This window comes from Cucumis melo, chromosome 6, assembly GCF_025177605.1.
Source record: "Cucumis melo cultivar AY chromosome 6, USDA_Cmelo_AY_1.0, whole genome shotgun sequence".
Classification (NCBI taxonomy): Eukaryota; Viridiplantae; Streptophyta; class Magnoliopsida; order Cucurbitales; family Cucurbitaceae; genus Cucumis; species Cucumis melo.
The window spans coordinates 36,487,690-36,559,434 of NC_066862.1; the positions used below are offsets into that span (position 1 = coordinate 36,487,690).

At 36.3% G+C, this 71,745-nt stretch overlaps 4 protein-coding genes across 6 annotated transcripts; 2 read left to right on the forward strand and 2 right to left on the reverse strand.

Moving 5' to 3' along the window:
- Window positions 1–13,245: 13,245 nt before the first annotated feature.
- Window positions 13,246–16,526, reverse strand: LOC103493419 (ABC transporter G family member 9). Its single transcript, XM_008454137.3, has 3 exons — window positions 15,755–16,526; window positions 15,048–15,376; window positions 13,246–14,118 (listed from the first exon to the last, which is right to left on the reverse strand). Exons 1-3 carry the CDS (start codon window positions 16,479–16,481, stop codon window positions 13,447–13,449), a joined length of 1,728 nt encoding a protein of 575 aa, XP_008452359.3. The 5' UTR covers window positions 16,482–16,526; the 3' UTR covers window positions 13,246–13,446.
- A 2,182-nt stretch (window positions 16,527–18,708) lies between these two features.
- LOC127150048 (uncharacterized) lies at window positions 18,709–24,046 on the forward strand. 3 transcript variants are annotated; one of them, XM_051086780.1, is made up of 6 exons: window positions 18,709–18,826; window positions 22,507–22,620; window positions 22,915–23,130; window positions 23,206–23,397; window positions 23,479–23,833; window positions 23,919–24,046. In XM_051086780.1, exons 3-6 carry the CDS (start codon window positions 22,948–22,950, stop codon window positions 23,930–23,932), a joined length of 744 nt encoding a protein of 247 aa, XP_050942737.1. In that variant the 5' UTR covers window positions 18,709–18,826; window positions 22,507–22,620; window positions 22,915–22,947; the 3' UTR covers window positions 23,933–24,046. The 3 variants fall into 3 exon arrangements, with proteins under 3 accessions (XP_050942737.1, XP_050942738.1, XP_050942736.1); XM_051086781.1 differs by lacking the exon at window positions 18,709–18,826 and adding an exon at window positions 22,265–22,414; XM_051086779.1 differs by lacking the exons at window positions 18,709–18,826; window positions 22,507–22,620 and having other exon boundaries at window positions 22,836–23,130.
- A 33,184-nt stretch (window positions 24,047–57,230) lies between these two features.
- Window positions 57,231–64,735, reverse strand: LOC103493345 (ABC transporter G family member 9-like). The gene is made up of 4 exons (XM_008454050.2): window positions 64,637–64,735; window positions 59,767–60,559; window positions 58,624–58,958; window positions 57,231–57,893 (listed from the first exon to the last, which is right to left on the reverse strand). The coding sequence occupies exons 1-4, from the start codon at window positions 64,733–64,735 to the stop codon at window positions 57,231–57,233; spliced, it is 1,890 nt and encodes a 629-aa protein (XP_008452272.1).
- A 4,867-nt stretch (window positions 64,736–69,602) lies between these two features.
- Window positions 69,603–71,520, forward strand: LOC107991204 (uncharacterized). The gene is made up of 3 exons (XM_017045737.1): window positions 69,603–69,757; window positions 70,610–70,661; window positions 71,278–71,520. The coding sequence occupies exons 1-3, from the start codon at window positions 69,603–69,605 to the stop codon at window positions 71,518–71,520; spliced, it is 450 nt and encodes a 149-aa protein (XP_016901226.1).
- Window positions 71,521–71,745: the final 225 nt, after the last annotated feature.

Sequence of the window (71,745 nt, forward strand, 5' to 3'; positions counted from 1 at the left end):
ACCTCTTTTAATCTAAACTTTGAGGATTATCCCATCTTCATAAGCTTTTCAAGAGCTAGTTTCTTGAAATAAGAAGTAAATATGATTAGTAGTTTCCTGAATCTAGTATTCAGGTTGAAGTATCATATATTTACCTTGTGCTTCCTTCTTACCTTTCTTCTCAGCAAGGTACTTTAAACAATTTCTTAATCAATGCCCGTTTTGGTTGCAATGGTAACATTTACCTTTCACAATTTTCTTTCCTTTGCTATTCTTGGGAGTCTTTCCATTTTCCTTCTTCTTCATTTTCCCCTTTCCTTTATTCTTCATCCTTCCATAAATTATCTGTGTGATAGCAATATTTGCTTCTACTTCATTCCCCTTACCCATGGTAAGGTTCTGGAAACGCTAAAGCTCATTTAGAAAAGTGGTCAAGGGGAACTCAATTTTATTCAGAGACGTATTCGTCTGAAACGGTACAAAACTCTTCGAAAGAGATTGTAAAATAAAGCTCACCTGATTTGCTTTATTGATGGGACCGCCATTTACTTCAACAATATTGAAGTGTATTATCATGTCTAGGATATGTTCTCTAACAGAGGTCCCTTCATTTGCTTGGTGTAAATGTACTTAATTACTTCGTGTCTGGGGGACCATGACGGCTAACTAAACATTTTCCTCAATGAATCCATAATCTCTTTAGTCGTGGATAAGGATTCATGTTTCTTTGTTAAAACATCAGATATGCTGGCAAGGATATAGACACAAGCCTTTTCTTTGGCCTTAACCCATCGATCATATGCTTCTGGAACATTTCGAATAACATTTGAGGCAAGGGCTTGAGAACATTCCTCAGTTAAGATAAACCTTAAATCATCTATGCCTAGTATGGTATTTAAGTTTAATTCCAAGTCGTATAATTATCGCTGTTAAGTTTCTCCGAAGCTAAGAGTTGTACATTGAGCTATTCATGCTAAAATATAAAACATAATCTATTTAGTGAAAAACTAAAATCATTTAAGAACCAATTAATTTAGCAAATATTAATAACGTACCCATCATTATTATGTTTTGCAATGATATTTCAAAGGCTTAGAATAACATCTACTGAAGGGTAGTCGATTGCTCCTCCTTTGAACCAAGACAATCTTGACCAAATGCTAACTCCTAAATATCTCATATTTGATTAACACTTAGTTACCGCTACTTCGATCGAGAATATACTAACAACTTAGAAATTATGGTAAGTGTAACCCTCCATTTTTGAATCTCAAGGATAAGAATCATTATGCTCCCGAAAGTGGAAAGTCAATATGAAAACCCATAAAAGAGATCCTATCCATATAAGGAGTTTTTGGTGCTCCGAATCCTATAATACAACCCTCTGAAGGAAACGTCGCTCCAAGGGGACAAGTAGGCGCATTATAGGAATCTCATAGTGCGACCCAATGGAAGAGACCGTGGGATGTTTTGTCACATATCCTCACCTATTTATTATGAACTATTTTCCCTATTCACCTTGATATTGATCCTTGAAAACACTCTCCGAAGGGAGTCTGCTCCTATGCATGACCCAAAGCCCTTCATAGACCTCACGGTGTGAACTCTTAAGGACGCTGGAGCTAAAAGTACGATACTTTTCTCTAGCTGAAGTGTTCTAAGACTGTTTTAAAGGGTACTTAGGAAAAATAGGATCATATTTAGGCTAACTTAAACACATCCTATGTGTAGGTGAAACATCTCACATAACAATTATACCTGATTTTAACCTACAATGTTAAGGTGATAAACTAGTTTTATTACCTCACATCTCTCACGCATGTTCATAAAACTAGATTAACTAGGCTCAAGAACTGATTATGATCTCTAGGTAGTAGGTGTTCTATAAACAGTCAACTTAAGAACCTCCAACCTTAGTCTTCTTATCTGGCTTGTTGACAAGATCGAATCAGTTAAGTCTCTTGTGACCAGTTTTACAAGATATCAACCTAATTCTATGAAAAATTTGGTTGATATGTTTTTAACTTATGTGAGCATGCAACTTATTTTTGTTATAGATTTTAAAAGTCTAATTTGAAACTATAGACAATAATCTATAACATATATCCAAAAAAGCAATTTTTATCTTTTCATTTCCAACACATAGAATGTAGGACACAAAGTGTTCAGAGGAACGGGTTAAATGATTTGTGGTATTAATGTCCAAGATCCAAGAATTATTACAATCAATACTAATGAGACTAAAAGGCTTAGGTATACCTGACTCGACAATAACTTCAAGTGTGGTGGACTAGCATTCACAAAAGAAGAGGATGAAGTATGGAACAAGGTTACTGGATTCTCCATAATACATTGGTACAAGAGTGTTGTATGTTGTCCCTATGATAGCCTCAATTGTTGCAATCTATTGTCGAAACCCTTTCAGTTGTTGTTGAGCTATTCTCGAAGAAGAAGAGGAAGCTTGCACGTTAGGGTTGGAATGTGTCGAAGGTTCACCAACCTCAAATATTGAGTGAATTTGAGGGTTTCTAATATTGAGATGATAACTAAGGTCAGTGGGTGGTAGGGATTGCGGATGAAGATGGGGGTGGCACGGTTAAGTAGGTCAGCGGCATTTGAATAAGATGAGTTGGTGCGTGTAGCTTTGACGACGGTGTGTGGTAGCTCAAACACCAAGAAAATTTATGAAATTATGTTTCCCGACATTTCTTGGAGGTGACAGAACCATTCGCCCATCGCATCATTGATTCGAGCATCGACGATGTCGCTAAAAGTGGTGGTTGTCCCATCTGTTTGATTTTCATCACTAGTTGTGTCGTTTAGGGCTTGTTCAATGTCCCACTCTGACACCATATTGAAAGTAAAGACAAAGAACACACAAATTTATGTGAAAACTCGAGTACTGGGAGAAAAACTATGATATTTTTATTTTTATTATTTTCTAATAATAAAACAATAGGTACAAAAGGATAATAAATAGAAAAATACAAAGATATAAAAAAAGGAAAGAATATTTAGGGCAAATCTTTCAATGGGTTAAGCCCACTAATTCTAACATATGTTATCTCTTTCATATGTGAAATATTCTAAATTAAAAAGAAACTCCAACAATTTTTTTAATGAAATTTTATTTAATATATTTTAATTCTAATAATTTTACAAAGATAGTTTTTGCGCTTATTTGGAACTTTTTGTTGCCATATGAAAACTCAAGTTTAAGTAGTATAATTAAAGGTGGGTGTGACTTTTTTTATGGCTTCAAAATCAATAGTGGGACAAGGATCGCTTAGGTAATCGTTTACTTTCACATATAATACTAGGTACTGTGGTCATAAATTGAAAGAGTGGGCAAGAGATTGACCTCCTAATTATGCAAAGCAAGTGACAATGTTGAGGGATCAAATTCAATGAGCGATGGATGATAGGGGGACTTCGAATTTTTCCTTAATTTGATATAAAAACCGTAGGATTTGACACGCCTAATATCAAATTTTAAAACTCAAAATCATTTTGACAACAATCTAAGGAGGAAAAGGACTAGAATTGAATTACCTTTTGATTGAATACTAAGATTCGAGGTTTGAACATTCCACAAGCAAGATGATCAAACTTACCTGAATGTTCTAGATCAAGAATCGCAAAGGTTGGTGATGAATCTTCCTCGTCAACACGGAGGAAAGTATTATTCCAAATTCAATATGCCAAAAACTTTGGTACATAGCCTAAGACAATGCTTAAATAGTCTCGCATTGTGAAAAGACTAAATTAACCCTACTTCAATGTTTTTAAAAAGGATAAAACTAGAAAAATACTAAAATTACATCAAAATTTTTAAATACAATATAATTAATAATTTAATGCTTGATCGATTCATATCATAATCATTTCTTGAAAAGTTCATGGAGGATGTTTTGGATCATGAAGGGATTTATTGGCGGCAGCGATCAAAATAATGTTGGCTTCGTTGGAGTAACAGAAATATGAAATGCTTTCATAAGAAAGCTTCGATGCGAAAAATGAAAATTATGATAAAAGGGATTGGGGACAACTTTAGGTTTTGGGTCACAAAGGACAAGGATATGGAGCAAGTGTTTGCTAACTTTTTTTCAATACTTTTTTCTTCATATAATCCCATCGATGGCATGATGAATAAGGTTTTACAATGTGTGCAAAAGAAAAGTAACCCATGATATGAAGACATTCCTCGTGAGTATGTTTATAAAAACGACTTTCTTTTAGATGGGTCTTTCTAGAACCCCTGGACGTAATGACTTTCCTGCTTGTTTCTTCCAGAAATTTTGGGATGTTACAATGGAGAAAGTGGTGCCACCATCTTTGGAAATCCATAATCGAAGGAAATCTGTGAGTGCTTTCAATCAAACTTCTATTGTGTTTATTTCGAAGAAAAATCCACTTGAGGCTTCTGATTTTTGCCTATTAGCTTATGTAATATGTGTTGAAGTTAAATTAATCTAAACTTAATACATGAATTTGCATTATTAAATATGCATGAATAGGTGAGATACATGGAATAGTTAATAATCACTAAATACATTGATATATGAATAGTCACATGTATTGATATTTATTGTTAATGACTTTTAATATACTTTTCTACTAGTATAAATATGTGTAAGGTTTCTCATTTGTAAATAAGAAAGAAAGTAAGAAATTCAAGTTTAAGAAATATTATTCAAGTTCTTTCTTCTCAATTGTGTGAATAAGAGAACAATCTTCTTCTCTTGTTTCTTGATTTGTATTGTAAGGGTCTATTACGTTTCCAACAAGTGGTATCAGAGCTCAAGTTAGATATGGCTTCAAATGGTAACATGTTGCAACCCCAACTTCCAAGGTTTAGCGGAAAGAATTTTAATCAATGGAGTATTCAAATGAAAGTGTTATATGGCTCTCAAGAATTGTGGGATATTGTTGAAAGAGGATACACTGAAGTTGAGAATCAGAGTGAGCTCACAAATCAACAACTTGTTGAGTTAAGAGAAAATCGTAAGAAAGACAAAAAGGCTTTATTCTTCATTTATCAAGCTGTTGATGAATTTATTTTCGAGAGAATTTCAACAGCTACTTCTGCAAAGGCTGCTTGGGATATTCTACGATCTACCTATCAAGGAGAAGATAAGGTAAAGATGAGAAGGTTACAAGCTCTCAGATCCGAATTTGATTGCATTAAAATGAAAGAAACTGAAACTATTGAAGAATTTTTCAATCGTATTCTTGTAATTGTCAATAGTTTAAGATCAAATGGTGAAGAAGTAGGCGATCAAAGAGTTGTTGAAAAGATTCTTAGAAGTATGCCAAGAAAATTTGAGCATATCGTCGTTGCAATTGAAGAATCGAAAGACTTATCTACGTTGTCTATAAATAGCTTGATGGGTTCTCTTCAATCCCATGAGCTAAGATTAAAACAATTTGATGTTAACCCCGAGGAAGTTTTTCAAATGCAAACTTCATTTAGAGGCGGTTCACGTGGAAGGCGTGGTGGTCATGGAAGACGAGGAGGTGGAAGAAACTATGATAATAGAAGCGGTGCAAATTCTGAAAATTCACAAGAAAGCTCTTCTTTATCTCGAGGAAGAGGAAGCGGAAGAGGAAGAGGCTTTGGCAGAAACCAAGGAGGTGGTCGTGGTAATTTCTCTCAAATTCAATGCTTTAATTGCGGAAAGTATGGTCATTTTCAAGCAAATTGTTGGGCACTAAAAAATGGAGTTGGAAATACCACCATGAATATGCATAAAGAACAAAAGAAAATTGATGAAGGCATTCTATTCCTCGCATGTAGTGTTCAAGACGATGTTGTAGAGCCTACATGGTATCTTGATAGTGGTTGTAGCAACCACATGACAGGAAATAGAAGTATATTTGTTACTTTGGATGAATCTTTCCAAAGTGAAGTGAAAACTGGTGATAATACCAGACTACAAGTCAAAGGCCAAGGTGATATTCTTGTGAAGACAAAGAAAGGGACAAAACGAGTTACAAATGTGTTCTATGTTCCAGGTCTAAAGCATAATCTTTTGAGTATTGGCCAACTGCTTCAACGAGGTTTAAAAGTTTCATTTGAAGGTGACATATGTGCAATCAAAGATCAGGCCGGTGTTCTTATTGCCAAGGTAAAAATGACTGCTAATAAGATGTTTCCTCTTAACTTTACATATGGTCAAATATCTTGCTTCAGCAGCATATTGAAGGATCCATCCTGGCTTTGGCATTTTAGATATGGTCACTTAAACTTCAAATCACTATCTTATTTGTGCAAAAATCATATGGTGAGAGGTATACAAAATATCAACCATGAGACAAATATTTGTGAAGTGTGTATTCTTGCAAAACATCATCGAGATTCATTTCCAACTGGGAAAGCTTGGAGAGCCTCTAAACCTCTCGAGTTGATTCATACAGATTTGTGTGGTCCTATGCGAACAACAACAAATGGAGGTAATCGATATTTCATAACCTTCATCGATGATTTCAGTAGAAAGTTGTGGATTTATTTTTTGAAAGAAAAGAGTGAAGCACTTGTATGTTTTAAATCCTTCAAAGCTTTTACTGAAAATCAAAGTGGTTACAAGATAAAAACATTGAGATCTGACCGTGGTGGAGAATATATAGCTTTTGGTAATTTTTTCAAGGAGCAAGGAATTCATCATCAAATGACAGCTTGAATGACTCCACAGCAAAATGGAGTTGCAGAGAGAAAAAATAGAACAATCATGGAAATGGCGAGAAGTATGCTAAAAGCAAAAAATCTGCCAAACGAATTTTGGGGAGATGCTGTTGCATGTACTGTTTACATTCTAAATCGAGCTCCAACAAAGAGTGTTCCAGGTATGACTCCTTATGAAGCATGGTGTGGTGAGAAACCATCTGTTAGTCATTTGAGAGTGTTTGGGAGTATAGCTTATTCTTATATTCCAAATCAGCTAAGAGGCAAGCTTGATGATAAATCTGAAAAATGCATTATGGTAGGTTATAGTGAAAATTCTAAAGCTTATCGATTGTATAATCCTGTGTCAAGAAAAATTATTATCAGCAGAGATGTGATTTTCAGTGAAGATGAATCATGGAACTGGAATGACGACGTTGATGAAGCTAAAAGTCCATTTCATGTTAATATTAATGAAAATGAAGTTGTTCAAGAATTAGAGCAAGCAGAAATTCAAGCGGTGGAGTCATCTTCGTCCTCAACGTCATCTTCCACAAGTAATGATGAAATCTCACCAAGGAGAATGAGGAGTATTCAAGAAATTTATAATACCACTAACAGGATTAATGATGATCATTTTGCTAATTTTGCATTATTTGCTGGTGTTGATCCTGTAACTTTTGATGAAGCCATCCAAGATGAGAAATGGAAGATTGCAATGGATCAAGAGATTGATGCGATAAGAAGAAATGAAACATGGGAGTTGATGGAGCTTCCGACAAACAAACAAGCTCTTGGAGTAAAATGGGTGTATAGAACAAAGTTGAAGTCAGATGGTAATGTTGAAAAATACAAGGCAAGACTTGTTGTAAAAGGCTACAAGCAGGAATATGGTGTGGATTATGAAGAAATATTTGCCCCTGTGACAAGAATTGAGACCATTCGATTGATTTTGTCATTAGCTGCTCAAAATGGATGGAAAGTTTATCAAATGGATGTAAAATCCGCTTTTTTGAATGGACACTTGAAGGAAGAGATATTTGTTGCACAACCTTTGGGCTATGTGCAAAGGGGAGAAGAAGAAAAAGTGTACAAGTTGAAAAAGGCCTTGTATGGATTGAAGCAAGCTCCGCGAGCTTGGTACAGTCGTATTGACAGTTTTTTTCTAAAGACAGGATTTCGAAGGTGTCCATATGAGCATGCACTCTATGTCAAAGAAGACAAGTATGGCAAATTTCTCATCGTTTCTCTTTACGTTGATGATTTACTTTTTACTGGAAATGATAAATTTTTGTGTGATGATTTTAAGAATTCCATGAAAAAGGAATTCGAGATGAGTGATATAGGTCTCATCCATTACTTTCTCGGAATTGAAGTTAATCAAAATGAAGGAGAAATTGTCATTTCACAGCAAAAGTATGCTCATGATTTACTAAAAAAATTTCGGATGGAAAATGCTTCACCTTGCAACACTCCCATGGATGCAAATTTGAAATTGTGCAAGGATGATATTGGAGAAGCAGTCGATCCAAGTTTATATCGAAGCTTAGTTGGAAGCTTAATGTATTTGACAGCAACAAGACCTGATATTTTATTTGCTGTAAGTATGTTAAGCAGATTTATGACAAACCCGAAAAGAAGTCATTGAAAAGCAGGAAAAAGAGTTCTTCGTTATATTCTTGGCACCATTAATTTTGGAATTTATTACAAGAAAGTTTCAGAATCAGTGATGTTTGGTTTTTGTGATAGTGACTGGGGTGGTAATGTGGATGATCATAAAAGTACATCTGGTTATGTTTTTAGTATGGGTTCATGTGTTTTTTCATGGACTTCAAAGAAACAATCTGTTGTTGCCCTTTCTACAACCGAAGCAGAATATATCTCGTTAGCTGCAGCTGGATGTCAAGCTTTATGGCTTCGGTGGATGTTAAAAGAATTGAAGTGTATTCAAAAATGTGAAACTGTTTTATTTTGTGATAATGGATCTGCCATAGCATTATCAAAGAATCCAGTTTTCCATGGAAGAAGCAAGCATATTAGAATCAAATATCATTTTATCAGAGACTTGGTTAAAGATGGAGAAGTGATAGTAAAATATTGCAAGACTCAAGATCAAGTGGCTGATATTTTTACAAAGGCGCTCAAGTTTGACTTATTTGTTAAATTCAGAGGAAAACTTGGAGTTGCTCAAGTTTAGATTAAGGGAGGATGTTGAAGTTAAATTAATCTAAACTTAATACATGAATTTGCATTATTAAATATGCATGAATAGGTGAGATACATGGAATAGTTAATAATCACTAAATACATTGATATATAAATAGTCACATGTATTGATATTTATTGTTAATGACTTTTAATATACTTTTCTACTAGTATAAATATGTGTAAGGTTTCTCATTTGTAAATAAGAAAGAAAGTAAGAAATTCAAGTTTAAGAAATATTATTCAAGTTCTTTCTTCTCAATTGTGTGAATAAGAGAACAATCTTCTTCTCTTGTTTCTTGATTTGTATTGTAAGGGTCTATTACGTTTCCAACAATATGGTCTATAAGGTTATTGCAAACAGAAGAAAAAACACCACATTCTGTCGTAAAAGAAAGGCAACAAAGGGTTGACTGCTATCAAACTTGACATGAGCAAAGCTTATGATAAAGTTGAATGGGGATTTTTCTAGAGGTTATTGATTAAAGTGAGTTTTGAGTGTGAGTTGGTAATCTTATTATGAATTGTGTGTCGACGGTCGGCTTTTCTATTTTTGTTGATGGAAATCTCTCTAACTGTTTTTCTCTAATGAGGGAAATTCGACAAGGTGATACTATTTCACCATATTTATTCATTCTTTATGTTGATGTTTCATTCTCCAAATGAGTGTTATCAAATTCGACAAGTATCTGAGCTCCCTTCTCACTTATCTAGAAAAAAGAGATGGAATCTTAGAGGTTTGAAGGAAAAGATATTGATGGTGATCATCGCGCAGGGTTGGAAGAAATGGAATATGTTATCAGGTGGTAAGGAGGTGCTTCTTAAAGCTATTCTACGTACACTATGTCTTGTTTCAAATTGTCAAAAAGGGTTTTGTGATGATATCTCTATGGTGATGGCACGTTTTTTGTGGGGATTGTCTTTGGTGACAAGGAAAATTCATTGGTCAAATTGAAGGTTTAAGTGTTTTCTAAGGTTGGTGGGATGGAGTTATGAGATTCAAAGGATTTTAATCAAGCTCTTTTAGCCAAGCAAGCTTGAAGATTTGTCATTTATCTATATTCTCTTGTTGTAAGAGTTTTCCAAGGGAATAATTGAACGACTCAAAGTTCATTTGTGCAATGAAAGGAGAGTACTAATATTTCGTTTGTTTGGAAAAGTATTTGTGGGGTAATTTGTTATTGATCAAAGGTTTACGTCGTGGTATTGGTACTAGTGAAGCTTCCCTGGTTATTCGTCACCCTTGGATACCAAGGGAAAAAAATCTTTCAAGGCTATTACTCTGTTTGATCTTAGATTTGGAAACATGAGAGTGTGTGATTTGATGACCGATGGGGGTGGCTGGGATGTGACTAAGATGAGTAGCCTTTTATGGAAGGATGATATTGAAAAAATCCTATCTATTCTTACTTGCCATACTATCATTCCGAACTCATGGTGTTGGCACTATACTAAAGAACGAGATCTTGATCTCCATAAAAAGCACTTAAAAATCCTTGCTTTGGAGAAGGTTGTGGTTTCTTCGTCATTCTAGGGTAGAACTCGGATGTGGGGAAAGCTGTGTGGGAATCGACTCTTCATACGAAAATCAAAAAATTTTATGGCGATTGTTTCATTGGACTCTTCCTCAAATTTGAACTTGTCACACTGAAAAATTTCAACAGATATATGGTGTGCATGTGTTGTCATTTGAATGTTGAATGTGAGAATCATTTGTTATTTTTATGAGATTGTGCCAAGGCCATTTATGGAGAAAATATTACTTTCGATTGTGTTTCAATTTGATTGTCATATCCCTCTTTATGACTTGTTAGTCTGTATGGCGGAAACGTTGTCTTCGAATGTTAACATGTTGAGTGTTGTGGGAGGATCGTAATCAAAAGAAATTTCATAGCTTGATTGCTTCGTCTGCTGTGAAGGTGGAATGGTTGTTGAACTATATTAAATGTGAATCCCGCATTTTGAGAACAAGTAGAGTTGTAGATGTTATGTTTAAATCTGAGGCGTTTTGAAGAATTTTAAGGGAATGACGTTTTTAGGTAAGCATGCATTTTTGTGATGTGATGCAAGGAAGGAAAATGCATGAAGTAAAACTAGGCGTTGTGTCAAGTCATGCTGACAGAGAAAATTTGCTTAGTAAGTTTTTAGCTATGCGAGAAGAAATAGGCACAGAAAGGGTGGTGAATTATTAATCCAGATTAGTTAGCTTGTTATGAGTTGGGTTAAGGTTAAGCATGGGTTAAGGAAAATATTAAACCTATACATGTCAAATACTAAGTAAGAGCTGGCAAGCTAAAAATGAGTTTAAAGATGACTAATCCAGTTTAGGATTAGTATAAATAGGCCTTCAGAGTTTAGAGATAGTCAAAAGAAATTTCAAGTGTTGAAACTCTGTAAAAAGAGCATTAGGTGAGGAAAAGAGAAGAAGGGGGTTAAGAGGGTTTTTGTGAGTGACTCTTCAAAGAAAAGAATAAAGTACTTTTCCTAAGTTTCTTTCAAGTCATGTCATGTACAATATATTACATGGTATGAACTTGTCTATGATTTATAAGAAAAGTATGACTCTTGAAAGTATGTTTCCAAGTTAATTAAAATGTTTCCAAGTAAAGTGTTTCGTTTTATAATGCTTCTATGAAATACTTATATGTAAGTAAATCGTTGACTTTATTCCTAGTATCATGAACCAGCTATTATGTGTATACAAGAGTCAAGGCAACCATACGGTGAAAGGACCACATGGTGATGAGAAGATGCCAGATGCATTGAGATGTCTGCATTCAAGCCGATTGCCTGAGCAACAGGAATTGTACCTGGATTTCTTGAAGGGATGTCGATGATGATACGGGTCGTTACAGTAGTCTATGCATGGCAAAAGAAATACGTAGAGGCTAATGTGATGTTTGATGATTTAACGCATTAAGAGACATTGTGAAATTGCTCTAGTAAAATGAATTTATGCATGTACATATATTCCTCAACGGTTTTTATAAAAGTGTCATTCACTAAGTGTTAGGCTTATGTTTTAAGTTTCCCCTTTCGCAGGTATGCGGGAAAGGAGGCCGTGTGGTAAAGGTAAGTTGTTGCATTTGGACCAGGCGTTAAGAGCATATGCAAGGCATTGGAGTTTAAGTTTAAATGTTTCAAGTCTTTAAGCAATTGGCCTATAATTGTACTAAGTAAGAAATTGATAGAATAAAGTTATTCAGTTGTCTCAAATTATTAGCTTTGAGTTTCAAAACGCATTACTTGTTTAATTTAAGTAGCTTTAGTTTACAAAGCATTTAAAGTTCAAATCAAGTATAAGTTCGAGCATTCTAATGCTTCGTAAGAGGCTTAGAGCAACCCAAATCGCGTTCGTCCTCAGAATTGGGGGGGGGGGGGGGGGGGGGGAAGTGATGACATTAAATAGATTCGACAAAAGGGGGTGATGGGTTCTCACCAAGGGGTGGCTAGCCGAATGGTCATATTGCAAAGGGGAGGCGGTTTTGAGTGAATTTGTTCCTTCTTCTTTGTGTAGATGGATACCTCCGATTAGAGAGGGTCTGAAGCTGAGCGTCGACGTTGCATGTCACCTGGAGAAACTGGAAGTGGGGTTACAAGCGGTGGTTTAGGACTGCCGTGGGCCTGTGGTTATGGCTTAGGCAATCTTTCGGTTGGGGATGTTTGATGTTAAGCCTGGTGAGGTGAGCACCATTTTTTTTGGTCTATAGCTGCTGGAAAGATCGGATGGTAGGGAATAAATTTTGTAAATAGAAAATGTAATAGGGTTGCCGATGAGTTGGCAAAGTTTGCTTTTCAATCTTGTTCCTTCTATTTTTGGGTTGATGTTTTACCCTCTTGGTTGGGCTATGTGGTTCACATTAATTAATTTCTGACTTTGATACACCTCTGTCTCACCGCTAAGGATATTCAAATGACATGTCCTACGAGTTAATAAAACATAAGATGTACAAGCCCATTTCATTAATCAACCACGTCACTGACCCAAAATCTTGCTTTCGCTGAAAATATTTGTCCAAACTAGTAAAGATTTTCAAGGATTAATACACAAATTTAATCTCCTAAAGGCTTGTTTTAAATTACTCATCACTTGAAAGCCGTTTAACATACAAAATTAAGATTAGAAATTTTGAGAAGTAGATAATATAATAATAATAAAAAAAAAAACCGAACCAGAAATACAACGAACCTAAGACAATATTTTGTCTTTGTAATGGAAGCATAAATTTGCCAAAAAAAATTCTCCATATGTACTCTTGCAATCCATCACTAAATGTTTAGATTACTTTTTTTTCATTTAAAATTATATATTTTTAAAACTTCTAAAAGCTAATTTCAAATATATGGTTGCATAAATGGTAAAAGAGAGAAAAACTTTGATTAAACATACATAACCAAAGGAACAAAAAAACAAAGGAAAAGTCTCTAGCCTTGAAATATGAGTTATTCTAATATACAACTTAAATAGCTAGCCCAATCAATACCAAAAGTTTTCTCAACTTATTTCCCTCTCTTCAACCGAAGAAAGTTAAATTTAAAACACTCGATCTCAAGATTATAAGAAAACTAAAATGATGATAAAAAAAAAAAAAAAAAAAAACCTAACTCCTCTTGGTGACACCAATCCTCATCAAAGCAATGTAAGCAATAAGACGATATCCAACAAGCATAGCAACCATAGCCAAAACGGCAAAGAGTTTCCCATCAAGACCTACTTCTTTAATTGGAGGGAACTCTCCAACTTCACATACTCTTCCTCCATTATCCTTGCTTGGACATGGATAAGTATCACTACCTTTATATTGAGATATCAACAAAAGCTTGTAACTGTAAGTACCAATTGAAATGTACTTTGTCCAAGCAATAAACTTTGGCACATGTTGAACAAAATAGCCTGATGTTAGTAAGAAACAAAGCATTATGACTGATGCAAATGTTGTGGCTGATGTTTGGTCCAAAACTAGGGCTCCCATGGCCAGGCCAAACCCTTGGGCAACTAAAACACTTAAGAGTAGAGAAAATAGAGTGGCGAAGAAGTTTGCCACTGTTCGTTTCAACCCTGCCATTGCGTAGATTATGACAATGAAGACGGTGGGAAGGATGAGCTCCATCGGGAGGTCGGTTGTGGTTCTTGAAATGAAGTATGATGAGAGCCTGTACATTCCTGAGGATCTTTCTTTCTCAAGAATCATTCGTTCTTTTGGGAAGGTGTTGATGGCTTGCAATAGAGGGAAGAAACCCCAGAAGCTTGAGGAGAAGTAGAATAGTCCAATCTACAAAAAAAAATACTTTGTGGTTATTAACCCTAACTAGTTTTGTTTCACAGGACGGATACGTATATATGTGAGAAACATACCAAGAGAGGCCACGTAAAGGTGCACTAGTCTAATACTGGAAAACTAAATTTCTACTTTTGTTGGTGTTTGCAAACTATAGTTTCAATTTTTATACTATATAATAATGTTGAGTAGTTTATTCATCTTCTACTTCTTTCTTTATATGAGAAAGAAAGATTTAAATCCTTTCAATAATAATGACCAACTTTTCTTTTAACAAAATACTAGTGAAAGTAGAATCAGGCCGGGTCTACCAAGACAACATTTTTAACACTTTCATATGCCATACTCCATCTCCAGGAGGTGCATTTCCATCAAAGGATAGTTACACAACAAGAGAGCTAGAAAACGACTCAGAACAAAATCAAATTTTATCTCTTCTCTAGATTTTTTTTTTTTTTTTTTTTTTGTGTGTGTGTGTGAGCTTGCTATTTTATTATTCTTCTCTCATCCCAAAATTGGGCTCCGAAGTTTCCTTTTGTGTTGAGATAATTGATGTCTTGCTTATATCTCTACAAGATTATTAACACATAATAGATCATGCATACAGTAATTAAGCAAAAATAATACTCTACAAATGGTTTTACACACAACTTTTGGTTCTGAATTTCTAAAGAAACACCTATACGTCTTTTGAAAATGGTAATTTCTAGCCTCAAATACTGGCGCTAAGAAGTCCTTTAAACCCTATCAAGCATATTTTTGATAATGTAAAATTGACTTTCTGAATGTTTAAAAATGTGTTTTTAAGTGAAAAAAAAATAGTACTTTTACAAAAATGTCAATCCAAACATTCGTTTAGTTTAAACAAAATGAATAAATTAAGAAGCGAGAAAAGAGAGCATGAGAGATCGAGAGATCGAAACCTTATCTTGTAAATGTGTATCATCAGATTGCCACCATAAGAGTCCACATATGAGAGAAACAGCTAAAACTTGGCCAATCTTGAGTGCAGAAAAAGAATCATGTTTTCTTTCCTTAATTCCTCTTCTTAAAAGCACACTGAATTGTTGGCACCAAGTTGCAGACCAACGTCCAAAGCTCTTGTCCTCTGCTCCATGTTCAACCAAATGATGTTCATCACTTTCTTGTAATTCTAACAGCAACTTTTCAGCTATAGCATTGTTCTTGTAACATGAAATAAGTTTCTCCTTAACCATGCCTGCCTCCTCTTCTGCCTCATTCATCGACAAACCTACAAAACAATAATTCATGCAACACCACAGTTGTAATTTTGTGCCACCATTATTGAAACAATTGTAAAGTGGAGAAAATCACTTTTCGTCACTTTCAACATTGCTCCTAAGCAACGTCAAATTGATCTTACATGGCAGTGTGTTGAAGAGTGATTTTGATTTTGAAGAAAAATGGATTTTAGCAATTTCAAAATCACTCTAAATATGATGTAAATAATGGTCCTATATTGATACCAGCATTGATATAGTTTTTTAATGAACAACATATTTAATAAAATTTAACTTTGTTACTGTCTTTCGAAAGATTATATATAGACAAAATATTGAAAAGAGCAATTATTATTATATCAAAGAAAAGATTAAGAAAAAGGACATACCATTAGAAAGATCCAACAAGAAATCAGAAGGGTTCATAGGCACAGAAGGAGAATAACCAAGAGATGAGAAATAATCCATAGCTTCTGATCCCTTCCCAAAATACACAGTGTTACCTTCAGAAAGCAACAATATCTTATGAAACATATAAAAAAGTGTACTAGAAGGCTGATGAATAGTCATCACCACAGTCCTTCCACCATTATTAGCAACCTCCCAAAGAGTCGAAACAATCCTCTGAGCCGTTGTCGAGTCAAGACCCGAAGTCGGTTCATCAAGAAACAACAAACTAGGGTTTATAAGCATTTCTTGAGCAATACTAACCCTTTTTCTCTCTCCCCCAGAAACCCCTCTAACCATCTGATTCCCCACCACACTATTCTTGCACTTGCTTAAACCGAGCTGCGAAATAACCACCTCGGCTTGACCCACTTTCTGTTGTGTCGTCAATTCCTTCGGCAGGCGTAGAAGAGCAGTGAAAACTAGGGTTTCCACCACAGTCAAATGAGGAAGAAGAATATCATCTTGTGTAACAAACCCTATATTTCTTTTCATTTTATTGGAGAAAGGGTTTTTGTTGTAGGAAATGGTTCCAGTTAGTCGACCGCCGCCTAACCGACCTCCCAGAGCCGTCAAGAGAGTGGTCTTGCCGGAGCCTGATGGACCCATCATAGCTAACATCTCACCAGGACGAACCACTCCATTAATTCCTTTTAAAATGGTTTTCATCTCTTGAGATTTTGAATTCTTGGGTTTGATCTTGTAACACACGTCCATAAACTGCCATTTTCATTATATATAATAATTATATGAACACGAACACGAACACGTACATAATAATGAAAGCAAATTAATAATGCTTACCATTAATGTGAGTGGGCGATTTGCTTTGCCTAAAAAGGGTGTGTTGTTGGAAGATTGAGATTCGATGTCACCCATTTTGATATTGTTTCTTAATAGCGGTTTGTACAATAATATGAGAGCTGAAAGAAGATGGATATGGGGGCATAAAGAGAGGAATTTTCTTGGTACAATGCCAAGTGCGAAAGGAAGCACTAAGCAAATTTTCGATTGAATGAATATTGAACGAGAGTTCTTGATGTTAAAAGAGTTTTTTTTTTTTTTTTTTTCTAATTAATGACGAAGATATTATTTTCTTTGATAATCTTTTAACTCTATGGATCTCTCTTACTTAGCTTAACGACTCTTTCAGCCTTTCTTTCCTTAAATTAAGCTCATCGACTTTTTGCTTCAATTTTTATATATTGAAATTCAATATATCATTATTTATTTATTTATTTTAAAAAAGAGTATGTTATATATTCAAGAATTTTGAGTGAATCCGAGTTATATTACCATGGATGTCTCTAATTATTTTTCATTTCAAAATTTCATCATTTTGATGTTATATTTTTATAAATAATTTTCATAAAATTGAAACCTTTGTCGCATAGTTTTATAAACTAGGGTTTTAATAGTGGAGTCTTTTAAAAAATATAACGACAAAATATTTTCATGACAAAGAACAATTTTGAAAACGGAAAAAGTCCACAAACCTACAATGAAAAATACAAAAAATGTCACGTCAACATGGCTTGTCGCACCCATAATATATTTGATACACGATCCTCGCCTATTATAATTGCTACACAATGTTGAACCACGATCGTTTAAATTTGGCTACACGATCTATTAGATATGTATTCACTACGATTTTCTTAAATTTTTTTGTACACGATCGTTTTGATTTAGCTATTGTTTGGTTCAAGATTTGATCGTTTAGATTTAGGAAGTCAAATATAAACAATTTTTTATTCAATATTCTTTCGTACGTAATCATTTAAATTTGGCTATTTTTTGGTACAAGATAGGTTTATATTTGGCTATTTTTTGTATTTAGATTTGGTTATTCCTTGGTACACGATCGTTTAGATTTGACTACACATTGGATAGCCAAATCTAAAAGATCGTGTACCAATATCAAATCTAAACGTGTACCAATACCAAATAACAATTTGAAAAAAAGATAGAAGAAAAATAGAACTTTTATATTTTGTACACAATCTTAACCAAATAATAGTTTGAAAAGAAAATAAAATTGTAGAAGAAGAGGAAAAGTTGATGGAAAGGAAAGACAAACCTGAAATATTTTTAAAAAAATGGTCAATTTCATGAGTTTTTTTATTTTGCTACAGGCGCTATAAATATTTTGGTGTTTTGTTATATTTATGAAAATTTTCTTTTAATATTCTACTTAAATAATTATTTCTAGTTATATGGTTTTATTCAATTAATATTAAATTGAATTGAATACATTTAATACGGTAGAAAATGAAAAATATTTAAGAGGTTTTTAAAAGGTGTTTATTATATCGAGGGTATTTGTAATTTTACCTCAATGGAAATTTTCAATTAGGTACATCTTCTTTCTTTTAGGGTCTGTTTGGCCTCTAATTTTGAAACCAAGTGGGCTTGGCATTTGTTTGGCCTACAGTCTGAAAGCAAGGGTAAATTACGCAGTTTCAATGTTTTTACAAAATAAAAAGGAAAAACAAATCTCTCTCCTCTTTCTTTTCGATCTCTCATTCACTACAAGAAAATGGAGCATTCCCGACGCCGAAAATCACGTCGGCATAAAGAACGTCGGAAATAAGGGCTTTCCCGACGCCCTCAACAACGCGTCGGGAGATGCGTCGGGGAAAACAATCTTTCCCGACGCACCACGAAGGCGTCGGCAAGAATACGTCGGGAAAAGGGGCTTTTCCCGACGCCGTGCACAGTGCGTCGGGAGCGGCGTCGGGAATAGGGGTTTTTCCCGACGCCGCGTGAAACGTCGGGAAAAGGGGTTTAATGAGCGTCGGGAATTCCCCTTTTCCCGACGCAGTCACGCGGCGTCGGGAAATCCCCTTTAAATTCGTTTCAGTTCTGTATTCACAGAACCGAAGCCGAGAGGAGAGGAGAAAAAGAAAGGAGAAGAAGAAGAAGTCGCCGCCGGCCGTGCTTTCCTTTTGTTCCGCCGCCGTCCGTCGCCGACCGCCCTCGCCGTTGTTCCTCGTCGCCGTCTGCCACTTTAGGTAAGTGAAATATGTAAATTTATTTAGTTTAAGTTTATGTTTTAGGGTTTTTTTTGATAAAAATTAGTTTAGGGTTATTTTTTATGAAAATTAGTTTAGGATTTTCTTTTGGAATAGATTTTTGTTTGTTAAATGTATTTTTGTATAGAGTGTGTGTAATTTGTAGTTGAATTGAAATTTGAAATTTGAATGGTTTGGGATTTTTGTTTTAGAAAATTGAATAAAATTGAATGGGGGTTGAATTGGGGGAGGGGTTTATTGTTAAATTGGAAATTGAAATTGGGGGGGGGGGGGGGGAATTTATAGTTGAATGGAAAATTGAAATTGGAGGGGGGGGGGGGAGTGGAGTTAATAGTTAAATTTAAAATTGAATTGGAGGGAGGGGGTTTAAGTTAAATTGAAAATTGAAATTGGGGGGGGGGGGGGAGGGGAATTTATAGTTGAATGAAAAATTGAAATTGGAGGGGGGGGGGGAGTTAATAGTTAAATTGAATTGGGAATGTAATATGTGTGTTAAGATTTGTTTTTGCTATCCTGCAGTTATGGTAGCTTTTTTGTTCTGAATTTGTTTATGTTTGGGATGGCTATCCTGCAGTTATGGTAGCCTTTTTTTGTTTTGAATTTGTTTATGTTTGGGATGGCTATCTGCAGTTATGGTAGCCTTTTTTGTTTTGAATTTGTTTATGTTTGGGATGGCTATCCTGCAGTTATGGTAGCTTTTTTTGTTTTGAATTTGTTTATGTTTGGGATGACTATCCTGCAGTTATGGTAGCCTTTTTTGTTTTGAATTTGTTTATGTTTGGGATGGCTATCCTGCAGTTATGGTAGCCTTTTTTGTTTTGAATTTGCTGGTATCAAGGGGTGGTAGTTAGGATAGCTTGAAGTATTTTGTTGTTAATAATTAAGTTGTGTTGGCTATCCTGCAGTTATGGTAGCCTTTGTAGTTTGGAGGGGTTTGTAGGATGCGAAGATATTTTGAAGTATTTTGTTGTTAATAATTAGGTTGTGTTGGCTATCCTGCAGTTATGGATAAGGGTTGGATGAAACTTAGAAATAAGTTATCCCTTGAGTATAGACATGGAGTGACCCAATTTTTTGAATTTGCCAAATTTCACGTTGATGCTTACGGACGATTGAGGTGTCCATGCAAGAGATGTTTGAATTTAAATTGGAGCTCATTAGAGGGTGTGAAAAGACATCTGCTGACTATAGGAATATCCCCCTACTACACAGAATGGGTGTATCATGGAGAGTCATTAAGCTATAGAGGTACAGAAAACTTTGAGGAAGGAACTAGTAGTAATCCTTTTAATGAAGGAACTAGTAGTACACAATTTAATGAAGAAGGTGATATCTTTGGTATGCTAAATGATTTACAAGCCCCTATTGAACATGAAGAGGAAATAGAGGAATTTCGTTTGGAAGATGAAATGGCGATGAATGTTGGGGTAAATATAGATGAAGATACAACAAATAATATATTTCAGGACTTATTGAATCAAGCACGTAATGAGTTGTACCCCGGTTGTTCTGAATTTTCGTCGTTGAATTTTTTGGTTAAGTTGATGCATGTGAAAGTTATAAATGGTTGGAGTAACAAGTCGTTCGACATGTTGTTAGAACTTTTAAGAGCAGCGTTTCCAATGTGTAATAGTACTATTCCTAGTTCATTTTATGAAGCAAAACGAAAACTTCGTGACTTGGGCTTGGGATACGAGACTATTCACGCGTGCAAGTATGATTGTGTATTGTATTGGAAAGAGTTTGCTGATTTGCAACATTGTCCTACATGTGCCACCATTGAATAAAACCCATTTGGTCAAATGAGTACCTCGTACAGTATGTGGCCTGTTGTGTTACTTCCTTACAATTTGCCACCATGGAAATGCATGAAAGAGACAAATTTCTTTATGTCATTGCTCATACCCGGTCCTAAATCTCCTAGTAGGGAAATTGATGTGTATCTCCAACCATTGATTGAGGAATTGAAAGACTTATGGACTTTTGGGGTGCGTACGTATGACTCTCTTACAGGTCAGTTCTTTCAGCTATACGCAGCCTTGTTGTGGACGATTAATGACTTCCCGGCGTATGGTGACCTATCAGGGTGGAGTACGAAGGGGTATCAGGCATGTCCTATATGCATGAGTGATAGATCGTCCTTCGGGATACGAGGTAGAATATCTTTCATGGGACATAGACGCTATCTTCCACAGAATCACGTGTGGCGTAGAAGTAGGCTACACGATGGAAAGGTAGAGCGTAAGGCTCCTCCTGTGGTGATGAATGGGCGTGAAATATTAGAACAACTAGATCAGTTGGAATTTCCAATTATGAGTAAACATCCTTCAATACAGGATAAGAAAAGAAAGAGAGCTCTTAATTGGACGAAGAAAAGTATTTTTTTCAATCTTCCTTATTGGTCGAGACTTTTGTTACGTCACAAACTTGATGTAATGCACATTGAGAAGAATGTTTGTGACAATTTGATTGGTACGTTATTGAACATCGAAGGGAAAACGAAGGATACCACGAATGCTAGGTTGGACTTACAAGATCTGAAGATAAGAAAGGATTTACATCTTGTAGAAGTGGGTAACCGATTGGTGAAGCCACATGCGAGCTACACGTTGACTACCAGTGAACGAGTAGAGTTTTGTAAGTTTCTGAAATCAGTTAAGTTTCCCGATGGATTTGTTTCCAATATATTGAGATGTGTGCATGAAAGAGAGGGGAAAATATCAGGACTAAAAACGCATGATTGTTATGTTTTATTACATCGACTGCTACCAATTGGTATTCGAGCATTCTTACCGAAGAACGTATACACTGCTATAACCGAATTATGTAATTTTTTCCGTGACTTGTGCGCCCGAACGATAAGAGTAAGTGATCTAGACAGATTGCAAGCAGATATCATAATCATACTTTGTAAGTTGGAATCATACTTTGTACGCAATGGATGCATCGTTGGTGGTGTAAGATTTCACACTATTGAACTTGATTCTCGACGTACTACTCAAAATAGTGGAATAATGGTCATTGGTGAAAGCGATGCAAATGGAACTGGAGACAATAATTTCTACGGTGTTCTGGACGAAGTGTTGCACGTACAATATCCGTTGGGAAGAAATGTATGGCTATTTAAGTGTCGGTGGTATGACACGGACGTAAACAAAAGTCAAAGAACGACACACATTGAAGTAGGGTACAAATCTCTCAACACATCCCGATTTTGGTACGCGGAGGAACCTGTAATTCTTGCAACTCAAGCACATCAAGTTTTTTATGTAGATGATCCAAAAAATGGTATCAATTGGAAAGTTGTGCAAGTCATCCAAAATAAGCGTATTTGGGACGTGCCAGAAGTGGAGGATGTTCAAAATGACCATATTAATATAGTAGAAGTTGTTGTAAGCCACCAAGTGGATGACCACATCGAGGATGACACTCTATGCAGAAATGACGTTGATCCCACAATCGTTGAAAGACCGGTTGTGCGTCATGTCACTGACGACTTCATCGACGATGTGGATGAACACTTGTCACATGCAAGCGATGAGGAATTATAGTGACAAATTAAACCACGTATGCACATATTTATATCTAGTTTATATATTTTGATTCTAGCTATGTGTTTGTATTTGGTTATTGAATGTTTGTTTTTTATATGTCCATAGTCATTATGTCATATCGACGATCAAATTTTATGGAGACGGACGATATGTTCCTCCAGTTTGAGGAGGATTTAGATAACATTGCGGGAGGGTCGTCATCTGTGGGCGACAATACGGGTGAGTCTAAGAATTTTATTCATTTTTAACTTACAAATATTTCATGTAGGGGTTCCTAACTTTATATCTTATTGTCTATTTATTGAGCAGGGTCTTCTTCTCAACAAACGACTCCGACTCCTAGGAGACGTGCGCAGTCTCGACTCTTGGAGTTAGAGCGCCACGTTGCAATAAATGGGCGCATTCCGATGACTCCGACTCCAGGTAATTAAATGCACTACACATTTATATATGATTTCATTTGAAACATATCTAACTTTAACCAATCTAATGTGTTATGTTTGTAATGTGCAGCGATTCTTTGTGCTTGATTTCAATGATCAAGCAATGAACAGGTTTGTTGAGCATCAGATGCTCACGACCTTTAAAGAGTTCCGGGCCGACTGTCATAAACATTTCAAAAAGTACAGCGACCCGGAGGAGGCTCGTGCCAACCCACCAAACGCATTGGTTGGACGTGATGAGGATTGGCACTTCCTCTGCGACCATTATATCAGTCGTGCATTCCAGGTATTTGTCATGATTAATTATGATAACAAGTTTTTATATGTATAAGAAATAAACAATATAATTGTTTTAATGCAGGAGCAATCACGGACAAACAAGGCTGCTAGACAGAAGCAGCCTTACAATCATAGTAGCGGGTCCAAGTCGTTTCTACAACGACAGTATGAGCTCGCTGAAAGAAGAGGGCAGCCGGTCGATCGTGTGGAATTGTTCCGGAAAACACACGTTCGAGCTGGGACATTCGTGTCGCAGGCCGTCGAGGATGCGCATGTAAGTTATACCCTTATTAATTATCCACTTTTATTATATATTTTTGCGCGTTACCTAACATAATTTTTAAATTTGTTGCAGAATCAAATGCTGGAACTCCAATCCCAGCCTACCCCAGAGGGTAGTCAGCCACTCTCTGAGGATGAGATATGCGATCAGGTGTTGGGTAGACGACCAGGCTACTCAAAAGGCCTTGGTTGGGGACCCAAGCCGAAGGCCCACAGAACGGCAAGTGCAAGCAGTTCGTCGACATCTTGTTCGCAGTCCACACAAAAAGAGATTGAATTACAAGCTAAACTTCATGAAGCTTTGGAACGGATTGAAGTACAAGATAGAAATCACCAAGCATTAGCTTCACAAGTGGAAGCTATGAAAAAGATGATTGAAGACCTAACTCGTGCACAACAGGGACCACCACATGATCCCTTGCCCTGCGGTACGTCGTATATGTCTCTATTATTCTTAAGTTTTTGCAATATATGATTATGTATTAAACTTAGTTATTTTTATACCATTTTTAGGACCGAAGGTGTAGAATGACGTGCATACGCACCTCGTTGGGAGATTAGGTCTTATGTTTATGTTTTTTGTATATTGAGAACTATATTTTCTTGTAGTCAACTTATTCGTATTATTAATTTTAATTCTATTTTTTAATTTGTGTTTGTATATTTATTAATTTAATCCAAAACGTCGCCAAATTTTTTTGAGCAATCCGAACATCATTGTGAATGTTTGAGCAAAATATTATAAGGAAAAAAGTAAAAATAAAATATTTAAAAAAATATATAAAAAATATTTCCCGACGTTCATTACGTCGGGAAAAAAACGTCGGAAAATAGGCTTTCCCGACGCCGTGAGATGCGTCGGCATAGACGGCGTCGGGAATAAGGTTTTCCCGACGCCGTACCAAATCGGCGTCGGGAAAGCCTCTCGCGACGCATTTCCCCCGACGTTCTTCCCGACGTCGTTTTGTACGTCGGGATATCCTTTCCCGACGTGCTTTGCATTTTCGCCGACGTATTTGTGCGTCGGGAGTACCCACGTCTCTTGTAGTGATTGTCTCTCTCCATCTCTTCTTCATATTCTTAATTAAACCCTAGCCTCTTTATCTCCTCTACGTCTCTTCATCTCCTCATTTTTCTCTTGTTTCGTCAAGAATCTTTCAGTAGAGGTCTCTTTTTCTTTTTCTCATACAAAGAAACAATGATAAGAGATACTAAAATCAAATTTCGACAGAGGAAAATCAGATCCCGGTGCAGAAAAGATAGATTTATTTGCAGGTCTGTGCTAACCTTCGTAATGCTTTTTTTTTTTTTTTTTTTGTAATTTTTTAATGCTTTCTTTGTTCTAATTTTTTTTGTTCCGTATTGTCTTGTTCCATTTTTTTGTTTTATCTTATCTGTTCTGCATCCATTTTTTTGTTGTAAGATTCTTTTTTTTTTCCTGTGTTTTTACCTGTTTTGCATGCATTTCTTCGTTGTAAGGTTCTATTTGTGTGTGTGTGTTTTTTTTCCTGCAATACATGCATTTTTTTTTGTTGTAAGGTACTTTTCTGTGTGTTTTTTTGGTTCTGTATTGCAAGGAACACTTTTTGTTTTTTTTTTTAATTTTTTATTACTTTTCTAAATTAAAGTTTATAAATGATTTATTCAGTTCTTTGTTTGTGTAGGTCATAGAAGTTGAGGTTTATTCTGGGCAACACCCATTCGAATCTCATTACCAGTTCTGTTAGAAATTCAAATTTCGGTTTAATACTAAAACTATCATATTAAAAGAATCCTTGGCATTGGCATTGATTAATGAGACCATCTTTCAAAGGTGACGAGTTAACTCGGATGCTCATGAATATATTAATAAAAAGAAAGTGATATATTGTTCTTACTATAACTCTTTATGGCAGTGTTTTGTATATGTCAGATAATTTGGACATTTGCTTCAATTCTATTCTTGTTTACTTTATTAATATTATTAAAAAGCTTATTTGTTATAGGGAATTGGAGCTACTATTTTTTTTAATTCATTTTTTTAGCGCGGCATGCCTAGATGTTGTTCTTGGCTCAAATTTCATTGAGTAGTTTGCACTAGATAGGATATTACCCGTGCGTTGTAAATTTGTTATGAACCGTGCTCATAGTTGTTGCATCAGGTGAGAAAGGTGGATATGCTTGATGGAGTTTCCATTACCCGATCTGAAAAACTGAAGGATGAGTTAGTTTTGGATTGAAATGATATTGAACTTGTGTTGCGGTCTTGTGTCCTTATTAACCGGGTTTGTCTTCTTCACACTCATATACAAAGTTCATTGCACGCTCAAATTATTCAGTGGCTTATTCTTCTTTGTCTTATTTGGCAGAAATGTCATGTCGCGAACAAGGATATACGGAAGTTTCTTGATGGTATCAATGTCAGCGAGAAGAGAACCATAAAATACAATTGTAGGTTATATCTACACTTAGTTTCAAGAGTTTGTTCTCTTTTGGAATTGTTTTTTTTTTTCATGACTAATAGCTTAATTTTGTGATGTTTCTTTTTGTGTCCACCCTTTGAAATTACATTACAGTTTTTAGTTAAGGCACAAAACAATGCTCAGTAACCCTTTTCACTTGATTTTTGCTTATGAATCTAATAATATACTTACATATGTTAACTCCATGAAAGGACACCCCAATGCTCGAGGCCTACTAAACAAACCTTTTTCTTACTTCTATGACTTGACAATGGTGTTTGGTAAAGATAGAACTGCTGGTGATAGATGTAGGACACCCGTTGAAATGGGCTCATAGATTGCAAGAGATACTGATAAAGATGACATGGACATTAATCTTGAAGACTTTGATATTCTAAATCCACATGGACTCGAGCCACCTTCGGGGGAGGACATGCCATCCACTCCAACAAGTATGGCATATGATATGAGATCATCTAGGCCAAGTAAGAAAAGATGATCATACTCAGGGGACCTCATGGACACATTTCGTATAAGTATACGAGAAACTTCCAAGAAAATTGGAAAGATTGCTGCATGGCAGAGAGAAAAAATGGAAATATAATCATTCCTGCACAAACGATTATATGCTGAATTATAGATTATTCTTGGAATGGACGTGGACGATTGTTTAATTGTAGCGGAGTCTCTATTACCTGATCCCACGATGTTGCACGCTTTCCTTAACTACCCAGTAGAATGGAAGTATAGAAAATGCATGTGTATCTTAGGAAGGGAACCATAACCATAGCTAAATGTAACTTTACTTGACTTTCACTATTGTTTGACCCTTTGGTTATGCTTACTTTTGAAACAAATTAGACCCCTTGCTTAACTATAACTTTTGTAAACCCATCAAATTAAATGACTTGTAATATTTTGTGGATGGATTGTAATATTCCTAATTAGAGCAACCATGTTAATGCAACTTAGATCAAAATTATTGTTATTGAATGTTAAAATTTTTCGTTTTTATATTATTGTCATGAAAAAGCAGTAGAGTAAAGAAATTGAATTAGAAGTATAAAATTTGAAAAAAAAAGAACATTTCAATTTAAAATTGATATACGATAAAATTTAGGATGTACAATTAGCAAAAAAAAAAAAAAAAAAAAAAAACTAAGCAAGTAAAACCTAAGAATGTAAAACCAACATCCAAACATAGGCATCCAAAACCTAGATTTCCAAATCCTACATAAACCCAAATTTCCAAATCCTTCACTCCAAACACAGGCATTTCTAATTTCCAGGCATCAAAACCCCATTTGATAAGCTCAAAGTCATTTAATTCCCAGGCATTTGATTATGAACCTACGTACCAAACAACCCCTTTGGTCTTTTAATAATTAGGATAAGAGAAGAGAGTGACGTGAGGGGCAGCCGAAAGTACAAGAAAAGAGAGGGTGAGATAGACCTGCAGTTGTGTAAAAACTCAAAAAAGAAGAAGAGAAAGGTAACCAACGAACAAAAGACGTTCGATGTTATTTTGAGCAGCTTTATGACGGGTTTGGATGTGGATTTCACTGTTCTGCATTTTTCTGGAGCGGCGATGGCGTCTAACTAGGTTTGTTAGACGTGTTCTTTTGACGTTTTCTATGGTGGTTTGACAGCAGCTTCCTGCAATTCATGAGCAGTGGTTTTTGAGACTTCTGGCTGTGGGTCTTGGGTGTGCAGTGGTTGCTCAACATGTTGATCTCCAGTCAAAGGAGGTGGTTTTTGGTGGGTTTTAGGTCTCAATTTCAGAGGCATCAGCTGATACGTGGGTCTCTCAGTTTCTTGGTATTTTGGACGATGATATAATTGGGTTTTACATGATTAATTATAGATTGTTGTTATCTTGTTGATATCTGTAATTGCAACTTGATTGCTCTTAATAAAATCCCTCCACGCTGGTTCTGAAAGTGGATATAGACCAAATTGGTCAAACCACTATATATGTGTCATTTATTGTTTTTTGCATTGTGGTTTGCCTATTCCATTATGTGGTTTGACATTATATTCTTTGATTTAGTGCATAAATTTCTAACAAGTAGGTATCAGAGTTTGGAGAAATTTCTAACAATTATTTAGTTATGTTTCTTTTTAATATTTGTCGGGTGAGGAATTGAACATCTGACTTCGACAATCAATTAAATTATATATGTTTTTGTTTTTAGCGATTAATTAAGTTTTAGAGATAATATAACTAAAATAATAATTTAAAAATCTTAAAATATATAATTTCATAACCATGTGACATTCTTAAAAAAAAAAGTAAATAATGAAAAAGTACCTTTCAGTTTTCAGTTTGGTGTATTTGGTACTCAAGTTCTAAATGAGTGATTTTAGTCCTTAGCTTTCTATATAAGAGGCTTAAAAGGGTCTCGAGTAATAAATCTATTAAATTTAAATATGTATTAAATTTTATATCCTCTCTCTTCATTTCAAATCCATCAAATCTTCTTTTTTAAACTCAAATCTTCTTCTCTCTCTAATCACATCACCTTTATTTTTTCAAAAATAATATATAACCTTAAATAAGTACATTATTTTCCTAATATAATTATTTTAACTTTATTCAATTAATTATATACTTCTATATATAATTTTTCAAAATTCTTTCAAATACAAATCTTCCAACACAAAATCACTTAAAACAAACAAATTCAATCAAAAATTCCAAAATTTAATTAATTTGATATTTTTCCAAAAGTATCTAGTTAATTCTAACTTCTACAAATCAAAGATTTTCAACAATTAAATCAAATAACACCCAAAATAATTCCAACAATCATCAAAATTAAACTTAAGATAATTAGGAATAAATTACCTTAATTTGGGGCGTTGCACTTTTTGCATGTCTATGAAAAAATAAGTTTAAAAAGTTACGTGAGTAGCATAAATTTATTTACTTTTGCAAATAATGGTAAAAACAATCCAACAGACATGATACATTATATACACCTGATACATCTACTATACCTGATACTTCTTGAGACACTTGATACAATACTAATATACACCTAGATACACTACTGATATTCATTTTGATACGTACACTTGATATACATGTGATATATACTTGATACCCTTCTCCTATAGGCATTTGAAAACTTTGATACACACTCGATACATACACACGATACATGTGATATATACTTGATAATTCACTTGGTACACATTTGACATACACTCGATACTCACTTAATACATATGATATATACTTGATATACACATGGTACACATTTGATACACACTTGAAATACCAAATATTTTGATTTATGATAAAAGATTTTGAATTTTTGTTAAAGCATTGAAAAAAGAAATATATATTTTTATTGTAAAAACATAAACCACAAACATATACTATTACTAAAGTGAAAATAATATACACTCTAAACACAAACTACTATAACTCAACTACAATAACGACCTAGGACTACGGTGACTCACTTCATGTCCAAACACCCTCTAAAAAGTGTTTCACGTTTTTTTTTTATTCTAAAGTTGATAAAGATCAACTTATTTACAAAAATTTCATGTTTCTTTATTTACTCAAATGTCATTAGACATGTTCACTTAAATATCATTAGTTAGATTTTACTTAATTGCCATTAGATTAAAATCGTTTAATATTTTGTCATTTTCAACTTTTATATATATATGTAGTTAGATGTAGTTAAGTGTATAAAAGATGTATTAGGTGTAGCAAGTATGTCTACCAGGTACACCAAGTACATCAAGTGTACATCGAGTGTATCACCTACGTTGAACTTGTTCTTTTTTTCTTCCATGTTTATAAATGAGAAAAGTGTGTGACAAGCTTGCAAATCTCTAAGTTCAAATTTTTACTCACTACAATTTCTCATAAATAAATTAGTTCTAAACCAAAACGTGCCTAATCGTAGCTTTCTTAAAATTTGTTTACTCATGCCTCAACTACTATTTGAAAAATAAACACCAACTATTTCAAATTCTATATAGAAGTGAAACACTCTAATCATATCAAATTTATGATTCAACGGATGCAATCAATTCAACACACTTTTCATACTCCTTAAACATGTCACATTACATCTTGACTTGCATTTCAAATTAAAATTAGTATTTACTTTAAAAATAAGAAAGTAGGAGGAAATAGAATTAGAGAAAAATGGAGTTTCAAGAAGATGGGTATGAAATTTGTGGACGAAAACTTTGTTATTTTTAAAATTCTAGTTGTAGAAGATGAAAACAATATTTAAAAGAAAATCTTACAAGTATATTTGATCATTCGAAAATTTACATTAATAATAATACAAGTCTCATTTTAAAGTCATCTTTATATATTTATTTCAAAAGATTAAGAATCTCTCATAATTGTGTCTTATGATTTCGACCTATTACTGTTCTATATAAGATTTGTAAGACCCAATTCTACGTCATCTAATTTTTGGTTCATAACCACAGACATATATTAGGTTGATATTTTTTAAATGTTTTTTTTTGTAAATTGAAAGATAAAATGAATAGTAATAATGAAAAATAATAATAGAAAAAGATTATGGAAGTTGAAAAATATAATAAAAAACGTGGTTTTGGGAGGAGTCTCACACGCAATCCAACATAGCAAGCCTTCGAGTTTTGTTTTGGTAAATGAAAAAACGTAAAAGGGTCTTACATGAATTAATAGCATATTTAACACAAAATAGTAAAAACTTGAAATATCCCCATCCAACCATTATGTTAAACGTTTCTTGTTGAATTTTTCAAATTAAAAACCATCACTAATAGCATTTATTAGCGATTACTGATGACATCTATCAGAGATAACATGTAAACCTCGACTCCCAAGTCTTTAAGAAATTTTCAGTATTAGTTAAATTTCAAAATTTCCAAGAAACTTAAGGATGTACTTTGGAATCTTGACCGTACATCTGTCAACGGTTTCACAATTGTGATTGATGTGTGCTTCTACTGAACAAATGGACAGCTATGATAGATTACGTACAATTTTGATGTGTGCCTCTAAAGACTCAAGTATTTATAACGCTCACCTTTTTTTGCAAATAGGTGAGATTGATATTGTTAAATCAAACCCCAATTTTTATTCTCTAAAAATAATCTAATTAAATCTTTAACATAAATATTATTAAATATTTTAATTTTTTATCTAACAAATCTCATTAAATCTTAACATTAATATTGTTAAGTTTTTTATTTTTTTACATATGAAATCTCATTGTGACAATAGGAACTAAATCATAGGACTAAATTGTTAAATTATGTAATGTTTTGAGATAAAATTGTTAAAAATTAAAAATATCTAGACTTGTCCACAGATCAAAGATAATAGACTAAAATGTTACTTATTAAAGTTGAGAGGTTAAAAATAATTTAGAGATAAAAAATTATTTTTAATTCTTTTTTCTTTCTACACAACCAATTTCCCATTTAATCCAAAAATAAAAAATAAATCTTACTCAACCAATTTTCTTTCCTATTTTTTTTCCCGCATTTCATTTCACAAATTCAACTATTTTCCTTTTTCAGCGTCTTTCTTCTCTATATACCTAACTTTAGGTTTACTTTTCTATATTATGTTTTGTATATAGTTTTTATTCGATTTTTTATTCTCAATATTTTTTTTTTCGATTCAGATAGATATTTGTCTTCTATTTAATTTGATTATTTTTTCCTTTGATTGGTGGGCTTTTTTTATTTATATTATATTATAAATTATTATTGAAATTTTATAGAATAATAATTACATCGATATATACAACATAAATTTTATTGAAAAAAAAAAGAAGAAAAGATGATCCAAATAGTTTTTTTTTTAAGAAATACACAGGGTCGGTGCATTCGGACATCTCCAATAGATGGACACCCCCTTAGATCCCTCGTAACCCCACTTCTTCAGTAATATGAAAATAAGTACATTGAAGCAAGGGAGAAGAACAAAAGGAGCTAGAGATAAGCCACAAAAAGAAAAGTTATACAAAAGCATTTAGATTTAAAGCAATGGTGCTAGCACTATAGTTGGCAAAGAGAATGGATTTGCTAGTTTAGAGACTCGTGAGTGTGCAAATGTCTTCCCAAAGATCAATAATGGATTTTTTCCAAGTTGCTCTGACACTTGATTATATCTTCAATTCCTTTCTCCATTGGTTTACAGATGTAGTGATCCATAAACATAAAGATATAATCCTCATCAACTTCTTCATCTTCTTCTTCTCTCACTGACTTTTTCAACTTATCTTTTCGTATTGAGGCTTTTGAAGTTGATTTAGGTGGTGATGGGAGACTTTTCTCGCCAACTTCCTCAATGAGCATTTCTTTTTTTTCCTTGGAGTGGGCCACTAATAACCTCCTCCTGGACTTCTTTTCATTTTGGGGATAGTACTAGGCTTTTTACCTCATCTTGCTCTTTAAATGCGTTATCAATAAACGCGGTAGGGTCCAAGAAGAAAACTTGGAAAATGTTCTAATTGGATTTCTCAGGACTTAAGGGTTTATTTTTGCTGGTTGGCTCAACGACAAGGGATAGAGGAGTTTCTTTTTGTTGCGGGGTGGAGGTTTCTTCCTTAGTACGTGTAACAATGGTAAGATTTTTATTAGTTTCTTGCTTGGACGAGAAAGAGGTATTTTGGATTTTTTCGGATAGGGTTGGTGATTTGAATTTTTTGAGAGGTGGTGGAGGTGTTTTAAATTTAATGGGAGTTTGAGAGCCGGTGGCTTTGGAGGATTTAGATTTATTGGGTGAGAGGAGATCAGTGGACTTCTTCTTATTCTTGGGACTCTTTGTAGACGCAGGTGACAAGGTTTCCTTAGAGTCCCTGGCCGTAGAGGTTTTTAGTTTCTTTGATCTTGAGGCCTCCTCCTCACCTTGCCGTTTGCGTTTTAATGGGATATCATTTTCCTTTTTCTCTTCTTTATCTTCACCATCCACTTCTTTAACCTCTAATTTGCCGTTTGGTTTGGTTTTGAGGCGTTTTAGTTTAGCCTTGTTCTTGTAGATGGAAATTATGCGGTGAACGATTGAGGAGGACCAAATCCCTACCTTCACCTCTACCTAAGGAAGCTTGTCTAACGTCGAACGTGCCTTAAAACACAATTTCTTAATAAGGTGCGAGGAAGGTCTTGCTTCGCGAGGATGCTTGACTCATGCTATGATGTGCTCGTTTATTATCTCACCTATGTTCATCGGTATCTCCTTCATTATGCTGTAGACTAACATTATTCGTTCTATGGAGATGGTGCTATCATGACGAGTAGACATGATCTTCTTTTTCATAAATACCAACCAGATGCTGACTTCTGTGATTAGGTTGTGCCAGAAGAGCTAGTATTTCACTATTGGCATTATGTCCCATTTTGTCCCAAGCCAGGCAACTCCTTTTAACGCGTCTTCGAAAGCTTGCTCTTATTGGCTTTTAAAAATTGCAAGCCTTATTTCATTAGCCTCTAACCCAAAGAGCTCATTGATTGCCTTTGGCCCAATGTCTATGTTTTTCCTTTTCACCATGGCGTAGTGCTCTTCTTCGTTGATGTATCCTTTGAAAAACATCTTCACCACATCTTGTCTTATTGCGGTCACCGGTTGGAAAAATCTTTTCATTTGAACATTCTGATGGGTGCCACGTGGACCTATGGCATGGTTCCTTGGTATGGATGGAACCTTTTCTCTATCATAAACTGTTTGCTAACTTGGGAAATGGAGATTCGTCCTTCTAATTCACTTTCCTCATCCGCTTCCTCTTCATCTTATTGAGGCTTTCTTTTTGCCTTTTCAGCTCGCCTCTTCTCAAATTGCACTCTCAAGACCTTTTTTTCTTTCATTGTGACTTTCCTCATTTTCTTTGGTCTTGGCGCCTCACCTCCGAAGGACTTAATTCCTATATTTATTTCTCAAACTCGTTACAGTGTTCGTCAAAAGTTTTCTCTTTGCCTTTGCCCTTATTCGTAGAGAGGGTTACCTTCTCAACCTTGCTAAGGAGCTCTTCCCGTTTCCTTAGCTTTGTTTCCTTCTTCTCTTGCACCAAAGCCTTAACACCATGTGCCTTCACTTTAATTTTCAACAACCCAGACTTCACTTTTTCAGTTTTCTGTTGGGTCTTTTTTATCAACCTCTCAAATTTCGTTTCAACGATAGCCGAGGAGGTGCCTTCTTTTTGCATAGTTTCTTTTTGTGCCTCCTCGGGTACTTTCTTTTCCTTCCTTCTAGCCTCATCCTTTTCTTTCTTATTCTTCTCATCTTTTCTCTTCTTCTTTTCTTTCTCTTCCTTCTTTTCTTCCATTTCCTTTTCCATTCTTTCCCTTTTCTCTGTTTCCTCCTGTTCTTTCTTCTTTTCGTCTCTCTCCTTCTCTTGTTCTAATCTCTCCCTTTCTGTCCTCTTCTCTCTTTCTTTCTTCTCTTTCTTTTTGCTCTTTCTCAAACCTTTCTTTTTCTACTTTTTCTTTCTCTAATCTTTCTCGCTCTTCTTATTCTTTTGATTCTTCTTCTCTCTTTGAAGTCTCTCCAGAGACTATTATGAGAAGGTCACTCAACTTATCCTCAGAGAGTTGAATTTCTACTTCATTGATGACCACCTTCTTGAATAGGCATTTTTCTGTTCTTTTCTCCAACATAGGACTGCCAGATGGAGTTTTCTCAGCCCTTGGATTGGACACACTTGCTTTACCAACAATTTGTTGGTATTTCATGAGGGCTTCCGTGAGAGCTTGCTTTACAGACATAATGCTTGTTTATGTGTGTGTTATATTTTTACAAGTATTATGCTTGTAGATTTATCATGACTGGCTCTAATTGAGCAACTGTTAGCGACTAAATGGGTTACGCGTTAAAAGGTGTACTCCTATTCATTCGTTGCTAAATCGTTAAAGATATACATTATCGTGCAAGTTTTCCTCTCTATTGTTCAAGTGTAAGCGAAAAGAGGTTTTCTGGTAAGTCCAGGGTCAAACACAGGGAATTTAAGCTCTAACTAAGTTATCTTATTCCACAGCTAAATCATGCGGTATAACTACATAGTAAAATTATGAATTGTATACTAATTATCCTAACTATTTACACTACTGTGCTTAAAGGTGCAAGGTGGAAATGGCGAGATGGAAAAATGGATTATGAACTCATTATAGACATTGTTACAATCTTCTCGCCACTCACTTAGCTAAATGTTGGTTTTCACTTGTCAGACGATTACAATCTATATCATTGTTCTTCTCTTGAATGTACAATGCTTAGATGTTCGCGTTTAACTTAGCAAAACTCGTAGTAGATACATTATGATTCTCTAATTATGAAAAACACATTCCATTGCTAGCTAGCTAATCAAACAGATTGAACATGGAAAGAATAAGAACTATGAGAGAATGAAAGAAGAAATGCATTGCTTTAATAAAAATACACATTACAAAACAATACAATAAAAAATAGACTAGAATACAAAAAAAGGTGTTATGTCGTAAAGTCTGATTTCTTATGCTCTTTGGCTCTGATTTTTTGTTATTGATGAGGGGGAAGATAAAGGGGATGACTTTCTCTCTCTCTTGTTCTAAGCTCTCACCTCACTACAAGAAGTAGGGGTTCTACCGACGCATACATGCATCGTCAGAAATCTAAAAGTGCATCGAGAAAGACTACGTCGAAGCAGAAACGAGTGTCAGGATGTATGACCTGAGTACGACATTAAGATAGGAAATGTTGACGTACAAATTAGACGACATTGGTTAAGGGGTAAAGCCGACGCATAATTCACCGACATGGCCAACATGTCACAAATGACAATGGGGTAATGTAGACGTCTGTCAGTGCGTCGCAAATATGGTACTACTGAATTTTGGTTAACGTGTCAACAATATGATATTGTCGACGTCGTCGTGTACTCTGGCTTAAATGAACCACTGGTGTGGTGTTGGCATACCTTATGCCGATGCTGCATCGGCAGAGGCATCCATTTTGGACTCATTTAGTGCATAGGAAAACCTTTTTATAATATATATTTTTTTAATTTTTATTATTTAATTTTTATTTTTTGCTATCGGAATTGAACTCGATTTAAATTCATTCAAATTCTAAACACAAATTAACGTAAATTTAATAAAAAAAATAAATCAAATTTATATTAAAATTAATTCAAATATACAAAAATTACATGTTTGTAGTTCAAAAAGTACATGACTAATAAAAACTAGAAACAAAAAACTAAAAATCACAATCGAAGCGATGCGGAAGCAGTTCCCTCATGTATTCGAATCTACAGTGACATGAAATTAAGTTTACATGTATATCATCAATAAGAAATTAAATAACATAAAAGTAGAAAATTACGTACCTCAATGAAATCAAGGTTCTCTCGATGCCTGAGTGAGTTCTTCAATCATCTTCTTCATTTCTTCCATCTGTCGAGAATTTTCTTCGTGTTTCCCATTACTTTCTCTTCTACTTCTCGAAGACGATCTTTTAGCTCGTTAACCTCCGTGGCATGCTTCTCTCGCTCGTGGGATGTAGACGAAAAGATGCAAGCTGAGTGTCGGGACTTTTGCCTGGGGCGCCAACCAAGAGCTTTTGAGTAGTCTGATCGTCTACCGAAGACTGTCTTGCATATCTCGTCTTCAGAAGCTTTTGAGAATGTCACTGTAGGATGTTTTGGGCAGTTCGATCCACTATAGGATCGAATGTCACTATAAGACAACCTTTTTCATGGTTTCTTCTCACTTGCGATAGGACCTTCACTTGACGTTCGATCCTACAGTGTATGCATCGTGGGTGGGATACGATTTCACATGATAGATCGTGATTTCTAACGCACAATATAAAATAGTAGAGTCATGGTAGTCGATGAAAGCAATGTTAATGGAAGCAACGACAACAAGTTTTTACGGTTGGCGTATTAAATGAAGTTCTTTCTGTTCAATATCTTATGGGATGTCGTGTTTGGCTATTCAAGTGTAGATGGTTTGACACGAACAAGAATAAAAATCATAGGACACGCGTGGAATTGGAGTATAAATCAATCAACACGTCCCATTTTTTGTTTCTTGAAGAATTAATCATTCTCGCAATCTAGGCACATCAAGTCTTTTACATCGATAACCCAAAAAATGGTGCCAATTGGAAGGTTGTTCAAGTGGTCCAAAATAAACATATATGGGATGTGTCCGAAGTGGATGATGTTGAGGATCGACAACTGAATGTACTCAAAATCGTTGTCGTGTGGATGATTACATTAAGGATGAAACCCTGTGTAGACTCGACGTTGATCCTGTAGTAGTGGAAAGATCAATTGTGCATCATGTCCTTAACGACTTCATAAACGATGATGATGACCAATTATCTGTTCAAAGTGGATCAAACGATGACGAATAATAATATTGATGAATCACGTATTCACATATATATTTTGTTTTTTTATATATTTAGTTTCAATTACTCTTATATGTTTAATTAATTTTGGTTTATATGTCCTCAGATACTATGTTTAATTTCTCCATCGGTTTTGATGAGAGTGATTTTATTTTTTATTTTAATGTCGAGGAGTATAATAATGTAGGAGGCAAATCATCGATCGGCAACATGTCAGGTTAGTCACCGTTACATAAACAATTAATTGCATAAGTCTGGAGTATCGTTTCTGAAATTGTTCTTGTAACGACCCAACTCTTTATACTAAGTTGAGATCATTACGAAAAAGAAATAATAACAAGAAGAGACACTTTCTTGAAAAAAAGAAGACTAAATTTTTATTAAAAAGAAAATACTGAAACACTGGTAATAGACGCGGAATCAAAACAGAGTCCTCATATGGCATGTCACAGATTCTTCTCTGTCTTTCGCCAGCTTTCCTCTACCGTTACCTTTGCCTGAAATATTAAACATAGAAAGAGTGAGTATAAATATATACTCAGTAAGGGACCCACTACTAGTCTCATTAGGTGTTTGTTAACTTCCCATTAGAGTCCTATAAGGAAGTACTCCTAAACTGGCGCGTTCCCGAACACACGCAATCTAGTGATCCAGTAGGAACACGTCTGGTATTCGGTGAATCCAAAGGAACACCTAGGACAAAACTGATCTTCGGTGAACTCGAAAGAACACCTAAGACAAACTAATCTTTAGTGTACCAGAAGGAGCACCTAGGACAATCGAACTATAAGTGACCCCGTCGAACCACTCATACACATAACATCTCATGAGATTGGTGATCCCCTGAACAACACAGTCATAAAAAGGTGGTGATCCCGAGGGACACCTATAAGGGTATGACTCTAATAGACAAAGTTAACAGAACGCTTATCCATAGCATGTAACATCATCATAAACATCATAACATGACATGAATATTAATCATAATGTCCTTATGCATGTGATTTAATATATCATGTATCATAAACATCATAAACATATCAGTCATCATCATCAACATAATATCAGTCATCATCATCAACATAATATCAATCATCATCTATAACATCATATTATGCATCTTAGCTACTATCGATACATAACCATAAATACATGTAGTCTCTTAAATTCAGTTCGAATTAAGGTCCAATAGTAGAATCTCTTAGCTGATGATTTTAGCCAAACAAAATACTCCCTAGCTGATAGTAAAATATTCTCCAATTAATTTGATCCAAATCAAAAAAGGAAATTCCAGTATCTTAATTAATAAAATTGGCAATTTGCTATCATCCAAAAATTCTCCCAAATTAATTAACTTCCAAAAAACTTGGGGTTGAAACAAATTCAACCTTGATTGGGAAAAATCCAAGATTTAATCTTAAAAAATTAGCCAATTGAACCTTCAAAGTAAAATTAACAAATTATTAATTTAATTTCTTTAGATTACCAAGATTACTCAAATGGAGGTTGGAAAATTATCTTATCCTTGATGGGAAAATTCATCACTTTAAATAGTCAAGCTTTGCCAAAGGGACCAATCATAACTAAAACTGGTGAGACGACGGTAGCAAAGGGTTATCTTAGAGAAGAAGATGAATAACCTTTCTCTTTTTTCTTTTCTTTTCTATTTAAAAATTTCAGTGGTATTTATAAACTCCAAATAATACAATAATATTTGATAAATTTTTATGAAGGTAACAAAACACCAAATTATTTTTTGCCCGTATAACAAAGCCCATAAAGTTAGTCATTTTTTAAATACTTCAGGTTTGCCCTTCTGTCTTATTCTGCTCCTCGCTGCGATTTCTTTCATCGTCTTTCTTCTCGCTACGATTTCTTTTAACGTCTTCTTTTTCTCTTCTTTTTTTCTGTTGCGATTTCTCTACATCATCTTTCTTTTTTCTGCTGCGATTTATTTCCATCGTCTATATTTTTTTTCGATTCTTTTTTACGTTGTTTAATCTTTTCATCATCTTTCTTCTTTTCTTCTTTTTTCCATTGTGATTTCTTTTTATCGTCATTATTCTTTTCCTCTTCTTTTTATACGTCGTTTAATCTTTCCATCGTCTTTCTTCTTTTCCTTTCTTTTTTTCCTCTGCGATTTCTTTCCATCGTTTTTCTTCTTTTCTTTTTCTTTTTTACGTCATTTAAATTTGGGTAACCAAATCTAAACTATCATTTACAAAAAATAGCAGAATCTAAAAAATCGTGTATAAAGAATCTTGAAAAAAATCATTTAGATTGGAGTAACCGAATGTAAATGATCGTGTAACAAAATTAAATGATAGAATTAAAAAAATAATTGACAAATTAAATGACCAAATCTAAACGATCGTGTACCAAAAGAAATACGATTTGCCTACCCAAAGCTAAACGATCAAATATAAATGATCGTGTAACCAATTTTAAACGTAACCAAATTAAACGATAGAATTAAAAAATAATTGCCAAATTAAATGGCTAAATCTAAACAATCATGTATCAAAAGAAAAACGATTTACCTACCTAAATCTAAACGATCGTGTAACCAATTTTAAACGTAAATAAATTAAATGATCGTGTAACCAAATTAAACTATAGAATTAAAAAAATAATTGCCAAACTTAATGACCAAATGTAAACGATCGTGTACCAAAAGAAAAACGATTTGACTACCCAAATCTAAAGATCAAATATAAACAATCGTGTAAGTAATTTTAAACGTAACCAAATTAAACGATATAATTAAAAAAATAATTGTCAAATTAAATGACCAATCATGTAAGCATTTTAAGAAGTTCAATGATCTTGAACAGGCTCGTATCAACCATCCTCTAGATTAAGTAATCGGGTGCAAGACTGACACTTCCTATGCGACAATTACCTTACTCAATAATTTCAGGTGATTTAAAACTTTTAATGTTCTCAAACAGTAGTTCATTTTTTTTTTGTATGTAACATTTGATTGTTTGCATGTAGAAGCAATCATCGATGAATAGGGTTGTTAGAGCGAAGTAACCCTACAACCACAATAGGGTGCAAAGTCATTTCTATAACGACAACACGAGATTGCTGAACAACAGGGTCATCCGATCGACTGTGTGGAGTTATTCAAGGAAACACACGCTTGGGGTGGCCAGTTTGTTTCGCCGGCGGCTACAGATGCTAATATAAGTTTCTGCGATATTTTTGTCTTATTTTGCACAACATTTAATTTATACGTTTTACTTAATTAATAAATTTTTTATTGAAGAATCAAATGCTGGAACTTCAGTCCCAACCTACCCTAAAGAATACTAAATCACTATTTGGAAACAAGATATGCGAGACAGTCTTGGATCGGTGACTAGACTACTCAAAAGCTCTTGGTTGGGGCCCCAAGACAAAGTTTCGACACTCTGTTGCCAATTCTTGATCTACATTCCACGAGCGAGAGAGGACACCTGGAAGGTTAACGAGCTAAAAGCTTGTCTTCGAAAAGTAGAAGAAGAAAGTGACCGAAAGCTCGAAGAAAATGCTTGACAGATAGAAGAAATGAAGAAGATGATTGAAGAACTCACTCGGGCATCGAGATGACCTTGATTTCATTGAGGTACGTAATTTTCAACTTTTACATTCTTTAATATCTGATTGGTGATATATATTTAAACTTAATTTCGTGTCATTGTAGGTTCGAAGACATAGGTGAACTGCATCCGCACTGCTTAGATTATGCTTTTACTTTTCATTAGTCATGTACTCTCTGAACTACAAACGAGTAATTTTTGGATATTTGAATTAAATTTAATATAAATTTGATTTGGTATTTTCTTAAATTTAGGTGAATTGTTTTTAGAATTTGAATAAATTTAAATCAAATTCAATCTTGATAGTAAAGAATAAAATTAAATAATAAAAAATTAAAAGAAAAATATTAAAAAAAGGTTTTTACGATGCACCAAATGCGTCAAGAATGGACGCCTCTGCTGACGCCGCATAGGTGGTTCATTTAAGTCGACGTACAAAATGACATCAGTAGTATCATATTGTTGACACATTTATCGGGCGTCGATAGTACTCTATTTGCAACACATTGACCAGATGTCGACATTACCCCATTATCAACGTGTTGGCCATGTCGGCGAATTATGAGTCAGCCATACCCTTTTGTTGACATCATCTCTTTGTGTGGCAACATTTCCTATCACGATGCCGTACTCATGACACGCGTTCTGATGCTTGTTTTTGCGTCGATGTAGCCTTTTCCGACACATATTTTGTTTTTAACGATGCATGTTGCATCAGCAAAACCCCTACTTCTTGTCGTGTTAATCAAATCGCCCGTTTTTCCTTCAATTTTCATGCAATAAGACTTCACTATTTTTACCTAAAATGCTATAATAACTTGTATTTTTACAAGTTATCATAACCCCAAATTTACAATAATGCTTGTCCTCAAGCATCATCTTAGAATTCTAAACATGATTTTTTTTTGCACATCGCTAAACCTTTTAGAATGCTTGTCTAATCTATCTTGCACTACGAAATTTCTTCTTTTCTTTGCCTACTCTAAGCTTGAAAATATTTCCAAATTTAAATGTGACATGCTTACGTCTCAAAATATCTTTGTTCTTTTTCGGAAAAATCTTATTTTCTCTTTTTACGAAATGGTCATTGTTTTAAAAAACTCTTAGTTCCTTTCTTTTTCTCGCAACAACTTTTATTAACTAAGTTATTTATTTACATTACGCATTGAGTGGAAAATCATAGTTACTCTATGAGTCTCTTCCTCTCCTCAACTATAACTCTTATTGCCACTTGTTTGTTTACTCTTAGCTTTTATTGATGCTTTGCTTCTTAATACTTTTGGTAAGAGGCGACAACGTAGAAGTTCTTATTTTGATTGAATTTAGAATAAACAAATAAGTTAGTTTTTTTTTGGTAAGTAAAATTTTAACTTTGAAAAGGAAGGGTATATAGGCAAAAATTTGAAAGTACAAAAGAAGATAAATAAATAACAAACACCCCCAAATTTTAGACTGCTGCGGCAGTTCTGATGGTGGTCTATAGGCTGACGATTTCTTGCCTCATGAACAGTAGGGTCAAATCACGTAAGAGGTCTTACTAAGTTTTGTGGAACCTGTGGTACTAGGATGGTGCTACAAAATAAAGTGTGTTGATATCTTATTAAGGCGTTGAATTGCGTGTCACACCTCGCGGCGAGTTCTTCAACTAAACCAGTCAATGTTTCGCTTTGTTCCCTCATTATGGCATGTTGTTCCCTAATTATGATAAGTTATGTTTGGAGCTCTTGATTCTGTGTTTGAGCTCATTCACTTCTCCTTTAAGTCGATCTACTTGTGCCTGACTGTTAGCACTTGCGTTGACAAATTTGAGTTCCAAGTTTCTTAGTTCTTTTTGATTACGCAGTTGCATCTCTTGCAAATTATTTTGGCACTGGATTATGTCTTCAAATCCTTTCTCCATTGGTTTACGGATGTAATGATCCATGAACGTTAAAACATAATCCTCATCAACTTCTTCTTCTTCTCTCACCGCCTCCTTCAACTAGTCTTTTTGCGTTGAGGCTTCTAGAGTTGATTTAGGTGGTGAGAGGAGGCTTCTCTCACCAGCATCCTCAAGGAGTAATTCCTTTTCCCTTTGGAGTGGGTCATCAATAATTTCCTCCATGACTTCCTTTCTTTTTCCTCTTTCCTCATAACCTTTTTGGTCGCATCATCCATGAGTGTTATTGGACCAGAGAATTATTCATGGAAGACATCCTGATTTTAAGTTTTAGGGCTTGGCGGTTTGGCTTGGTTAATAGGGATTGCATCAAGAGGTTGAGGAGTTTCCTCTTGACGTGGGAGGGAGGTTTCAATTAAATCAAATAAAACAAAGGCACGATGTTTGTTAGTTTCGTGCCTTGGTGAGGAAGTGGTGGTTAAACCTTCATTGGGTGGTGGCGTTTTTGGGTTTTTTAGGGTTGGATTTTTGAGATTGTGGGAGGTTCGAGAAGTTGTTGTCGTTTTTGATTTTGTGGGAGTTTGAGAGACTGTGACCTTGGAGAGTTTTGATTTAATGGATGAGAGGGGATCAACGAACTTCTTCTTGTTGGGACTTCTTGGTAGTATAAGAGTAAGGTTTTCTTAGAGTCCTTGGCCTTGGAGGTTTTAGCCTTCTTTGATCATGAGACCTCCTCCTTGCTTTCCCTCTTGCGTTTTAGTGGGACATCTTCTTTTTCCCCATTTTCTTCTTCTTCACTATCCACATGTTTGATCTCTTTTTTAACCTTCTTGTTTAGTCTTGAGGCGTTTGAGCGTTGCTTTGTTTTTATGGATCGCAAGGACACGATGGAGAGTTCGTCCAGTACATAGTTCATCATTCACTTCAACTTAGGGAGATTTTTCTAACTCTGGGCATGCCTTGATGCAAAGCTACTAAGTGAGATGCTGGAAAGGCTTTGCTCCGCGAGGATGCCTAACCCATGCAATTAGATGCTTGCAAATTATCTCGCCTACATTTATTGGGATCTCCATCATGATGCAATATAAAAGCATGATCCTCTGCATTGAAATTGTACTGTTATGGCAAGTTGGCATGATATTCTTCTTAATGGACACTAACCAAACACTTGCCTCCGTGCTTAAGTTATGCAGGAAAAGCTGATACTTCCCAATTGGCGTTCTATTCTACCTGATCCCTGCCCAAGTAACTTTTTCAAAAGCTTCTTGCAAGTTGTGTTCATTAGGGTTCTTAAAAGTTACGTGACCGATTTCATTGTCTTCCAACCCATATAATGCGTTATTTGCTTTAGGCCCAAAATCTACCTTATGTTCTTTTACCTTCGCATAGTGTTCTTCTGCATTGATATACCCTTTGTAGAACAAATCCACTACGCCAGGCTTTACCATATTCAACCCTTGAAAGAATCTTTTCCATTTGAGTGCCCGGATGGAGGACGCGAGGGGCTCGAGCGTAGTACCCTTAAATGGATAGATTCTCTTCTCAATTATAAACAACTTGCTAACTCTTTTCACAAAGAGGGGCTCTTCTATCTTACTTTCTTCATTTTGCCATTCTTCGTCTTTCTGAGACTTGCTTTTCCCCTTCTCTTCTTACCTCTTCTCAAATTGTGTACTTAAAGTCTTCTTTTTTATAGTGACCTTCCTCTTTTTCTTAGGCTTTGATACCTCGCCCTCAAAGGGACTTAATTCTTCGATCTCTTTCTCAAATTCTTCATAATATTCATCAAAGATCTTCTCCTTTTACTTTCATTTGCTATTCTTCGCAGAAAGAGATACCTTGTCTACTTTGCTAAGAAGCTCTTCTTGCCCCTTCAACTTTGTTTCAAACTTTTCTTCAACTAAGGCCTTAACGCATTGTGCCTTTACCTTTATCTTTAATAGCTCAGACATCACTTTTTCTGTCTTCGTTTGGGCTTTCTTCGTCACCCTCTCAAATCCAGTTTCGTCGATTGGTGAGGATTTAAAGTTTAATTTAATAATCAAGCTTGCAAGCTTAAGAAGTCTTTAAACGGATTGAAACAATCACCTTCGTGGTTTAATAGATTTACCTCTTTCATCAAGTCTGAAGGGTATAATCAGGAGCACTTCGGTCACACTTTGTTCACCAAAGTCTCCAAGACATAGAAAATTGCAATATTGATTATCTATGTCGATGACATTATAATGTCTGGAGATGACACTGATGATATCATTCAACTAAAAAAGAAGATGGGGCTTGAGTTTTAAATCAAAGATTTGAAAAATATGAAGTATTTTCCAGATGGAGATTTCTTAATCTAAAGAAGACATCTAGTGTCCCAAAGAAAGTACACACTTGATTTAATATTGAGACAGGTATGCTAGGATGCCATCCTACTGGGACAGGTATACTAAGATGTCATCCTACTAAGACACCTATTGAGTTCAATGTAACGCCCAGCTTTTCTTTTCGTTTTTCTTTTATTTTATTTTTTTTTTTTTTTTTTTTTTATTTATTTCTTTTGTCTTGCTGGAATTAATAGGGGGAAACCCTTATTAAACTAAGGTTGGAATTTATTCTATTTTTTTTTTTTTTTTTTTATTTATTAAAGGAGGATTTAATCAATTAATTAGTAGCAACTAATTTATAAGCTTGGAAAGGGTCAAGGGTGTTTCATTGAAGAGAGAGAGAAGAGAGATACTTTTGGAAATAAATAATAAAATAATAGAAAGGAAATTAGTTTCTCTCTTATTTAAAGAGCCTTGGAACCCGTGCTAATTTAATTCAAAAAAAAAAGAGAGAAGAAAAGAGAAGGAGAGGAAACCCTAACTCCCAACCACGCCGCCGCCGCCGCCTGTCGTCCGCCTCAGGCCGCCGCGCCAGTCTCCCAGCCGTCGAGGGTCGGTTCACGCCAAGCCGCCGCACGCCGAGCAAACCGAAGCCACGCAGCCGTAAGCCGACGCCCTCGCCGAATCGAAGCCCCGAGCCGCGACGTCTCAGTCGGGAGTCGAAGCCGCAGCCGTGCCGCTCGTCTGCCGGGAAGCGGAAAAGCCGAAGCCGTCTCCCTCAGCCAGCCGTAGTACCGCGCCGCTTCTGAAAGCCGAAGCCGGAATTCGCCGCGCCGCTTCGATCGGAGGAGGATAGCTCAGCCACGCCGCACCGCTGAGATCCGACGCAGCGCAGCCGGATCGTTCGTCAGCCAGCCGCCGCGCCGACGGGAATCCAGCAGCTAAGCCTCGCGCGCCGCCAGCCGTCGAACCCGAACCCGGAGCCGCTCCGCATCCGCGCGCCCTAACCCGAAGCCGATTCCGCGTGCGAGCCGCGTCCGCGTGCGAGCCGCGTTCGCGTGTGAAGCCGCGCCGCGCGCTTCTGCGTAGCCGAGCCGCGTCTCCCCCTGTTGCAAGCCGAGCCGCACGCGTGAACCCCTGTGTCAAAGCCGAGCCGCGCCTGCGCCAAGCCGAGCCGGTCCCTGTCCTCTTCCAGCCGAGCCGCCAAGACCAATTTGGCTCCATCCACCTACATTTTGGTAACTTAATTAATTATTGTGGCATTTTCCCAGTAAGACTCCCTGGTCCGGACGTAAATTAAATTATTTTAGGACTAAGTTAAGTTATTTTTCCTAAGGGCGTCTTGGACCGAGTGACCGGTGCGGCGAGAGACTCTCTTCAGTAGGGACTCATCCACTGCAACCTTTTCTGGGGTAAGTTATTTCAACGTAGTCTTAACCGTTAATCGTTGGTGACCTAATTACGGACTTTGGCGTTATTAAATATTTAGGATCCCGTTGCTTGGAAAGCACACGTGTCTTGCGGTTAGGACTCGTCGGGTGAATCTCCAGGTAAGAGATTCCACTACTGGCTTCATGTTTAGAAGTGTGAGACTATGTATGCTCCAATTTCTCTCATGTTATGAATTAAACAGTACAATGCCTGAAATAAATGTTAGCATGATATAACTGATGATGTGATTAGACTTTAGCCCGTCATGTTTGGCGAGAGCTGTTGTGGCCATGCGGCGAATGTCGAGATGGAGAGTGTAGAGATGATTTATGTGATATGTTTCATACTGATGCCATGTGTATGTATACTGCAAGTAGGGTACCTGTTAGCTTAGTCTGTTAGAGTCGTACCTGCATGGGTGTCCTACGGGATCACCACCTATTGAGGACTGTGTGGTCCGACGGGACACCAGTCTAGCATGAGATAGATATGACTCGAGTGACTCGACGGGGTCCTCGCATCCCGACTGTCCTAGGTGTCCCCCGGGGCACCGAAGACCAGAGCTACGTTCCTACGGGAGCGCATGTTGCACGTGTTCGGGAACGTGCCAGAGATTGGGTACCAGTTTCAGGACTCTGACAGGAAGCTAACAGGCACCTAGTGGGACCAGTAGTGGGTCCCTTACTGAGTATTTTTTTTACTCACTCTCTTCATTTTATGTTTTCAGGTAGAGGACGAGGCAAGGGCAAGGGCAAGCTGGCGAGCGACCCGAAGTGACCGTGGAGGGCCATAGGGACTACTGCTTCCGCTTATCCTTATTTTAGATTTTCGTAATTGAGTTTGAAACCTTTTCATTACTTGCCATCTTTTATGTAGATAGGGCCCGAGTAGGACATCAGAACGCATTTACACTTTTGCATGGCTATCTTGTTTAACTTTTTCACAAATGGAATTTCTTAAACCGTATGCTTTTTAATAAATTTTATGACTTAAACCACTGGTTCTATATTGAGTAATGACTTCGATTCAGTATAAGGAGTTGGGTCGTTACAGTTGGTATCAGAGCACAGTGTTTTAGGTTCTGTAGACTGACCTACGATGTAAGTCATTTTTGTTTTGGTTTTTACTTCACCCTATGGCTATACGGTCCTTCGGCACTCGCCAGGTATGTCTGAAGCCTTGCTAATGTTAAGATTACAATTTTGCCTGAATAGTCTAAGACCTAGATATAGGGTGTTAAGTTCTTGTGGTGAAAAGTTTGTTGGTGAATTTTAGGGAGAATGCCGCCACGTAGAGGTACACGCCGAGGAGGTGGTAGGGGAGGCAGAGGAGCCGGTCGTGGCCAGCCGGAGGCGCCACCTGTTGCACCGGCAGTCGACCCAAACGCACCGGTCACCCAGGCGGATCTCGCCGCAATGGAGCAGCGTTATCAGGACATGCTGCAAGCCGCTTTGGCGCCTTTCCTTGCCGCCCAGCAGAACCAGGCCGCCCCTGTTCAGGCCGAGGCCGCCCCTGCTCAGGCCCAGGCCGCCCCTGTTCAGGCTCAGGCCGTCGCTCCTCCAGCCCCTGAGGAAGCTCAACCAGTACCAGTTCAACTGTCGGCCGAGGCGAAACACTTACGGGATTTCAGGAAGTATAATCCCAAGACCTTTGACGGATCCATGGACAACCCCACAAAGGCCCAAATGTGGTTGACGTCCATAGAGACCATTTTCCGGTACATGAAGTGCCCAGAAGACCAGAAGGTGCAGTGTGCAGTCTTCTTCTTGGAGGACCGAGGCACCGCCTGGTGGGAGACCGCTGAGAGAATGCTAGGGGGCGATGTAAGCAAGATAACATGGGAGCAGTTCAAGGAGAACTTCTATGCTAAGTTTTTCTCCGCCAATGTGAAGCACGCCAAGCTGCAAGAGTTCCTAAACTTGGAGCAAGGCGACATGACGGTGGAGCAGTACGACGCCGAGTTCGATATGCTGTCCCGCTTTGCTCCCGATATGGTAAGAGATGAGGCTGCCAGGACGGAGAAATTTGTTAGAGGACTCAGGCTAGACCTTCAGGGCATTGTCAGAGCCCTCCGCCCAGCCACGCATGCTGATGCACTACGTATAGCACTGGATTTGAGCCTGCCTGAGAGAGCCGATGCGTCTAAGGCTGCCGGCAGAGGGTCAGCCTTGGGACAGAAGAGAAAGGTTGAGACGCAGCCTGACGTAGCACCGCAGCGAACACTGAGGTCAGGAGGTGTCTTCCAGAGACACCGACGGGAGCTTGCAGCAGCCGGGAGGACTCTGAGAGAGCTACCCGCTTGTACTACCTGCGGGAGAGTCCACGGAGGTCGTTGCTTGGCTGGAAGTGGAGTCTGCTTTAGGTGCAGACAGCCGGGGCACACTGCTGATATGTGTCCTCGGAAACCCTTTGAGACGACACCGCCCCAGCCTTCTGCGGCCCAGCAGGGGAGAGTTTTCGCCACTACCCGGCAGGAGGCCGAGCGAGCTGGCACTGTGGTGACAGGTACGCTCCCAATTTTGGGGCACTATGCTTTTGTGCTATTTGACTCTGGGTCATCCCACTCGTTTATATCCTCCGTTTTCGTTCAGCATGTGGGTTTAGAGGTAGAGCCTTTGGGTAGTGTTTTGTCGGTTTCTACTCCATCTGGGGAGGTCCTGTTATCCAAGGAACAAATAAAGGCATGTCGAGTAGAGATAGCGAATCGTATGTTAGACGTGACCTTACTAGTGTTAGACATGCAGGATTTTGATGTGATACTAGGCATGGATTGGCTGTCAGCCAACCATGCCAATATAGACTGTTATGGCAAGGAAGTTGTCTTCAACCCTCCCTCCGAGGCTAGTTTCAAATTCAGGGGGGCAGGCATGGTATGTATACCCAAGGTCATCTCAGCCATGAAGGCTAGTAAACTACTCAGCCAGGGTACTTGGGGCATCTTGGCAAGCGTAGTGGATATTAGAGAGCCAGAAGTTTCCCTATCTTCCGAACCAGTGGTGAGGGAGTACCCCGACGTTTTCCCAGACGAACTCCCAGGACTTCCGCCGCCCAGAGAAGTAGACTTCGCCATCGAGTTAGAGCCGGGCACTGCCCCTATCTCGAGGGCCCCTTACAGAATGGCTCCAGCCGAGCTAAAAGAGTTGAAGGTCCAGTTACAGGAGTTGCTGGACAAAGGCTTCATCCGGCCCAGTGTGTCACCTTGGGGAGCCCCAGTATTGTTCGTGAAGAAGAAGGATGGGTCGATGCGCCTTTGTATTGACTATCGAGAGCTGAACAAGGTGACAGTCAAAAACCGCTATCCCTTGCCCAGGATTGATGACTTGTTCGATCAGTTGCAGGGAGCCACTGTCTTTTCCAAGATCGACCTGCGATCGGGCTATCACCAGTTGAGAATTAGGGATGGTGACATTCCCAAGACGGCCTTTCGATCGAGGTACGGACATTATGAGTTCGTGGTGATGTCTTTCGGCTTGACTAACGCTCCTGCAGTGTTCATGGATTTGATGAACAGGGTGTTTAAGGAATTTCTAGACTCGTTCGTCATAGTCTTCATTGACGACATCCTGATTTACTCGAAAACCGAGGCTGAGCACGAGGAGCACTTGCACCAGGTGTTGGAGACTCTTCGAGCCAACCAGTTGTATGCCAAGTTCTCCAAGTGTGAATTCTGGTTAAAGAAGGTGACGTTTCTTGGCCACGTGGTTTCCAGTGAAGGAGTTTCAGTGGATCCCGCAAAGATTGAAGCGGTGACCAATTGGCCTCGACCGTCCACGGTTAGTGAAATTCGAAGTTTTCTGGGCTTGGCAGGTTACTATAGGAGGTTCGTGGAAGACTTCTCTCGTATAGCCAGCCCGTTGACCCAGTTGACCAGGAAGGGAACCCCTTTTGTATGGAGCCCAGCATGCGAGCGCAGCTTTCAGGAGCTTAAACAGAAGCTAGTGACTGCACCAGTCCTGACAGTGCCCGATGGTTCGGGAAACTTTGTGATCTATAGTGATGCCTCCAAGAAGGGACTGGGCTGTGTCCTGATGCAGCAAGGTAAGGTAGTTGCTTATGCCTCCCGCCAGTTGAAGGTTCATGAGCAGAACTACCCTACCCACGACTTGGAGTTGGCAGCTGTAATCTTTGCACTGAAGATATGGAGGCACTACCTGTACGGTGAGAAGATTCAGATTTACACCGACCATAAGAGCCTGAAGTATTTCTTCACTCAGAAGGAGTTGAATATGAGGCAGAGGAGGTGGCTCGAGCTGGTGAAAGACTACGACTGCGAGATCCTTTACCACCCAGGTAAAGCAAATGTAGTGGCTGACGCGCTGAGTAGGAAGGTTGCACATTCAGCAGCGCTAATCACCAAGCAGGCCCCCTTACTCAGGGATTTTGAGAGAGCCGAGATTGCAGTCTCAGTGGGTGAGGTTACCGCACAGTTGGCTCAGTTGTCAGTTCAGCCAACCTTGAGGCAAAAGATCATCGCTGCTCAATGGAATGATCCTTACTTGGCCGAGAAGCGTCGTATGGTGGAGACAGGGCAAGGTGAAGACTTCTCCATATCCGCTGACGATGGCCTTATGTTTGAGGGACGCTTGTGTGTACCGGAAGACAGCGCAGTTAAGACGGAGCTTTTGACCGAGGCTCACAGTTCCCCGTTTACCATGCACCCTGGAAGTACGAAGATGTATCAGGACTTAAGGAGTGTCTATTGGTGGAGGGGCATGAAGAGGGATGTGGCAGACTTTGTCAGTAGATGCTTGGTGTGCCAGCAGGTGAAGGCACCTAGGCAGCATCCAGCAGGGTTGCTGCAACCCCTGAGTGTGCCAGGGTGGAAGTGGGAGAGTGTGTCGATGGATTTTATTACGGGACTGCCCAAGACCCTAAAGGGCTACACGGTGATCTGGGTTGTGGTCGACAGACTCACGAAGTCGGCCCATTTCGTGCCAGGAAAATCCACTTACACTGCCAGTAAGTGGGGGCAGTTATACATGACAGAGATTGTGAGACTACATGGAGTACCCGTATCCATCATTTCAGACAGAGACGCTCGTTTCACATCGAAGTTCTGGAAGGGACTTCAACTTGCCTTAGGTACGAGGCTGGACTTCAGCACGGCATTCCACCCCCAGACCGATGGTCAGACAGAGAGATTGAACCAGATGTTGGAAGATATGCTGCGGGCCTGCGTGCTAGAGTTTTCAGGAAGTTGGGACTCCCGTCTGCATCTGATGGAGTTTGCCTATAACAACAGCTACCAGGCTACCATCGGTATGGCACCGTTCGAGGCTCTGTATGGCAAGTGCTGTAGATCCCCGGTCTGCTGGGGCGAGGTTGGAGAGCAGAGGATGCTAGGCCCCGAGTTAGTGCAGACTACCAACGCAGCCATACAGAAGATCCGAGCTCGTATGCTGACAGCACAGAGCAGACAGAAGAGTTATGCTGATGTACGACGTAAGGATCTCGAGTTCGAAGTAGGAGATATGGTCTTTCTGAAGGTTGCACCCATGAAGGGTGTTCTGAGGTTCGCGAAGAAGGGGAAGCTTAGTCCACGCTTCGTAGGGCCGTTCGAGATACTGGAGCGGATTGGCCCCGTGGCTTATCGCTTGGCGCTACCCCCATCCCTTGCTGCAGTGCACGACGTATTTCATATCTCCATGCTGAGGAAATATGTCGCAGACCCAACACACGTGGTGGACTTCGAGCCACTACAGTTTAGCGAGAACTTGAGCTACGAGGAGCAGCCTGTCGAGGTCTTGGCAAGGGAGGTTAAGAAGCTTCGCAGTCGAGAAATTCCACTGGTCAAGATCCTTTGGCAGAACCATGGAGTGGAAGAGGCCACATGGGAGAAAGAAGAGGACATGAGGGCCCAGTACCCCGAGCTGTTCGAGGATTAGAACTTTCGAGGACGAAAGTTTTTTAGGAGGGAAGATTGTAACGCCCAGCTTTTCTTTTCGTTTTTCTTTTATTTTATTTATTTTTTTTTTTATTTATTTATTTCTTTTGTCTTGCTGGAATTAATAGGGGGAAACCCTTATTAAACTAAGGTTGGAATTTATTCTATTTTTTTTTTTTTTTTTTTTTTTATTTATTAAAGGAGGATTTAATCAATTAATTAGTAGCAACTAATTTATAAGCTTGGAAAGGGTCAAGGGTGTTTCATTGAAGAGAGAGAGAAGAGAGATACTTTTGGAAATAAATAATAAAATAATAGAAAGGAAATTAGTTTCTCTCTTATTTAAAGAGCCTTGGAACCCGTGCTAATTTAATTCAAAAAAAAAAGAGAGAAGAAAAGAGAAGGAGAGGAAACCCTAACTCCCAACCACGCCGCCGCCGCCGCCTGTCGTCCGCCTCAGGCCGCCGCGCCAGTCTCCCAGCCGTCGAGGGTCGGTTCACGCCAAGCCGCCGCACGCCGAGCAAACCGAAGCCACGCAGCCGTAAGCCGACGCCCTCGCCGAATCGAAGCCCCGAGCCGCGACGTCTCAGTCGGGAGTCGAAGCCGCAGCCGTGCCGCTCGTCTGCCGGGAAGCGGAAAAGCCGAAGCCGTCTCCCTCAGCCAGCCGTAGTACCGCGCCGCTTCTGAAAGCCGAAGCCGGAATTCGCCGCGCCGCTTCGATCGGAGGAGGATAGCTCAGCCACGCCGCACCGCTGAGATCCGACGCAGCGCAGCCGGATCGTTCGTCAGCCAGCCGCCGCGCCGACGGGAATCCAGCAGCTAAGCCTCGCGCGCCGCCAGCCGTCGAACCCGAACCCGGAGCCGCTCCGCATCCGCGCGCCCTAACCCGAAGCCGATTCCGCGTGCGAGCCGCGTCCGCGTGCGAGCCGCGTTCGCGTGTGAAGCCGCGCCGCGCGCTTCTGCGTAGCCGAGCCGCGTCTCCCCCTGTTGCAAGCCGAGCCGCACGCGTGAACCCCTGTGTCAAAGCCGAGCCGCGCCTGCGCCAAGCCGAGCCGGTCCCTGTCCTCTTCCAGCCGAGCCGCCAAGACCAATTTGGCTCCATCCACCTACATTTTGGTAACTTAATTAATTATTGTGGCATTTTCCCAGTAAGACTCCCTGGTCCGGACGTAAATTAAATTATTTTAGGACTAAGTTAAGTTATTTTTCCTAAGGGCGTCTTGGACCGAGTGACCGGTGCGGCGAGAGACTCTCTTCAGTAGGGACTCATCCACTGCAACCTTTTCTGGGGTAAGTTATTTCAACGTAGTCTTAACCGTTAATCGTTGGTGACCTAATTACGGACTTTGGCGTTATTAAATATTTAGGATCCCGTTGCTTGGAAAGCACACGTGTCTTGCGGTTAGGACTCGTCGGGTGAATCTCCAGGTAAGAGATTCCACTACTGGCTTCATGTTTAGAAGTGTGAGACTATGTATGCTCCAATTTCTCTCATGTTATGAATTAAACAGTACAATGCCTGAAATAAATGTTAGCATGATATAACTGATGATGTGATTAGACTTTAGCCCGTCATGTTTGGCGAGAGCTGTTGTGGCCATGCGGCGAATGTCGAGATGGAGAGTGTAGAGATGATTTATGTGATATGTTTCATACTGATGCCATGTGTATGTATACTGCAAGTAGGGTACCTGTTAGCTTAGTCTGTTAGAGTCGTACCTGCATGGGTGTCCTACGGGATCACCACCTATTGAGGACTGTGTGGTCCGACGGGACACCAGTCTAGCATGAGATAGATATGACTCGAGTGACTCGACGGGGTCCTCGCATCCCGACTGTCCTAGGTGTCCCCCGGGGCACCGAAGACCAGAGCTACGTTCCTACGGGAGCGCATGTTGCACGTGTTCGGGAACGTGCCAGAGATTGGGTACCAGTTTCAGGACTCTGACAGGAAGCTAACAGGCACCTAGTGGGACCAGTAGTGGGTCCCTTACTGAGTATTTTTTTTACTCACTCTCTTCATTTTATGTTTTCAGGTAGAGGACGAGGCAAGGGCAAGGGCAAGCTGGCGAGCGACCCGAAGTGACCGTGGAGGGCCATAGGGACTACTGCTTCCGCTTATCCTTATTTTAGATTTTCGTAATTGAGTTTGAAACCTTTTCATTACTTGCCATCTTTTATGTAGATGGGGCCCGAGTAGGACATCAGAACGCATTTACACTTTTGCATGGCTATCTTGTTTAACTTTTTCACAAATGGAATTTCTTAAACCGTATGCTTTTTAATAAATTTTATGACTTAAACCACTGGTTCTATATTGAGTAATGACTTCGATTCAGTATAAGGAGTTGGGTCGTTACATTCAATGCAAAACTTAAAAATTGTGAGACCTAAGTTTGGATTAGAAAGTATTTTGAAGAAGACGTTTTGAAGTTTTCATTGAAGTTAGGTGACACGATGAGAAGGTATGCGACCAAGCTCTGTAACGCAAGATGAAGTTAGGTGAGGAGAGTTAAGTATTTCGAGGAAATGTCTAATCTTGATTAGACAGTTGATTTCGTATTGAGTTTAGATTAAACATGGTTTGGAAAGCTAAGTAAACTGACATGTGTAAAGTTCTAAGTAGGAGCTGGCAAGCTAAGGAAAGCTTAATGATGACCAATCCAGCTAAGAATGAGTATAAATAGGATTCAAGTATCTGAAGAAAGTGTTGTTATTCTAAAATTACTAAGTATTGAACTGCTGAAGAAGTTGCTAGGCGAGGAGAAGGAAGCTTGGAGTTAGACGTTCAAGGAAGGATGGAATCTTAAGTAATTTTGCGAGTAATTTTATAAAGAAAGAATAGTTTTTTGAAATTATTCTTTCTGAGTCTTTATGTTGTCATGAAATGTTTAACGTGTATTGTAATGTTGTTGATGCTTATACTTGATTATTTAAAAGGAAGTTTCTAAACTAATGTTTCATGTTTTGATGATTGTATCTATGTATATGTGCGAGTAAACCATTAGTTCTATTCCTATAAATGAGCTAGCTATTATGTGCACATAATGAGTAAAGGCAACCATGGGGCGAAAGGACCACAAGGGGGTAAGAAGTTGGCCAATGCGTTGAAATGAGCGTATTGAGTTAGCAGCCTGAGCATCGAGAAATGAATTGGGAAATTCTCTAAGGGATGCTAGTAAAATAAATCCCAATAGTTTATGCGTGGGAATCGTTTATGTTCTTGGCGAAAGGAATAAGTAGAGGCTAATATGTTTTTGATGATTTCAAATGAGGCCTTAAAAGCCTGTTTATGAAAATGAATTTGTTGATTGTATTGTATTCCCCAAAAGGTTTTCCAAAAAATCGCCCACTAAGTATTTGACTTTCATGTTATGTTTCCCTTCCCCAGATTATCAAGGCGCTGAGACCAAGTAAAGAAGGATGAGGCAAGCAAGTTAGATGTTTTAAGGGTGAAGCTATGCTAACCGTTGGAAAAGTTGGAAAATATGTAATATGTATTTGGAACGCAAGTTGTTAATTAATAAAGAGAAGTTTGTTTATTATCTTGTGATTCTTGTCGCCTAAAATTAAGACGCTAAGTCTAAGCTAAGTTTTAAGGAGAGTGTGAGAACCAAGTTGCATTAAGATTGATTGAGGTGTTAATTTCGCTTACTAAACGTTCTGTGTTCTATCTTGTGGAAAAATTCATGTTGAACTTCTAGTCGGTCATGCCTCTATTTGATCGCATAAAGTGACCTTGGGGCAGAGCATGACAAAAATTGAGGTCATAGGGCTCCTGTTGATAAAGAGAAATATCAATGCATGGTGGGAAAGTTGATTTACTTATCTCACACTAGGCCTGACATCTCCTATGCTATGATCATCGACAATCACTTCATTCGGCACCTTATGAGGGTCACATGGAGTTGGTTAACAGGATTTTGAGGTATTTAAAAGCAACCCCTCGTGAAGGTTTGAGATTTAGGAAGACAGATAGATGATATGTTGAAGCTTATACAGATTCTTACTTGGTAGGATCTATTGTTGATAGAAAGTCTACGTCATGATACTGTACTTTTGTGTGGGGCAATCTTGTTATTTGGAGAAGTAAGAAATAAGGAGTTGTGCTAGAAGCAGCACTGAAGCTGAATGCATGGCTATGAGTTTAGGGATTTGTGAGGAGATTTTACTTTAGAAGGTGTTGTCTAATATTTGCCAAGACTATGAAGCTATTCTACGATAACAAGGTAACCTTTAGCATTTCCAATAACCTGATCCAACGCGACATGACTAAACATGTGGAGATTGAAAACAATTTATCAAAGAGAAGCTTGATGATCATGGTAGCATCTGCATTCCTTACATACCCTTAGCCAACAGATTGTCGATATTCTCACAAAGGGGTTCCTTACACAAAGCTTTCATTTGTGTGTTAGCAAGTTGAGTCTTTTTGATATTTACATCCCTAACTTGAGGGAGAGTGTTAGAAATAATGGGCTTAGATCTTGTTGAAAGTCCAAGAGTAGTTATGTAATTTCTTAGGCTCGTGTTGCCTATAAATACTTCCCCTTTGTACCTTTATATGAGTATTAGAAAGTAATAAATTTATCAGCACCGTGGTTTTTCTCTATGTACTAGAGGGTTTTCATGTAAAATTGTATTCATTCTTTGTCTCTACTCTAGGTATATCTTGATATGCATAACATCATATTAATTATAAGAGGAGAAAGGGTATAAAGTAGAGGAGAATAAATATACACATGCACATGAAGGCTATTTTAATTATTATTCTCACATATCCTTTTTCCAGGTTCCATAAATGAAAGAGTTCTATAACATAATTTATAAGTTAAATTTAGTTTTAGAAAGAAAAAACAAAAAGAAAAAAAAAAAAAAAGAAAAAAAAAAAAGAAAAAAAAGAAAAAAGAAAAAATAGCTATAAGATATATCCTATTTTTTCTTGGTAACACCAATCCTCATTAAAGCAACATAAGCAATAAAACGATATACAACAAACATTACCACCAATACAAGGACAGTCATGGCTTTTCCCTCAAGCCCAATTTCCTTTATTACAGGAAACTCTCCAACCTTACAAACCCCTCCAATGTTAGAACATGGATAAGTATCATCACCTTTGAACTGAGAAATCAACATAAGCTTGTATGAAAAATGGCCACTAGAAACATACTTAATCCAAGCAATAAACTTAGGCACATGTTGAACGAAAAACCCTGATGTTAAAAGGAAAGCCAAAGCCAAGACTGATCCAAATATGGAGGCTGAAGTTTGGTCCATGATAAGGGCACCGAGGGCAAAACCTAAGCCTTGACACACCAAAACATTTAGGAGAACTGTAAACAAAGTGGAAAAGAAGTTCGGAAAAGTGGGTTTTAAGCCAGTCATCCAATACACGATGAGAATGAAAAGAGTGGGAAGAGCAAGCTCCATGGGCAAGTCATTGACTGTTTTTGATATGAAGTAAGATGATAGCTTGTACATGGCTGAGGATCTTTCTTTTTCAAGTATCTTTTGTTCATTTGAGAATGTGCTGATGGCTTTCAGTGTAGGTAGGAAAGTCCAAAAGCTTTGTATGGAGTAGAAAAGTCCAAGCTACACACATGTATGCACATATACTATATATCAGTGTTTTGGGAACATATAATTCTATCCACTCCTAAAGTTTGAGAGTTATATTAAATAAAATTTTAAACTCATACACGTTGTATCAATTTACACCATCATTCAAATTTCATTCGAAAATTGATTAAATCGATTAAATTATAAAAGGTTATAATTGGATAATCAATCAAACTTTTAAATCGTACATACCAATGTACAGAATACATTTTCAAATGTTAAATTAACCAAATAAACTATTGGAATTGATGCATTGATTGATTTTCAAAAGAAAATTTTGAATCAAAGTCTAAGTCGATTAATTTATAAAAGACTTTGTAAATAAGATTATTATAGACAAGTATTAAGAAAACTAAATATAAAAAAATGCACTTAACTTTATAATTTGTGTCAAAAGAATATCCATGAAATCTTGAAAATTATCCTAAAACTTTAGAAAAGAGTTTAAAAATACCTTACTGCTAGTTTTAGATAAGAATAGTTAGTGTTTTGTTTCAAAACTATGGTTGAAGTTTTAAAGTTCCTTTAACTAAAAAAAAAAATAGTTCAAAAGTACATACGGCATCACAAATATAATTACAAAATTCAATTACATTTTGTTTTTAATATAAAAACATCTAATAGCAATTTGAAAAGCATTAAATACATTTTTGGGAGTGAAACCTGAATGAAATTGAGGAGAAGATGGAGAAAATGATGAAACCTTATCATGTAAATGAGAGTCATCAGATTGCCACCATAAGAATCCAGCAAGGAATGCAATCGCTACAACTTGCACAAATTTTATCGATGAGAAGGATTCATATCTCCTTTCCTTAATTTCTCTTATCAATAGAACAGCAAATTGTTGCCACCAAGTTGTTGGCCAAATCTCAATGTTGTTGTCTTCATTGGATCCATCTCCACACCAATAATAATGATCTTCATCACTTTCTTGTACCTCTCTCTTTAACTTTTCAGCTATATTGTTCTTATAGGATGAAACAAGTTTTTGCTTAACTATTTTTGGGTCCTCATTTGGATCATTCATCGACAAACCTGCATGTACCTCACCAGTAAATACAAAACACTAGGGGGTTGGTTGAATCATATTGAGTTTCAATGGTTAGTGTTTTTTACTTATAAGATAATATTAGAGACACTTTTATATATATTTTTTAATTTGATTGCTTTTTTTTTTTTATCTAATTCGTTCAGTTTGTTGGATTTGGAAGAAAATTTAGAAAAGATAGATCTTTTGCGAAAAAGGGTATTATATTAATCACTTTTTTTTTTTTTTTTTGGTTTGACTAAAAAAACAAGTCCCAAGATTAGTTTGGCATCTACTAAATTTTGCCAAACACATAATAAATTTGGTGGTTACAAATATCTTTTTAGAATATTCTTTACAAAAGTTCATAAAAGATTTTTCTTTGGAATACTCTAATACTCAATAATTGATTGGGTTTTTGTTTAGAGTAGGCTGAAATCCCTTTGCTTTGATCTGACTTGATGCTTCTAATTCCATCCACTAAGTTGCCTCAATATTAATTTGGTTAAGTTACTTTTTGATGGTAGTAAAGATTGAATTATTATAAGTTTAATTATATATTAATAATTTAATGTTCTCCTAATTTGTACGCTTAAAATTTTGGTAGAAATTAAAGTTGTTCAATTAAAAATCACTATTTATTAATTGGGGAGTAATGTTGGCCTCCCCCCCCTAAAAGTACAAGTGCAAAAAGTAAAAATCACTATTTATTAATTGGGGAGTAATGTTAACCCAACCTTATAGTTAAAGCCATATATCTATTAGAACCATAGCAGTGAAATGAAGCAAAAACAATGCAAAATAAAAGAATCATACCATTAGCAAGATCCAACAAAAAATCTGAAGGGTTCATGGGCACAGATGGAGAATATCCAATAGTCGAGAAATAATCCATAACTTCCGATCCCTTTCCAAAGTATACTGCATTTCCTTCCAATAGTAATAAAAGCTTATGGAACAAATAGAAAAGACGACTCGATGGCTGATGAACCGTCATAACCACAGTCCGCCCTCCCTTAGCGAACTCCCCCATCATTGTCACAATTGTTTGAGCCGTGGTCGAGTCGAGGCCCGACGTTGGCTCGTCTAAAAACATCAAGCTCGGATTTATAAGCATTTCCTGACCAATACAAACTCTTTTTCTCTCTCCTCCAGAAACCCCTCTCAAGACTGGGCTCCCCACAATTGTGCTCTTGCATCTCGTTAAACCTAATTGGGAGATTGTTACCTCTACCTCTGCTAGTTTCTCTTGTTTCGTTAAAGTGTTAGGTAGCCTTAGAAGGGCAGTGAAGACTAGGGTTTCGGCTACCGTTAAATGGGGATGGAGAATATCGTCTTGTGTAACGAACCCGATTCGGTGTTTCATTTCACTTGAGAAAGGCTTTCCATTGTATGTTATGGATCCATCGAGACGTCCACCGAGTCGGCCACTTAATGCCGTTAGAAGGGTTGATTTTCCGGACCCTGATGGACCTAATATGACCAACATCTCTGCCGGACAAACCAACCCGCTTAGTCCTTTGAGTATAGTTTTCTCTTCACATTGTGGTTTCTTTGGGATTAAAAACCTTCTTTGCTTGGATTTGATCTTGTAATGTAAGTCATTAAACTGTGTACAAAGAACTCCAAAGTGTTAAATTTACCACTATGATTTTCATGTGTCAAAGTGATTATAATGAAACTATTAAAATCATTAGGTAATTTAAATGAGACCTTTTAAAAATATAACAAAACGGTAGCATGTATAAAACAATTTCGAAAACGAAAAAAATACACAGGCCTATAGTGGAAAATACCAAAACTTTCATGTCAATAACACACTTAATACATTTGGTACATAATCGTTTAGATTTAACTATTATTCGTTTAAATTTGGCTATTGTTTGGTATACGATCGTTTAGATTTGATTATATGATCGTTTAGATTTGGAATGATTTTTTTTTTCAAGATTTGTTACACAATCGTTTAGATTCATTTACACGATTGTTTATATTTTTTTTAACATTCTTTGATACATGATTGTTTAGATTTGGCTAAACGATTTTTTTAAGATTCTTTTTGGTACACGATTGTTTATTTTTTTTGTACACAATCGTTTTGATTTGACTATCCCAATCTAAACAATTTTGTAGGATTATTTGTATGCGATCGTTTAGACTTAGCTATTCTTAGTACATGATCGTTTAGATTTGGCTATCCAAATCTAAACGACATTTCATTCAAGTTTTTTATATTTCGTACACGATCTTAAACAATCAAATAAAAGTTTGAAGAAAATAGATGTTTGATATTTGATACAAGATGTTGAACCAAATAACAGTTTGTAAAAAAAAAAAAAAAAAAAAAAGATAATGGAAAGAAAAAGAAAATCAAGTTGCAGACGAAGAGGAGAAGAAAGACGATAAAAATGGAAGGGCAAACTTGAAATATTTAAAAAATTGCTAATTTCATGGGCTTTGTTACACGGGCCGTAAATATTTTACCAATTTGTTCTATTTATGAAAATTTTCTTAATTTATAACTATGAATTTTTTTAATTAATCTTCGATGATTAACACATAATTTGGGAATAACTTTAAATATGATCAAATGATTTTAATAAGGGTAATTTTTATAAAGGTAACAAAACATCAAACTATTTACGACCCGTGTAACGAAGCTCATGAAGTTAGCCATTTTTTAAATATTATAGATTTGCTCTTCCATCTTTCTTCTTTCCTCCTCCCTGCGATTTCTTTCATCTTCTTCCTCAATTTTTTTCGCTGCGATTTCTTTCTATATCTTTCTTCTTTTCCTTTTCTTTTTTTATGTCGTTTAAATTTGGGTAACCAAATCTAAATAATTGTGTAAAAAAAAAAGTAAATGATCGTGTAAAAAAAATAAATCATCGTGTAGACAAATCTAAATGATTGTGTACCAAAAGAATAAAAAAATCATTTAGCAAAACCTAAACGATTGTGTACCAAATTTTGAGCCAAATCTAAATGATCGTGTACTAAATTTTGAAAAAAATAACGTTTAGATTTGGATCAAATCTAAACAATTGCTTAACCATATTTAAACGTAACTAGATTAAATGATCATGTAACAAAATTAAACAATAAAATTGAAAAAATAAATTGTAGCCAAATCTAAATGACCAAATCTAAACAATCTATACCAAACAATAACTAAATCTAAACAATCTTGTACCAAATATATTGTGCGCGTTGTTGACGGCATGATTGACGAGACATTTTTTGCATTTTCCACAGTGGGCTTGTGGGCTTTTTTCGTTTTCGAAATTATTCTATACAGTATAAATATTTTGCAACTTTGTTATATTTCTAAAAAGAACCCTATTAATAATTTTTAAATTGAATAAAAGTAAGCGTAAAAAATTTTTCTTTTAGAAGTTTTATTCAATGGAATGTAAATAGTTTGTCAATTTTTTTTTATTTTTGAAAATATCCCGAAAAATTAACTTTTTAATTTTTATGTTCCGAAGGTATCAGTCTTGAGTTCAAAAAATAAAAATTATATATATATATATATATATATAACGAGTTTTTAAAAAGGGTCTTTTGTACAAATAGAACAAAGCGGCAAGATATGTACAATGTATTGAATAATTCCGAAAACAGAAAAAGCCTACAGACCCACCATGTAAAATACAAAAAATGCCCTGTCAACAACGCGGGCGTAATATATTTGGTACAAAATGCGCGCGTAATATATTTGATACACGGTTGTATACATTTGGCTATTGTTTGATACACGATCGTCTAGATTTGGTCATTTAATTTGACAATTATTTTTTTTAATTATATCATTTAATTTGGTTACACGATCGTTTAATTTGGTTACGTTTAAAATTGGTTACAAGATCGTTTAATTTGGTTACGTTTAAAATTTGTTACACGATCGTTTAGGTTTGATCATTTAAGTTAACAATTTTTTTTAATTCTATCGTTTAATTTGGTTACACGATCGTTTACATTTGGCTACTCCAATCTAAATGATTTTTTTGAAGATTCGTTATACACGATCTTTTAGATTCTGCTGTTTTTTGTACACGATAGTTTAGATTTAGTTACCAAAATTTAAACGATGTAAAAAATAAGAAGAAAAAAAGAAGAAAGACGATGGAAAGAAATCACAGGAAAAAAAAAGAAAGGAAAAGAAGAAAGATAATGGAAAGATTAAACGATGTATAAAAAGAAGATGAAAAGAAGAAAGACGATGAAAAGAAATCGCAATGGAAGAAAAGAAGAAAAGAAGAAAGGGGATGAAAATAAATCGCAGCGGAAAAAGAGGAAGAAGAAAAGAATTGAGAAAGACGATGAAAAAATTAAACGACATAAAAAAGAATTGGAAAATAACAACAATGGAAATAAATCACAGTATAAAGAAGAAAGACGATAAAAATAAATCGCAGCAGAAAAAAAAAAAAAAGAGGAAAAAGAAGAAAGACGATAAAAAAAATCGCAGCAAGGAGGAGAACAAGACGGAAGGACAAATCTGAAATATTTAAAATAGCTAATTTTATGAGTTTTGTTACACGAACCGTAAATAGTTTGGTATCTTGTTATCTTAATAAAAATTTCCTTTTCTAAAAAGATGTTTACAGGATTCTTAATTAATTATTTACTACTTTAAATAATTACACTAAAATTTAAATTAGAAGAATACTTTTAGCAAGGAATTTTAGAGAGAAAATAAATCTTTTTAAAATTTATTTCCCTAATTTAAAGTGTTAAATAATTATTTAAATATATATATGTCTATGTATATATATGTCTATGTATATATATATAAAGATAAAAAAATGAAAAAAAGAAACTTGAACAAATGGTTGCAAATATAATCATTGGATTCAAAATAATTAAGGATATAGCAACATTTTAAAAGATTTGTAAATATAGCAAAATCTGTCAAACTCTATCAATAATAGAAGTCTATTAGTGATAAACCATATTGTTGCAAATATTGGTCTGTCACTGATAAAATATATCAACAATAAAAGTCTATCACAAATAGATTTTCTATATTTATAATTTTTTTAAATGTTGTTTTATATTTAATTATTATTCTTAAAATTATTGAAAATTATAATTACCCTAGAATTAAACACAAACATGTCATTTTCCTCTTTAAAATCGTTCACAAAAATGTCATAAATTCACAAAACTTAAATATTTTAGTTTTCTTCTATTAAAATTTGTGTTTGTTTTTCTTCCGAATTTCTTAGTTTGTGGTTCTACATTTACTTCAATTTTAGTTAAATTCTAGAAATGAAGTTGCCTTTCAAAACTATATGTTTGTTTGAATTGTTATGTTTTTAAATTGTATATATGTTTATTTTACCATGTTTCTTTATTGCTTGTCAAATTTTAAAAAACAAATAACATTTTGAAAACTACTTTTGTTATATTTTCCAAAGTCAACTTGATTTTTGAAAACAAAAATTATTATTTGATAACGAAACAGAAATTTATGAATTGGAGCATTGTGTTTACAACCTGCAATGTCATTCAAAAACTTAAAATCAAAAGTTTATCCAAGCAGACCTAAACGGTTGAAATTAGAACCTCTTAATTTTTTTATATAATACTCTTATAGTAGAAAACAACCTAAAAGAACAAGGAATGATGTTGAAATATATGTTGATGTTAGAAAGATAAAAAATGGTTGTTTTTGTGTTACCCTCAAAGTGACAGGGGGCTTTGGCTTCCTAGAAAAGGCAATGGCTTCCGAACAATCCAACTCGGTCATCTTGTTTGTCTGAGCCTCGATGTCTGCCATTTTTTCCTGTAATTTTCTTCAAAATTTTCTCCCTCTCCACACTTAATGAGGAGTAAGAAATGAGAAGTGAAATATTTATATAGAAGAATGTAGGTAGCTTGACCTTTCGCTCTTTTCTTATGCTTTTTTCTTTCTTTCTTTCTTTCTTTCTTTCTTCTTTTAGATAAAAAATGTTGAGTATTGTTTTAGCATACAAACTCAAGTACCAAAGTACCAAAGGCTCTTTAATCACCTATGAGACTTTTATATATATATATACACACACATATAGAACACTCTCTAGCTAGGTATTCAAATTAATTACTCATTTATTTATTTATTTATTTTTCATTACAATCGTTTACTAATTTAAATGACAATGGTACAAATTTAAAGATGACAATTAGTCAAATATTATGAAACCTTAAAAAAGAAAAAAACCATTGACATGTGGTGTGTATTTTCCATATTATGAAAGAAAAACACATTTTTTTATTCTCGTAGTTTCAAGGACACATCTTTTAATTTTTTAAGTACTTTAAGGCTTGTTAGACGTTATTTATTTTTTAATAAACATACTTGTTTGATAACTTTTTTTTTCTTGTTTTAAAATTTGAGAAACAATTTATTAAAAACAGACTAAAATTAAATCTAAAACGAAAAAAAGTACACAAAAAAAAGTATACAGTATACTGGCTCACAATGAAAAATACCAAAAATACCCCGTCATTAATTGGCACCCAACGCTAGTAAAATATTTGGTAAATGATCGTTTAGATTTGTTTATTCTTTCCTATACGAACATTTAGATTTAATCATTTATATTTGACTATCCAAATCTAAATGATATTTCTTTTTAAGATTCTTTGGTGCGGTCATTTAGATTTGGTTATTTTTTGGTACACGATCATTGATATTTAATTGTTTAAATTTTTGTCGCCAAAACTAAACGATTTTTTCAATATATTTTAGGTATATGTTTAGATTTAGTACACGATCGTTTAAATTTGGTATATGATTGTTTAAATTTGGGTAGACAAATCGCAACAATTGTTTTTAAGATTTTTGATACATGATCGTTTAGATTTAGTACACGATCGTTTATATTTTGTATACAATCGTTTAGATTTAATTATTTAAATTTGGCTATGCAAATCTAAATGATTTTTTTAAGACTTTTTGGTACACGATCGTTTAGATGTGACTAGATTTGGCTATCTAGTATCTAACGATTTTTTTATTCACAATTTTTTATATCGTGAACACAATCTTAAACAACAATAATAGTTTGAAAAAAAATTAAAAAAAATACATCTTTTATATTTGGTATATAGTTTTGAACCAAATAATAGTTTGAAAAAAAATAAAAAAATTTGTAGAAGAAAGAAGATGAAAAGGAAGGGCAAACAGAAATATTTTAAAAAAAATTGCAGGAGAAGAAAGAAAAAGATGGAAAGAAAAAAAAAATGGTAAGAGAAGAAAAACAATAAGAAGGAAAGACAAACCTGAAATATTTTTTAAAAATGACTAGTTTCATCAGCTTTTTCATTTTGTGATTTCTAACTATTTTATACTTTAGTCAAGCCATAATGTGGAAGATTGACAAAAAAGAAGTTTTTTTTTTTTTTTTTCCAAAAGATGGGTAAATTATGAAGGGCTGATAATTTGTAATACAGAATTAAGATGCCCCAACAAAGGATGCAATTTTGAAGTTGATGCCTGATAATTTGTAATATGTAGATGATTGGATAGACTTTATGTGTGAAAAGACTAGTGCAAACTTCAAGGCAGGTAAATGTCTACTTCAAAAAGTATACACTTACATTTTCTTATTACTAATTTGTACGAATATTAAATGTCTTTCATTTGAGTAGTTCAAAAATAAAAAATACAAAGCCATGAAGAAAAAATAACTCTGACATACATATGGTAGAAAAGGGTATGCTCAATTGGTTGAAGAGATGGTAAAGGTTATTACTATACTTCAATTTTGCTTCCATATTGTACGTGGTTTCATTGTATAAATCTCATTTTGTAGAAAAAGGTAGTTTAGATCCAACTTCTATCACAAAGGTCGCATTATGGACTAAAGCATATACAAAAAGAAGAGTGGACAACCGGTGAATGCACAAGTTGTTGAGATACTCATATACTTTCTTAAGAAGGGTATGAAAAAGTTTATAATTAGCCATCTTTTTCGTATAACATGTATGCTTTGGTTATTAACTATGAATTTTGATTTCGATACTAAGTTTTCTTTATTTATGGTGAAATGATTTTAGTTGGGTTAGGTTAGATTAGTGTTTTTTTCGGTTCATGCCAATTTTATTGGATGTTTCTTATTGCTCTGAAATATTCTTCCTTTTGAACGTTTCCTCTCTTCTGCCAACATACTTTCGACACATAAAGCAGCCTCTACAAACTTGGAGAAATCCGACTAGTTCGCACTTGTCATTATGAGAACTTGAATGGTTGTTTGCAAACCTTCTTTAAAACTCTTACACTTATCTTCTTCGTCTAATATAAAGGGTATTGTGTACTTCGTGAGTCTAGTGAATCTCTTTTCATACTCTGCGTCCTATCACCTTGCCTTGGGTTCAAGAATTCCTTCCTTTTCATGTCAACAAACAATCGAGGATAAAACCTTTCCTGGAATCCTTTATCAAATCCTTTCCAAGTAACGAAATCTACTCCTTCTACTCTTGTCGAATACAAAATCCACTAATCCTCGGCACCTCCTTGTAACAAGAACGTTCCTAATTTTACTTTCATTTCTTCAGGACACTCCATTACCCCAAAATACTTATCGACCAAACTCAATTATCTCTTCGCATCTATTGGGTTTGTGGTTCCTTCAAAGGATGTAGCTCCCGACGCCTTTTATCTTTCAATGCTAAACTACTTTCCTGTTTTACTTATTGTCTGTGAAAATTTCTCAAGCAGTTCCTCCTCCCTTTCTTTCTTCACACCATGGTTTGACTAAGTTGGCTTCCAAATTCATAGCTGGCTCAGTAGTTCATGACCTAGTCTACCCTCTCTCCATCCTCGGCATAGTGTATCTCGCTTCCTACAAGATAACTTCAAAGTTTAGCTCAACCTTTCCATCAAAACTTACACAACCACACCTTTGCCAAGCACACAATGCTTAACAAGAAGTTCATTTCAAAGATTATTGTTGTATAATACAAAGTTTACCGTAACAAAGTATCTAATCACGCAGCTGAAAATAGCTCAGGTAGGATCAGAAAATCATGCTGTCGAAGTTAGCTCTCACATATTAGAATCATGCAATCGAAGTGAGCTTTTGCATGTTAGAATCATGCAGCCAACATCAACTCTCACATAATAATTCGTATGGCCAATCAGCTCTTACAACTCAAACTCATAAGGCCAGAGTCAGCTCCCACATATTTGTTTTTGAAAGGTATTCAAATAAAATCAGGGGTGGGAATAATTGAACTCAGGACCTCTTATCCATTGGTTCAAATAGGTTCCCTGCTGAGTTAAGCTCATGTCGCATATTTAGTATTTGTCACAATGAAAATCTTTATATAACTCATGCACTTAGTAAAATCGCTCATACGTGAAGTCACATGACCATACTACCTGCCAAGAACTTTGTTAATTTTTCTACAAACAATTAATAAGAAACGAAATAACCGTAACTTCACTTTTTATTAACTTGATACTTTACAAAGGGTTCAAGCCTAATAGTTACATTCCTTTTCTTGTTAGATATAAAATTTAAAATTGAGCTCTGATCCATTTTTCTTCCTCCATCGCCTAAGGATGCTTCTTGTGATGGGATATTTAGAGTTGTAAATACTTCATTTTCATCATTCTCCTCAGTTGCCCATCGACCATTTTAGGCACAACCTTTAGGGCCTCCTTTCTCTAGCGCAATTCCTTCACATTCATCATCTTTGACCTCTCCAACCTTAACACGTCGGATGACCTTTCTTTTATTTGAGTAGGAGCCTCTGGCATTAAGGAGCGAAGATCTTATCCATTGACTCCTTCAATGCGAGGTAGGATGACACGACTTGGACGCTGCACAAGTCTACGTAACAACACTTCTTTCCTTTTGTTACTTGACATCCTGGGGAGGAAAAACATAAAACGTAAGTCGCAGACTTAGTGAGTGATGGGCTTAGGAAAACCTTTTTGGGAATACGAGAGATTCAATAACAATAACCATAACAACGACAACGACACTAACCACAATGAAAAGGTCAATAAACACGAGCTTTTGCCACATCAAGCACAACCACAAAAATTACAACAATTTGATAGACCTCTTGTTATTCTACAGTACAGTAGAAGAAGAAATAAAACACGTGCAAAAAATAGTAACTAAAAGGAAGTTAGAGTTAGTTAGTTAAGGCAGTTAAAGAATAGAATTGTATAAATAGTTAAGTGGAGGGAAAAGGAGAGCACGATTTCTGTATGAGAGAAATTATACTTGACTAATCCTTAAAAGATGGGAGATCAAGAGTTAGCCGTTGTTCTATGAATTGAGATTTTCTCAATTCAATTTGTCTGTAAATTCTATTTTCTTTTAAATAAAGAAGAAGATTCTTTCTGTTAGTTTCGACATTCATCATTTTGGTATCAGAGCCAAAATTATGAGAAGGAATACAAAATGGTCTAGACAAAAATTGAGGAAAGGATGGAGATGATTGATCAAGAGATCGCCGGTATGAAAAAGGAGATGAGTAAAATTCCTACGATTGAAGGTAGCTTATCCAAAATCATGAAGAACCTTGACTTGATGCGTTTACAATCCGAGAAGCAGCAACAAGAGATACTGCGATTCATGGAAACAACAAGAAAAGAAAGATCGATGATGAGCGAAAGATTATAGAAATCAATGGTGCGCGAATCACCAATGGCAAGTGTGAAGGAGAATGATCCATCTACTAATTGGGAAACCAGTTTGGAAAGAGTCGAAAAAAAGTTCAATATAGAGGATCACAACAACGATCAAAACAAGTTTAAAAAGATTGAGATGCTGGTCTTCAATGGCGAGGATCTTGATTCATGGTTAATTCGTGCAGAAAGATATTTTTAAATTCACAAACTTAGTGAGTCTGAAAAAATGGTAGTGTCGACCATTAGTTTTGAAAGTCCAGATCTTAATTGGTATTGTTCACAAGAAGAGAGAAATAAATTTTTAGGCTAGGCAGATTTAAAGGGAAGGCTATTAGTGCGTTTTCGATCTGTGAGAGAAGGTTCAATATGTGGGAGATCTTCGAATTAAGCAAGAGACCACTGTCAAAGAGTATAGAAACCTGTTTGATAAAATGGTAGCACCTTTGTCTAATCTTCAGGAATGAGTAATCAAAGAGAAATTTATGAACGGACTAATTCCGTGGATAAAGGCCGAAGTAGAATTTTGTAGACCAAAAGGAATAGTCGAAATGATGCTACTTGCTTAATTAATTGAAAATAGAGAAATCATAAGGAGAGAAGCCAATTTGAATGGATACGTGGCTGGAAAATACCCACTAATTTCTACCAAAAATTCAAAAAATACTGGAAATGCCTATATATCTAAAAACAAGGGAAATACCACATTTCCTATAAGGACGATTACATTAAGAGGATCAAATACTAATGAACCAAGGAAGGAAGGAACATTTAAAAGACTCCCTCATATGGAGTTCCAAGCTTGGAAAGAGAAAGGCCTGTGTTTTAAATGCATCTAAAAATATTCAGCAGATCACTAATGCAAGATGAGAGACCAAAGGAAATTACACATGTTTGTAGTGACTGAGAACGATGAGGAATTTTAAATCATTGAAGAAGAAGAGACCGAAAGAAAAGAATTGAATAGTGTAGAAGTCAAAGGGATTGGCACGACTTTTATAGAATTATCTATCAACTCTGTGGTAGGATTAAACGATCTAGGGACCATGAAGAGAGGAAAAAATTACAGAATGAAGAGGTTATTGTGCTAATTTATTGTAGGGACACTCACAATTTCATTTTTGAAAAATTAGTGAAGCTTCTACAGTTATAAACAAAAGAAACTCCTCATTACGGAGTTATACTAGGGTCTGCAAAATTAGTCCAAGGGAAAGGAGTTTGCGAAGGCATAGAGGTTCAGTTAGAAGAATGGACAATAAAAGATGGATTTCTTCCATTAGAACTTGGAGGTGTGGACATCATCCTTGGTATGCAGTGGCTGTACTCCCTAGGAGTAATTGAAGTAGATTGGAAAAATTTACTCCTAACATTCCAGCACCAAGGCAAGAGAGTGAGAATCAAAGGAAATCCAAGTCCCACTAAGTCTTGAGTAATCCTTAAAAATATGATAAAGATTTAGGGTTGGATGACCAAGGTTTTTTGGTATAATGTAGATCAATTGAATTGATGGAAATGTCAGTTGCTCAATCAAACAGAGAAGAGAATATATGAAGTATGGAAGAATCAGTAAAAACAATGCTAGATAACTTTTCAGATGTGTTTGAATGGCCTAAAAAGTTACGTCTAAATAGAAGTATTGAACATCACATACATTTGAAGAAAGATACCAATCCTGTAAACGTGGAACCTTACAGATATGCTTACCATCAGAAGCAAGAAATGAAAAGGCTAGTTGGCAAAATGTTGATCTCCAGGGTTATAAGACCATGCAACAGCTTGTATTCAGAAGCCCAGTCCTCTTAGTGAAAAAGAAAGATGGTAGCTGGTGTTTCTACATGGATTATAGGGCATTGAAGAATGCTACTGTCCCAGATAAATTTCCAATCCCAGTTATAGAAGAACTGTTTGATGAATTGAATGAAGCATTCATATTCTAAAAAATCGACTTGAAAGTTGGATACCATCAAATCCGAATGAGTGAAGGGGGTATTGAGAAAATAACATACAAAACTCACGAATGGCACTGTGAGTTCTTGGTCATGTCATTAGGGCTTACTAATACACTAGCCACTTTTCAGTCTTTGATGAATAAGGTATTTAAACCTTGTTTGAGGAAGTTTGTGTTGGTATTTTTCGATGATATTCTAATTTACAACAAAAAT

What these genes read in the sequence shown, in the direction of transcription:
- LOC103493345 (XM_008454050.2), bottom strand. Translation starts at nt 64,735, where the DNA reads ATGGCAGACATCGAGGCTCAGACAAACAAGATGACCGAGTTGGATTGT. An exon ending in TTTGTTGGATCTTGCTAATG is followed by an intron (nt 58,959 to 59,766) that starts GTATGATTCTTT and finishes AGGTACATGCAG; the next exon opens with GTTTGTCGATGAATGATCCA. An exon ending in ACTCTCATTTACATGATAAG is followed by an intron (nt 57,894 to 58,623) that starts GTTTCATCATTT and finishes ACATGTGTGTAG; the next exon opens with CTTGGACTTTTCTACTCCAT.
- LOC103493419 (XM_008454137.3), bottom strand. Translation starts at nt 16,481, where the DNA reads ATGAAAACCATTTTAAAAGGAATTAATGGAGTGGTTCGTCCTGGTGAG. An exon ending in CTTGTTGGATCTTTCTAATG is followed by an intron (nt 15,377 to 15,754) that starts GTATGTCCTTTT and finishes ATTGTTTTGTAG; the next exon opens with GTTTGTCGATGAATGAGGCA. An exon ending in ATACACATTTACAAGATAAG is followed by an intron (nt 14,119 to 15,047) that starts GTTTCGATCTCT and finishes TTTTTTTTGTAG; the next exon opens with ATTGGACTATTCTACTTCTC.
- LOC107991204 (XM_017045737.1), top strand. Translation starts at nt 69,603, where the DNA reads ATGGCAAGTGTGAAGGAGAATGATCCATCTACTAATTGGGAAACCAGT. An exon ending in GGCGAGGATCTTGATTCATG is followed by an intron (nt 69,758 to 70,609) that starts GTTAATTCGTGC and finishes ACTCTGTGGTAG; the next exon opens with GATTAAACGATCTAGGGACC. An exon ending in AAAAATTACAGAATGAAGAG is followed by an intron (nt 70,662 to 71,277) that starts GTTATTGTGCTA and finishes GGAACCTTACAG; the next exon opens with ATATGCTTACCATCAGAAGC.
- LOC127150048 (XM_051086779.1), top strand. Translation starts at nt 22,852, where the DNA reads ATGATTTCATTTGAAACATATCTAACTTTAACCAATCTAATGTGTTAT. An exon ending in ATATCAGTCGTGCATTCCAG is followed by an intron (nt 23,131 to 23,205) that starts GTATTTGTCATG and finishes GTTTTAATGCAG; the next exon opens with GAGCAATCACGGACAAACAA. An exon ending in AGGCCGTCGAGGATGCGCAT is followed by an intron (nt 23,398 to 23,478) that starts GTAAGTTATACC and finishes AATTTGTTGCAG; the next exon opens with AATCAAATGCTGGAACTCCA.